This window comes from Schistocerca americana, chromosome 7 (assembly GCF_021461395.2).
Source record: "Schistocerca americana isolate TAMUIC-IGC-003095 chromosome 7, iqSchAmer2.1, whole genome shotgun sequence".
NCBI lineage: Eukaryota > Metazoa > Arthropoda > Insecta > Orthoptera > Acrididae > Schistocerca > Schistocerca americana.
This window is the reverse complement of record NC_060125.1, coordinates 197,664,190-197,736,278: the sequence shown is the minus strand read 5'-3', so window position 1 is coordinate 197,736,278 and position 72,089 is coordinate 197,664,190.

The window sequence follows — 72,089 nt, the reverse complement described above, 5'->3', positions numbered from 1 at the left end:
TACAAGTTTATTCCTCATGTCTACATCTGTGTACATCAACATAATCATAAAGGCGACGGACACATTTCTCCCAACGACAGACCAATTTGTTGACACCATCACTGTAGAAGATATGTTTTTGTTGATGTAGTCACAACTTCGCCTCTGCTTGCACAGCTACATCGCTATAAAAGTGTGCTCGAAGGAGTACTTCACGTTTTGGAAACAGATGAAAAGTGGGTGGGGTCAGTGGGGACAAAATGGAAGCTGATCGATAACAGTAAACCCAAGACGTCAGATTATTATAGATGTTGAAAACCCGATTACAGTACTCTCTTTCTCACGCACTGACGTAGTTACGATACGCATGGCCATACTGCATGCAACAGTTCCAAGCCCCGCAGCGGCAGAGGACTACAGAAACAGCTTTTTATGAATTTACACATACACGATTCGGAGGCATTACTTTTCAGCAACCTCTTGTGATATGTTCTCCAACACTTCCTGGAAAGTACTATCTCAGAATTTCAATAGCAGACATCTCCGTGACGCACAATTCCTTTCCTGTAGCGTCCGCCGCTGCAATTTGGTGACCATCCCCGCAACGATCTCACCCGAATGGAACGACCCAGTGGCTGAACGTGACAACTTTCGTTAAATCTTCGACATTACGTTATGTCGTCATTCCACTTTAGGTCGCTCGTATGGTTACTCTGAGGCATTTTACGGCAATTACTGTTTCCAGTCACACTTAGCCAATAGCATAATCGAACAGTAGAGGATTTATTCTCATATTCCTGCGCGAAATATTACACTTATTTACAGTTTGGATGGTTTGTCTGTAACCAAAGAAAATTCATAGAAGGGTGTTGATTGTTTATGGAGAATCTGCGCATATGTTTCCGACAGTCAAGGAATGGCTAGCTAAACCGAACAGTGGCTGTTTTGCTCGTAAAATTTACCCACTCGAAGGCCAAGAGGGAACCTCGACCACAGATCACAGAAATAAGCGTTCACAAAAGGCACAATGTATATTTGAACGAGTGGTAAAAGAATCATAAAACAGATGAGGATATGAGCATATTAGTAGAAACAGCGCAGTTTTCTGCAAACTGGAACGCTATTCCGTGTTGTACTAGCCTAGACAAAATTGTGAAAATAGTTTTTCAGCAATTTGTGATCAGTTTAGAAGGCTTCAACTAAATATCTTTTGTGAACTGATATGCTAGTCTTAGTTAAATGTCAGTGCACTTGTAGCTCACGCCACAAGTAAGCTGCAGTCAAAGTAACAAGGGAAAGCCAATTTCCTTTGTGGAAAAAGTAATTACCAGTCTTTTCTGAAATGGCTAAAGATACTTATTGTTGAATACCTTGCGTACTTTAAAGGGGTTTATAGTGAAAGCTATACAGATCTTCTGGGCCGAAACGATAGGCTTCATTGCAGCACATTTAACACGGGAAAACACGAGGCAGTGCTCCTATCGGGAATACAAGACTGAAACTCATACAGTGTTTCAGCAGTCTAAGAAAAATATTTCACTTCGTCCACATCTATATCATATTCCGCAAGCCACCTAACGGTGTGTAGTGGTGGGTACTTCTGGTACCCCTAACTTACCTCCCCTCCCTTCCTTATGCGTGGGAAGAATGACTGTCGGTAAGTCTCTAAATTAACTTTAAGTTCTTGAAATTTCTCATCGTGGTCATTCCGTGCGATGTATATGGAGGAGTTAATATGTTGTCTGACTCTTCCCGACAATTATTCACTCGAAATTTCGATAGAAAAACTCTCCGTCATGCACAAGGCCTATCCACTGGAGTTCGTTGAGTACTTATTGAGTACACCAGTAACGCTCTCGGGCCGACTAAACAAACCCTTGACGGAAGCCGCCGCTTTTCGTTTGATGTTGTCTATCTCTTCTCTCAGTCCCTTCTGTTAATGACCCAGATTAATGAACAGTTCTGAAGAAACCGTCGATAAGCGTCTTGAAAGCTACATCCTTCGTGGATGAGTTACATATTCCTAAGATTCTTCCTATGAATCTCAGCCTGGCATCTGCTTCTCGTACTATGTCGACATTCTACTTACTGTCGTGTAGATAATTACTCCTAGATATTTAACGGTATATACTGATTCCAGCAACTTTTCATCGGTAGCGTAGTGGTACAATAGTGGATTTCTTTTCCTATGAATGGGCAATATGTTACATTTATTAACGTTCATCGTCAGCTGCCAGAGCCTGCCTGCACTATTCACCAGTCCTCTGCAAGTCATGCTGCAGATCTATACTGCTTCTGGCATTGTTACTTTCTTATAGACAACCATGTCATTTACGAATAGTGTTAAAGAGCTTCCGACACTTTTCAGGAGATCATTTTTATATTTTGTAAACTATAACGATCCTATCCGGAAATTACCTTTATATCTATCGATTTTGTTTCCTTAAGAGCAATGTGTAGAATTCTATGTGCAAGGGAGACTTGAATGTTGTCGCAAATCAGGCCCGATACTCGCTAAAGCAGTTTTTTATTTATTTATTTTTTTTTTTTTTTTTTGCCTTCCTGAAGTCAAGGAACACACCATCGTCATGAGCGTCCTTTCGGTAATTCTACAACAGATTGTCGTAACATATGGGCCTATCATTATGTGCATCCGTCCTATAGCCCTTCGTGAAGACATCAATGACCCCCATTTTTCCTTTCCAGTCGTTAGATACCTTTCGATCCTCCGGCGATCTACGACAACCTGCAGCTAGAAGTGGAGAAAGTTCTTTCGCATAATGTTTGTAGAATCTTATAGGTATCTCATGTCGTCCAGATGCCTTTTCACTAAAACGCTTTTCTATTACGCGTGATGGATTGCCTTAATACGTGCCATTTCAACGTTCGTGTCGGAGGGGCCATGTTACGATCTTCCGCGGAGAAACGATTTCGGAAGACCGAGTCCAGTATTTCGGCCTTCTCTCTGTTATCTTCCGCTGGCGTGGCAGTGTGACCACTGAGCGAATAAATACAGGACTTCGAACCGCTTAGTGGTTTTACTTGTCCAAAACCTCTTAGGGTTTTTAGCCAGATCGGTTGACAAAATTTTACTTTTAGTAACTGAACGCTTCTCTCGTTGTTCTACTTACGCTCATTTTCGCTTCGTTTTGATTCCAGGTTTGATTTCTCTTTACTTTATGATGAAGCTCTCTTGTTTTACGTTGAAGTTTCTGACACGGCTATTAAACCACAGTGGATCTTTCCCTACCCTTAAGAACTTACAGAATTGTTAAGGTTTTCGTGACGACTTGTTGACAAACTGCCTATTGGCTTCTGTCTCGGGTTCTTCGTCCGACGTTCATCTAATTATTTTTCTGACGTTTCGCCAGCACGAGTGGCTGGCATTGTCAAAGCTTCACCCTCCACTGCCGGTGGTAAACTAGAGCCGAGCTCGCGGCCGCAGACTATATGTACATAGCGCGCCAACGTCCGAGGGCTTCTCCGCTGTCATTTCCGGTGCGGTTCTCCTCTTGCTACATGTGACGGGAAGCCAGGATCCGTTTACGTTAAGGCTTTCCTCTACCTTGTTGAAACTGTTTGAGTGTTTTTGCATTTCTACAGCTTCTCTGAACAAGCGCGTGTGATAGTGCTTCTCTACACCCAGAACTTCCGTGTCGGCGAATTTTATCACGTGGTCGGTCTCATTCAGTGCGTGCTCTGCCACGGCCGATTTCTCCACCTACCCCAACCTGCAATGTCACTTATGCTGTTTGATCCTGGTGTTAAGTGATTGTCCAGTCATTCCGACATAAACTTTTCCGCAAGTGAGTGGTATACGGTATATTCCCGACATTGCAAGTGGGTCTCTTTCCTCCTTCGCCGATCTAAGACACTCTTTGATCTTCCTTGTCGGCTTGAAAATCGTCTTTACGCCATGTTTGCGCAATATACGGCCGATTCTGGCAGATTCTGACAGAAAGGCCGTACCCGACATTCCTTTTTCTGGTTCCTTACATCGCCGAGTGTTTGGCTGTGTTACACTTCTAATATAATTAGTGGAGTACCGATTGCTCCTCAGAACAGTTTCCAGGTGTCGCATTTCTCGTCTGAGGTGCTGCAGCTCACATATTCGTCCTGCTCTCGTTTCGAGCGAACTAATCATACCTCCTTTCTGGCTCGGGTGGTGGTTTGATAGTTTTTGCAGGTATCGGTCCGTGTGTATCGGTTTTCGATACACGCTGTGACCCAGGTTTTCGCCGTCCCTTGTTACCAGCACATGCAGAAATAGCAGTTTCATCTCCTTTTCTACTTCCATGGTCAATGTTACGTTGACATGGAGGCTGTTCAAGTGTCTTAGGAAGTCACCGAGCTTTTCTTCACCATGGCTCCACACCACGAAAGTATCATCGACGTACCTGTACCACACCTCAGGTTTGCAAGTCGCCAAGTCCAGTGCCTGTGCTTCCAATTGTTACATGACTTGTATCGAAAACCGAAACCTGCACAAACTGTCAAACCACCACGCGAGCCAAAAAAAGAGGCATGATTAGTACGCTCGTAACGAGATCAGGACGAATATGTGAGCCGCAGCACCTCAAACGAGAAATCCAACACCTGGAAACTGTTCTGAGGAGCAATCGGTACTCCACTAATTATATTAGAAGTGTAACACAGCCAAAAACTCGGCGATGTAAGGAACCAGAAAAAGGAATGTCGGGTACGGCCTTTCTGCCATACATTCCTAAGGTGACGGCTAGAATCGGCCGTATATTGCGCAAACATGGCGTAAAGACGATTTTCAAGCCGACAAGGAAGATCAAAGAGTGTCTTAGATCGGCGAAGGAGGAAAGAGACCCATTTACAATGTCGGGAATATACCGTATACCATGCAAATGCGGAAAAGTTTATGTCGGAATGACTGGACGGTCAATTAACACCAGGATCAAACAGCATAAGCGACATTGCAGGTTGGGGTAGGTGGAAAAATCGGCCGTGGCAGAGCACGCACTGATTGAGACCAACCACGTAATAAAATTCGCCGACACGGAAGTTCTGGGTGTAGAGAAGCACTATCACACTCGCTTGTTCAGAGAAGCTGTAGGAATACAAAAACACTCGAATAGTTTCAACAAGAAAGAGGAAAGCCTTAACGTAAACGGATCCTGGCTTCCCGTACTGCAGCCAACGATCGTCACATGTAGCAAGAGGAGAACCGCACCGGAAATGACAGCGGAGAAGCCCTCGGACGTTGGCGCGCCAGGTACATATAGTCTGCGGCCGCGAGCTCGGCTCCAGTTTACCACCGGCAATGGAGGGTGAAGTTTTGCCGATGCCAGCCACTCGTGCTGGCGAAACGTCAGAAAAATAATTAGATGAACGTCGACCGAAGAACCCGAGACAGAAGCCAATAGCCAGTGTGTCAACAAGTCGCCACGAAAGCCTTAACAATTTTGTATTACGCCTCTACGGGGAGGAGATTTGCAGGTTGTACCGACGCCTTGACCAACGACGGAAGAAGAAAGCCCGATAGATGTCCTCTTTCGCCTTTCTGTCACGGTGCCGTGAGGGAGGGAATTTCGCTATCATCCCGAGAACTATTCCTATGGAGGACATCATTGCCAACACCGAAGCAGCCATTCGGACCCTTCCTTGTGAAAGGGCAGAGAAAATACGCACCGAAACAGCCAGGATACTGCGCCGAGCGAAACCACCAGCTTGCAACCTGAAGAAAGAAGAGGTACAAGCCATTAAGAATCTCAACGCTGACAAGAGTATTTTGGTATTGCCTGCCGATAAGGGGAATGCGGCCGTCGTAATGGAGAGCGAAGATTATGAACAAAAGATCCGAGACCTATTAGATCCGACGACGTACCAAACACTAAGCGCAGATCCGACGCAGCTTATCACACGGAATACGAATCGATTAATCAAGGCGTCTTCTCTGCCGGCGGACATACAGAGAAACCTCCGCAACGCAGAAGCGACTGTATGGATTACCCAAGACCCATAAGAACAACGTTCCACTAAGACCGATTGATAGCGCTCCTGGCTCACCGACGTATAAATTGGCAAAACACTTGGCCTCTCTGCTCCAGCCGCGCGTGGGGAAGACCGACACTTACATATAGGACTCAGGACATTCCATTGAGAAGCTGAAGAAACTGAAACTTGCACCAAACGACATCCTGGTCAGCTTTGATGTTGTTTCGTTGTTTATGAAAGTGTCACTCAGTGACGCTCTGGAGCACATCGCCTCCATTTTACCGCAAGACATCAAAAAGCTCATCCATACATGTCTCACCACGAGCTATTTCACTTGGAATGGCGATTTCTACGAACAGCTGGAAGGCGTCACCATGGGTAGTCCTCTTAGTCCAGTGGTGCCCAAATTCTTCATGGATCAATTCGAAGCATAGGCACTGGATTTGGTGACTTGCAAACCTAAAGTGTGGTACAGGTACGTCGATGATACTTTCGTTGTGTGGAGCCATGGTGAAGAACAGCTCGATGACTTCCTAAGACACTTGAACAGCCTCCATGCCAACATAACATTTACCATGGAAGTAGAAAAGGACAAGAAACTGCCATTTCTAGATGTGCTGGTCACAAGGGACGGCGAAAACCTGGGTCACAGCGTGTATCGAAAACCGACACCTACGGACCGATACCTGCACAAACTATCAAACCACCACCCGAGCCAGAAAAGGGGCATGATTAGTACGCTCGTAACGAGAGCAGGACGAATACGTGAGCCGCAGCACCTCAAACGAGAAATTCAACACCTGGAAACTGTGTTGAGGAGAAATGGGTACTCCACAAATTATGTTAGAAGTGTAAGAGAGCTAAACACTCGGCGAAGTAAGGAACCAGAAAAAGGAATGTCGGGTACGGCCTTTCTGCCATACATTCCCAGGGTGACGGCCAGAATCGGCCGTGTATTGCGCAAACATGGCTAAAGACGATTTTCAAACCGGCGAAGGAGAAACGAGACCCACCTGCAATGTCGGGAATATACCGTACACCATACAAATGCGGAAAAGGTTATGTCGGAATGACTGATCACAAAAAAACAACATTAAAAGCTGATGTAACGAGTTCTTACTATAGCATGTGGCCGCGAGATCTGCAAGTTCTTAAAACAAATAAGTTTCTCTATGGTGAATGGATGTATCAGCAGTTATTTTTTACTAGAAACTCTGCTTACACAAAAGGTACTGCAGGAAATAAATACACAAAGGCACTGATCTGAACTACACGCTTTGCATTAAAATGAGGTTTAAATGTGGTCACATGACTTGTGTCGTGGCATTTCTGGCGTCGTAAAATTACACGAGGAAGCCGCCTAGTCCAGGGACATACATTAAGATTTACGAAAAAACAAAAACTTCGAGTAAACTAAATTATCATGTATCAGCTTGCTGCTTCAGCTGCTCCCACTATAGGGACGTCCTATGGGTTCGACGTCTGCCGATGCGCTACAAACAACTGAAACCATTTTGCGTTTGTATCCAAATCTTGTCAACAAAAAGAACAAAAGGGATCCAAAATAGATCCCGGAGATGGGTACCAAGGACCAATACTGCACTCAAATATTTCTAGTGGCTCTGGGGCTATATCATTGCAGAAGGTCAGTAATAAAATTCGTCACATCTGTATGAATGTTTATGACTACTGCCAGTTTGCATACTAATAGTTATTAATTATGATTACCTTCCAAGTTAAAAACAGTTCGCTAGTAACTTTTACGGAATTCTGAATGAAAAGATGAGTCCGGGATTTCAAGCAAAATTTTTTTTCTCAGCAGCAACTTAGAGTTCAGAATAAAAGTGATTTCGGACAAATGAAACTGAGGAATCTGAAGTACCAACTTCCGCTACACTCATCACATTCGATAGAGTTAGCATTCTGTCACTTACATCTAACCAAATGTCTAAGGAACTTGATAGTTTTAAAATGAACTGAAAATGTTACTGTAAACATCGTCAGTTACTCTGCACACTTTACGAAATTTCATTCCGCAGATGGAATCGCCCAACTGGAAAAAAGTACAAAGCATTGACAACTAGAATTTCAAATTCCTAAATCTATTAATGTAATGTTATGACGATGACAACTTTTATGATACGAACTCGAATGTAGAGTTGGCTGACTCGAGAAGAACTGGACTGCAATATGTAAGCTGCAGCATATGGAATGTGTCTGTTTTTGGTGGTATTTTGTAATCAGCTGTATGTCACACATAGATCGCTTGTTCGTCGTAATTTACTGCGAAATACGTCACCCAAAAGGCTGGATATTTCCAACGAATGTAATAACAAGACGAGCCAGGTAGATTCAACTGGCAACAATTGGGGAACCTGTCACAAACGATACTCCCTATAAAATCCATACTCTTTTAGGCTGTATCCAATAATCTCACTAAAATATGACGGTACTTAAAAATACCAGTAGAAATATTGACAACAGATTCATGATCAAGTGACATGAATTACTTGAAATGTGTAAAAACCCACCTCTGTGTCACAGTTATTGTAAAATTTCGCATTCACTATTTAGAAGAGGTATAAAAAAATTAAATTACCGAAAAAACAACGTAACATGAACCCTTATGAACCACTATAGCCTTTGGCAATTAATAAGAGGGCTAGTAATTTCATCTAGATTTAGGTAGCTGAAATATGACAAGCTTCTGAACTCACACATTCCTTTGACTGACTAGCTTTTGCTTTTCAAGTCACCCTTGTTGTCTGAACTTTCCATCAATTAGAAATAATCTGCTGTGTTCTGACAGGCCATACTTGTAACTGTGGGCGATCCAGCTCGTGCATGTTTCATACAGTACACCACAAAGTTAATCGAATTTCACTAACAACAAACTGAAACACACCCATGTAACAGCACAGAACTCAAAAGACGCCAACAAAAATTGCCACAAATCTTAAATTGCTTGTAGTTGTTAATGTGTGGTCCTTCTACCGCCAAATCTAAACAAACGTTCTAACAACAAAACAAATATCTGCAGATGCATACTGAAAAATTATTGTGATATGTAAAATGAGGAGAATGGAATATCAAGAAGAAATGAAACGTGAGTACAGGGATCAATAATGATGCAAACGTACAACACAGTTACTGTTACAGTATGTTTCTTTCCCTTTTCACAAAATGATTACTCGGAAAATCGTTTACTACTGAATTATATTAAAAAAATTAAACTTTCGAAATTTTGTTAAGGGAAAATCTTCCTGATAGTGCAAAGTTTTTGTCACTTAACTGTGATTGTCGAACGATGTCTTCCAACGTTATTTGCTTCGAGATAGTATCCGGCGACGGCGTAGTATCTTCCCTTCTGCTTCCCCTCGATATATGCTAGCTAGTAGTAGGCGCTGTTGTCCATTTACGCACTCAACTGCAAAACACAACATTTCTGTCACATGGAACTGTTCTTCTCACACTTCATGTGCATGTGCAAACATTTTAACTTGCAGAATACTTTACAAAATCCACCAGCTTGTTTCTTCACACATGACACAACAGCCGGTTCAGTCTAACAACAGCTATCACATCTCTGGCCACCCACGCTTCGTCAAAGTGCGTACATGTCCGACCGTCGACAATTAGTACGTTACAGCGCTCTTTCTTGCGGACAACAGTTTTACACACATTTAACATTAAGTATTAAAGGAAACGCCGCACACCAGAGAATGAACTTGTTAATAATAACAAATATGTTGTGTTAAACGGTTACTGGTAAATAACGTATTGTAGTAACTCGTACATAATATATGTGGAACATGCTTAGTAGTAGCTACTGGTTTCGATACTTTCCAACGAGTAATGCATGAAAGTTGAGAAATCGCTGTCCGCTGTTTACTTTCTTGGGATTTACCGTAAACTGGAATAGGAATTATCCGGCATTATTTGAACCGGGACGTCCTGACATAATAACAAAGGCATACTGTCACCACAGCCTCTGTTTTGAAATAAACTAGATAAGACTTCTGTAGGCAAATTAAGTATGACTTTATAATTATTATTGGTTTCAGTCCTGTCAGTCACATATACACTAAACTGTTTTCAGAAAACAGATTCCCACTTACATGGTTTAAAGAACCAGCAGTATGTAGAGCGAGTTCCAGTTAAGACACAAAAATTAACAATTCTCTGATATTTTAGTCATAATTTATGCTACCAATATTGTTTTGTGTTTTCAACTGTATCATTGACACTTAGCTTCTCTTTCGCGAAAGACTAAAACAGCTTATTATTTCTGTATCTCAAATTTTTACATAGCCTTTATTCTAACTCCATTATGTTCGAGAGGAAACAAGTATGTTACACTTAAGAAGGATTCTAACACACATGTATCGGTTAACTGTAATGCACCGATGGAAAAGAAGGGAAAAAAAACTACTACGCACTATTTGCAGTGTTCAGAATTAGTGAAAGGATTTTCTACCTTACAATGGACCGTTAGGTAAAGATGGAAAGTAGAAGATGGAAGATGAACTTAATTGTTCAGTTTAAAGGTTTCGAACTGACTGATAATTTATGTTCAATAATTCGTCTATGTTATAAAAATAGGGATAGGAAATTTAAACTTTGATTATTACTGTGGGAAGTGAGTAACTGTGCTGTGGCTACATAAGGGGAATCTTTACTGGCTTCGTTTTAGTTGACGTATATAAGACGACTCCAGTAATGTCATACCTCGGCACAGAATCAAATGGTTCACCACAATATACATAAATATAAAAAGGCGTGACTTCGGTATTACAGTAATAAATAGTTTATATGGATTACGTCAAGAATCCTCACAAGAACGGTATGGAAAGAGTTGTTGTGAAAATGCAGAGATTCTGTTTTGTGATCGGAGGAACAACCTGTTTGATGTCAGGCAAACTGAGTAGTAGGGAGATGGGGATTCCAACTCCACCAACGACACCCTCCCCCAACTACGCCACTCCCGAATGACGTGATGTGTTTTCCTCAGCAGGCACGTGGGTCGCCGCTCCATCCCCTCCACCCCGCCCCCTGCCTCTCACCCAACTATCCTACTGATGGGAATTTCGAATTTTGGTGGGAATATCGAATTTTTGTGTGCATTTCTTTGTCCTAGAGCTTGCTACCATCCCACAGAAATTGGAGGGAAATTCAAATTGGCGGTGCCCTCTCGCGACTTGAACCCAGCCCCTGTGGCAGGAAAGCCCAAGTCCGCCACCCTAACACAATTATAGTATCAGAGGTGATTGAAATTGACACTAGCCAATAGGAACACAGCATCCAATCTCATCGGGGGTATAAGGCGTGCCCAGCAGCTCTGCAGCCTCAGTTGCAGTCAGTTATTCAGCACGAAATGCCAGCTGAGAACGTCCAGTGCAGCACAGCTGCAGCAGCAACAGAATAGGAGTAAGCCACAGAAGAGTAAGTGCCCCTGATTAATGTCTGTGTTTACTGTCATGTGAGGGAGATGAGACTCTGCGCTTCTATTATCACTTGCAACAATTTTTCGTCGTTGGTCATCAGTGGATGCGAGGTCCTCCAGTCTGTAGGGGACTGCAACAGTGATGTGTCCCAGCCCATCAGGGCCCACAGTAGCAGCAGCACCCTTCGATCATGTTATGCACCTGGTCAGCTTGATGGAGCAGGACAATCAGCTGTCATTGTTGGTTGAAGACACCCACCCAGTTTCTGACTCACTGATGTGCTCTGGGGGTCCTAATCAGCATCATGCAGGTCAGTACTGGACCCCATCATACGCGCCACTGCAGAATATTCCAGTGATACTGCATGGACAAAGTGAATATGTAGTGGATGAGAAGGTCCCAATTAAGCCCTGAGGACCACTGTTGCTCGCTATAGTGTATAATTTAACCGCTAGTGGTTCGAAGTGCTTACATACTGGCATAGAAGCAACTGCACACTGTGATGGGCCTGTTGTGATAGAGATCGAGAATGCAGCTAAATGTGTCAAAGTGCAGTTTACGGATGTGAAGTGGGATAAACTGTATCGTGCAGAAGCCCACATCAAGGAACAGTTGACCACCAAGTATCATCTGACCCATCCTCCTCCAGACATATACTGTGCTGCTTCAACTATCCATTACAACAATGTACAATGACTCTGCAGTCTGTGTGATATCGGGTGACACATACATTTATCTACAGCACTCCACCATCACAGACTTGTTCGATCTACAGATGGTGTTATCCATCGCGTCGGAAAGACTGAACAGATGGCTGCCTTGTGTTACGCAGTGTAGAGGGACATTGCAGAATACCTCCGTATGAACAGTGAGTATGCAGACGACTTAGAGCAGTGGGTCAATATGGTGGTTACTAAAAATAACGTAGTGCAAATAATTTTGAGAGAATATAGAAAGCATTTACCAGGCTCATGTAGGAACCGATATGTCACGAAAAGATGTTGCAAAGATATGGGGAAATTGTAGGAGTCACTCAACAAGAAAACTAAATGATGGCGGGTATAGAAGGAACGTACAGAAGTTCCTATACACATATAGCCATGGAAAGAGGTGGGAACATCAGCATACACATCAATTCTGTGCTTACAAGGAGCCTTTTTTTATATTCTGTACTGGTGTTAACATAAAGAAAGAACCTGTTAATGTAGTGCATCCTGTGTATTATTACTGAATAAAAATGTATATAACCATATATGTGTTTTTATTTCTTACCTCTTATTGTATTGCAAGTTTTGAAGCTATAGCCACCAGGATTTTCAATGCAAACATGTGACAGCAGAAAATTATGTCATTTAACTAAAATATCTGTAAGAGACCAGTACCTGACGTAGTTGGCATCATAGCAGGGCATAGTATTTAGTGTTTTCTATAAAAACACATTGCAAGCCAGTACATGACGAAGTGGGTGAAGGATCAAGACTTTGTTGTAAGCGGCTGGAGCTGTGACGGTGTGCAACAAGGATGGAAGAATGGCGTACTCCTCCCTGACAACACAGAACAGTAATTGGAGGCCCTTCCAACTGCGGCAAGACAAATTTTCTCTTGTCACTATTAACACATTCGTAAGGACTCCACTTCGATCATGTATGTGTATTTTCAAAAACACTGTTTCAACTCAAATATTCATAACGAAATTCAGTTAAAAATCATTCAGTGCCACACGTAAGTCAATTCAATTATTGACAGAATCGGAAAAAGGAAGGCAATAACAAGTATGAAATTCTACAAGAGTTTCATATTGATATCCACAGGGCACTAGTACAGAATAAATGTAGATATAAAAAATCTGCCTCCATCCAGATTAGAGCCGAAAACAAACCAGACCTCCCTTGCAGTAGCAAACACTTTTCACTATGCTAGCAGACAACCCACGCAAACAGCCCTCTATTATTACCCCAGACATGAATAAGCCAGCAATTTCGCAATGAAAATGGCAAAATGATCTGCAGTTTCTGTTGCATAGAGCTTTCTGGACTCTAAAACATGAATTTTCTACCTTTATGTCACCGCTTATGTGACAACCATTCGGGATGTTTATCGAAATAACGAAATACTGTTATTAACGAGTAACGGCAACGGGTTGTACACAACGCTGGTGACTACTTTGAAGGACAGTAACAGGTGCAAACATGAAACTCTTTTGTATCGGTTGTGAATAAATAGTAGCCACTATTTAAGTTAGAACCCTCGTATAGTCTTACATATGATTGAAAACAGTCTGGCAAAGTTCAGATAGTTCGTCAACTTCACGCCTGTGCATAGTATGTTGGTAGCACTTCGTCGCCTTGCCTGTTATACTGTCTATCAGACTTTAAAGCTGTGCGGATCAGCATAACGAAAAGGCGAGGGGTCTCGCTCGTTTTGTACACGACTGTACATGGATGCTAAAATTCAAACTCTCGAATGTTAAGTTCGAGGCGTACGCAAGGAGCCTGACACGTGTTGTCACATCCTTCTGAGACGGAACAATACAGTGAATGATCAGGTTAATGCAGTCAAAAAGAAAGTAAACGACTTAACTGAAGAGACTAAAGCTGTTACCGAGAAGGGGAAGCAGCCTAAGCAAAAGAAGAGCGGATATATAAAACCTCACGCTGCACAGGAGTCAATTTAATATATGAGTACAATGAGATGTCGACTAAGCATAAAATCATCGTGGCACGGAAGCCCGTTTGAGAGATGTTACATTTGCTGATGTTCGAACATTTGAAGCAGGACCGGAATCTCTGTATGAACTCTCATAGGAATTGCACAACGACGACAATGATGCTATTGCCGATTTCGTTAACCATAAGAGAGGCGCCAGGATAGACAAAATATTCGGTATCAATGATGAAAAATCATACATGTTGGGCATGCAGCCTCTGACTTGAAAAAACAATACAGATCGACGATAGACAATTTCAAAGAGCAGCTGGTCCACTGAACCTTATTTTCCGCAGATCCACAAAAACTGTAAATTATTCGCCTAAAGATCTCGAAATTTATCGTGAAATACTGCTTTTGACTGATCCGCAAAAGAATAGGAACAGCCGAAACAATGTGAAATACAAATCCATTATAAAACCTATACTGGATGGTGAAAAAAATAGCAGTGGTGTTAGTATCGACATTCAGCATTCGGCATCCAGCATCAGCTGCCGCTGGTAATACACCATATTCGGATGAAGTTGTTTCAGTAATTTCTGAGCTTATCACCGAAAAAATATAGAGACTGTAGTTCGAGAACTGCACAAACCAGCGCGCAAACCACAACCCGGATGTTATGTTACGATTAAAGGTGTGGACGACCTGTGGCAGGTGGACTTTGTCGACATGAGGGAACACTCACTTGTCAATAACGGGTTCAAATATCTTTTAATGGCCATTGACACTTATTCTAAATTTGCCTGGGCATTAACCGTGAAAGCGAAAACAGGGAAGGATGCCGCGAATGTGTTTGAGCGATTGCTGCAGATAGTGACGAATCGAATCCCAGACAATCTTCAAATGGATCATGGCGGCGGGTTTTAAAATAGATATTTCAGCACTGTGATGGAGCAGTATGGAATTCATCACTACTCGACATTCACCCACCTGAAGGCGAGTATCGTGGAGCCTCTGAACAAAACATTGAAAGCACAAATGTGTATGCGATTGAGTCTTCGTGGCTCACACAAATGGACCGATATCCTCCCGTAAATAATTGCACAGCATAATCGAACCAAACATAGCACACGAAAAACGGACTTCTAGTTACAGTATATAATTGTATTACAATGCTAGATCCACGCATACAGCATTGTTATGTAGGCAATTTAGTAAGCATGTCATACCACAAGTCAGCATTTGAGAAGTCATATGTTCCAAACTGGTCAACCGAGATATTCACAGTTTCTAAAGTGCAAAGAAGGAATCCTAGAACCTACTTCTTAAAGGCGAGTAGAGGTACTGAAACTGCAGGATGATTTCAAAGAGAAGAGTTGCAGATGAGCTCGGGACCAGATGTGAATCTTACAGAGATGGTCATACGGCATAGAGGGAATAGAACGTTAGTTAAATGGCTTGGTTTTCCCGCATCATAAAACAGCTGGATCGGCGATGATGATTTGCTGTGTAACAGGGGGCGCAGATCACAAAAAAACTCGGTAGTATTATATGCGTGATAGGAGACGCATTAGAGGAGGAGGAGGCAGAACATTCGACAAACTACCAGTCGAATTACACATTCCTGGATTCAACTGCTATGGACCAGGAACAAAACTTCAAAACGATTGGCACGCGGTGATTAGTGGATAAATATGTTAGACGAAGGGCGTATGGAACACGACATCGCATATGCAGCAAATAAGGATCGTCACACCACCGATCGAAATTTAGCCGATAAAGCTTAGGCAATACGTACAAGAAGGGATATTGCTATACGTCAACGCATTGCAGCATTTGCAGGTGAAAAATCTGTGTGTGATACAGTTATGTTGGGTTTGAGTGTGAAGAATTTCAGTCAAGTTACGAGCGCTGCACGTAGGGCGCTAAGGAAGCAGATGACAAGCAAAGGGTGCGTGAAAAACTGTATCCTGACACCGTTGTATGTAGCTAAAAGCGCCCTGAAGCAGAAAGGAGCGAGAACAAAAAGATCAATTAAAGCACCCAGGATTCTACCAATACCCAAGACGTCGGGTGGAATTATTCCGTTCCTCATTCCTGCCCTAGCTGGTCTCTCAGTGGTATGTTCGGTGGCCGGGAGGTGCTGCGGCTATTGCCAGGACAGTGAAGAATGCACAAAACTCTCAGGAGCAACTGCAGAAGGCGCGAAGACATAACTGCATGATGGAGGCAGCAGCCACCGGAAAAGGGCTACACTTGAAACCCTACTACAATGGACTAGGTTTCTTCATAAACAAAAAAGCCCCCTATCAGTCCTACCAGACAGAGAGCTTACAAACATCGATCTGCTTAAGTTTGTTAAGAAAGATTTGAAAATTCCGAGATTCCGCAGTGTATTCATGAGGGATACACAGGCCAACGATGTAAAAACGTTTTTGCTGAAAATATTTTATTCTTATGTTTTTTTAGGATGGGAAATCCAAATATGATACTTGAAAAACTGTACCATCCACCATTTCTTCACATTATACAGTTAAATTAGTAAAATAAGCGATTTTTTAAAGAATTTAACAGCTTTCATGTAGTTAAAATAATTTAAAAAGGAGGTGTCATGAATGTAGATGCTGTTGATAGCACTTCTGTAAAACATTTGCTTGCAAAAAAAGGTCGATTGTATTTTTGTGTTAACAGATGGTGTTTTGTTTACTGTCAACCTAACCTCACTTTCCCGTTTCCTGTACGTGTGCTCAGTTCAATGTCTGATCGTGATTGTAAAAACTCTGCTGACAGTTTTTGTTGTATTTGTGATAAAAACACCAAAGAAACATTACAGACTTTGTGAAAAAAGCTTATGTATCATACTTTGGATCTAAACTTAGTGATCAAGATAAATCTTGGCCGCTGCATAAGGTATGCAATGTGTGTGTTGAAGATCTGAGAAAATGGTCCAAAAAGGAGAAAATAGCCTTTATACTCGCTGTTCTTATGGTATGGAGGGAGGCAGGGAATCATTCAGATGATTACTACTTTTGCAGTGTTGATATTACTGGTCATATTTCGAAAACCAAGAAGGTAATAAGCTGCCCTAACCTTCCGATCGCCATCCGACCAGTAGGGCATTTTCCGATTCCTGAACCACCAGATGATTTAAATTCTACCCAAACAGAAGTATTTTATGAAGTACAATGTGATTTAGATGAACCAGATGATGATGATTTCCATTGTAAAACAGTCTAGAGCCCAAATTGTTTACTCAGACCGAGCTTAACGATTTGGTTAGGGATCTGGGCTTAACGAAAGAAAAAGCTGAATTGCTTGGCTCTAGGTTAAAATAAATGAACTTATTGGCAGTTGGTACCAGCATATACATGTATAGAAAGAGAGAGCAGGAATTTTCCAAGTCTTTTCAACAAGAAATTGATTTAGTTTACTGTTCAGACATTCCTGGTCTGATGAATGAATGTGGTATTGAATACAAAAAGGAAGATTGGAGTCTGTTTATTGATTCATCCCAACACTAGTTTAAAGTTTGTTTTATTACGCAATGGTAACATGTATGCATCTATACCTGTTAGTCATTCTGTACATATGAAAGAAAGATATGAAAACCTAGAAATAGTGATAAATAAATTAGGATATTCTGCTGATGGTTGGATGATACGTGGCGATCTAAAAGTGACATGCATGCTCCTTGGTCAGCAAGGTGACTTTACCACATTTTCATGTTTCTTATGTGAATGGGACAGTCGGGCTAGGGATCAACACTGGTGCAGAAAGAACTGGGCCTGTGAGGGAGTCTTTAAAACCTGGTGAGAAGAATATTCTACGCAAAAACCCTGTAGATCCAAAGCACGTACTCCTAACAGCTCTACATACAAAGTTAGGCCTAATGAAACATTTTTAAAGGCTTTGCATAAAGATGGACCAAGTTTTAAGTATCTCTGCCAAAAGTTTCCACGCCTTTCAGAAGTAAACTAAAAGAAAGCGTCTTTGTCGGACCTGACATTAGAAAATTGATGTTTGATGTTAACTTTGAATCCACAATGACATTAAATGAGAAAGAAGAGTGCCTATCATTCAAAGAAGTCATTACAAAGTTCTTAGGACATGGAAAAGTCCCGGAATATTTTTCTATTAAAGCTACGAGGGTCACTCCAAAATAAATGCACACTATTTTTTAAAAAATCCGTCTTTTATTCTACATGTTTGAAAGTTTCACAGTGTGTAGATACGTCCTTTAGGAACAATATTTTCATTTCTCCACATAATTTCCATCCCTCTCAACTGCCTTACGCCATTTTGAAAGCAGCGCCTGTATACCTGCACGGTAAATTCTGGACCAACCTGTTGGAGCCACTGTTTCGCAGCGTGCACAAGGGAGTCATCATCTTCAAACCTTGTTCCACGAAGAGAGTCTTTCAGTTTCCCAAAGAGATGATAGACACATGGAGCCAGGTCAGGACAGTAAGGCGAGGGTTCCAGTGTTGTCCACCCGAGTTTTGTGATCCCTTCCATGGTTTTTTGACTGACATGCGGCCGTGCATTGTCGTGCTACAGCAGAACATCCTGCCGTTGCCGATATGGTCGAACACGGCTCAGTCGAGCTTGAAGTCTCTTCAGTGTCGTCACATATTCATCAGAATTTATGGTGGTTCCACTTGGCATGATGTCCACAAGCAAGAGTCCTTCGGAATTGAAAAACACCATAGCCATAACTTTTACAGCAGAAGGTGTGGTTTTGAATTTTTTTTCTTGGGTGAATTTGCATGATGCCACTCCATTGATTGCCTCTTCGTCTCTGGTGAAAAATGATGGAGCCATGTTTCATCACCTGTCACAATTCTTCCAAGAAATTCACCTCCACCATTCTCGTACTGTTCCAAAAGTTCACTGCATACCGTTTTTCTTGTTTCTTTGTGTGCCACTGTCAGCATCCTGGGAACCCACCTGGCACAAGCCTTTTTTGGTGCTAACACTTTCAGTATTCTGCAAACACTTGCTTCCCCTATCCCAACGTAGCGTGACAATTCGTTCTCTGTGATGCGTCTGTCAGCAATCACCAATTCGTTAACTCTCTGGACATTGTCTGGGGTGTTTGCAGTACGAGGCCTGCTGCTGCGAGGACAATCCTCAATACTGCCGTGCCCGCTTTCATCACGTAACCTGCTTTCCCACCGACTAACTGTACTGCGATCGACAACAGCATCTCCATACACCTTTTTCAACCTCTTGTGGATGTTTCCCACTGTCTCGTTTTCACAACAGAGGAATTCTATGACAGCACGTTGCTTCTGACGAACGTCAAGTGTAGCAGCCACCTTGAAGACATGCTGTGACACCACCACTCACGGGAACAGGTTGAACTAAGTTTGAAAACAAGCGGGAAGGATGTTTCTACACACTGTAAAACTTTCACACATGCCGACTGAAAACTGTATTTTTACGAAAATAGTGTGCATTTCTTTTGGAGTGACCCTCGCACAATGTTAAAGAAGCCTGAAAGCTCACTTTTTGAACAGTCACTTTGATCACTTCCCAGACAATATGGGAGGTGGCGAAGAGTTCTCGGGCTTCCAGCCGGGTGGCGGTGTCTTCAAACTGCGACTTTTCGACCAGTGACAAACTCGTCATCTTCTGGCGAAGTTCCGAGACTTTGTGGATGCCGGTCCCTTTATACCTGCGGTGTGCCCCCCACCACTTGGCAGCGGGAGGCTGGGTCCAGTGGAGCCGGCGGGCGGAGTGGAGGGGGAAGCGCGTGCGCCGTTCGTGTCTCCGTCAGAGCATTCCGGTCGCGTCTCGTGAGCTGGACGGTTCTTGGTGCGTTCCTGGCGTATTGCGACTAATGCTGGATTCCAGGCCGCGCTCAGTTGATAGCCTTCGTCCCTGTTCACAAGATTCTCGTGGACCTATATTTCTATTGATTCTTTAATGACGCTATCCCACCTCCCGGCTGGAATCCCGAGAACTCTTCGTCAGCTGTATACGCCGGGAAAGCATACATTCACATTTACGACACCTCTACGGGGAGGAGATGCTCTGAGGCTTCAAGCTGCTGCAGAAAGAACGCAACAGGAAAGACAAATTGCTCAGCTCATTGGCTTTCCTCCAGCGTTGCCGACACAAGAACGTCTTGCCAAGATTTGCGGAATTAAGACATCCTGTGAAAACGAAGAAAACCGAACGTATTTTACGGCGAGCAGGAATGGCCATTGTCAGGGAACGCATTCACTACACACGGCAAGAACTGGACAATAATGCAGGCATCCTGATCGCATGTCACCTGAAGCATTACCGGCACACGGGAGTGGGTTGACTGCAGCTCTCACGCCGACAGTGAGGTGCAGAAAAAGCATGTTGCCGCAAAACCGATCGACAAATTCGACAGACTCTCAGGAGCTCAGTCGAGCCAGTAGGTGACAAATAGCACCAGATCTATTGTAAATATGACAGATAAGGTGCTAGATGCAGCCACAATCTCTGTCCTCACGAAAGGGTTGAACTTTGCACCTGTACCAAGGACCATACCGAAACGCGACGTCATCAACAGCGTAGAGGAAGCAATCCGGGGCCTACCCAAGGAGGTAGCTGAGCAGATCCGAAGGGAGACCTGCAGGATCATCGACAAGTCACGACTCCCTAAAGCCAACATTACTGCGCCGGAGCGAGAGGCTATCCGCGCACTGAGGGATGATGCTGACATCATGGTCTTCCCAGCAGACAAGGGAAATACGACGGTGCTGATTCGCACAGTCGACTATCAACAGAAAATCTGCTCCCTGCTGTAAGACCCAGCCTACAGGAACCTCAACAAGGACCCTACATCGACGATGACCAGGAAAACCGTGGCGCTACTGAAGGACTCAGATCTACCAGAGGCAGTGCAGAAACGGCTGTATCCCAGAGCGCCTACAACACCGCGCCTGTATGGATTGCCCAAGATTCACAAAGATGGGGTGCCTCTACTGCCGATTCTGGACACTATCAACTCGCACAGTTATGGACTGGCCAAATACCTGGCGACACTATTAAAACCAGTGGTGGGACACTGCAATCATCACGTGAAAAACTTCGCGGATTTCGTAAGAATGCTGAAGGACATCCGAATGCAGAGTGATGACCTACTCGTGAGCTTCGACGTCACCTCCTTGTTCACGAAAGTACCTCTACGAGACGCCTTGGCACTCCTTAATCAGCACTTCGAGCCTGAAACAGTGAGGCTCTTTGAATATGCACTTACGATCACCTACTTCAACTGCAATGGAGAGCATTATGAACAAATGGATGGAGTGGCCATGGGATCCCCCCTTGCTTCAAGGATAGCGAATCTTTATATGGAACACTTTGAAGAGGTGGCACTACAAACTGCTCACCGAAAACCCAGACACGTCTTCCGCTATGTAGACGACACTTTCGTGTTGTGGCAGCATGGCAGGCAGGCACTGGAGGAGTTTATGGACCACCTAAACGGCATACATGAGAATATCACCTTCACGATGGAAGTAGAAGAGAATGGCTGTATTCCTTTCCTGGACATACTGATCAGGAGGAAATCGGATGGCACGCTAGGCCATTCAGTATATAGAAAGAAGACGCACACAGACCTGTACCTCCATGCAACCAGCTTCCACCATCCGGCGCAACGCCAGTCAGTACTGACCACCTTGGTATATAGGGCGCGCGTCATTTGTGACAAAGAAAGCCTCTCAGAAGAATTACACCACCTAAGAGAGGTATTTCGGAAAAACGGGTACAGTGAAAGACAGATACGTAGGGCCTTCAAGAGGAGACAGGCTGACAAATTTCAGGAAGAAGAAGAGGAAGTTAACAAGAGACTCCCCTTTCTTCCATATTTGGGTCCCGTATCAGCCAAAATCGGGAGGCTACTAAGAAAATCAAACATAAATACCGTCTTCCGACCACCGCCGAAGACGAAAGGGCTGCTGGCCGCAGCTAAAGACCCACTCAAACACAACACACCTGGTGTATACAGCATTTCCTGCGAATGTGGTGTGCAGTACATTGGACAAACGCAGCGCAGCATCTCTAAATGGTGCGAGGAACACATCAGACATGTCCGACTTGAACAGATAGAGAAATCTGCTATAGCTGATCATAGCATCAAAGAAAACCACACCTTTGATTTCGAAAACACCAGGGTGCTGTGCCCAACCGGGAGCTATGGGGATAGTGTCATTAAAGAATCAATAGAAATACGGGTCCACGAGAATCTTGTGAACAGGGACGAAGGCTATCAACTGAGCGCGGCCTGGAATCCAGCATTAGCCGCAATACGCCAGGAACGCACCAAGAACCGTCCAGCTCACGAGACGCGACCGGAATACTCTGACGGAGACACGAACGGCGCACCCGCTTCCCCCTCCACCCCGCCCGCCGGCTCCACTGGGCCAAGCCTCCCGCGACCAAGTGGTGGGGGGCACGCCGCAGGTATAAAAGGCTCGGCATCCGCAAAGTCTCGGCACTTCGCGAGAAGATGACGAGTATGTCACTGGTCGAAACGTCGCAGTTTGAAGACACCGCACCCCGGCTGGAAGCCTGAGAACTCTTCGCCAGGTGTATACGCCGGAAAAGCATACATTCACAATATGGGAGATGTTAGTGAGGAGGAGGGAGAGCGTTTTGACGAGGACATGGAAATGATGAAAAAACGCTACCGAGGCCGCAGGAACACCAACATGATGGGCGACTACTGTTGGTCACTTCACCGAGAAGTTCAGCAAGTGACTCATCATAGTAAAAACTACACAAGGAGCTTCAAAGAAAAAAAGAAAGAAAATACAAACCAATCCCAGCTGACAAGTGAAACCTCTATTAACACATATCATTGTTTTAATTAGCTTACTCTAAATACAAACCATGCTTATATTGTAACAAATCGTTTCATAAGTTTCCCCGTTTACCCTACAGCATAGGATTATTATACGATACAGTAAAGAGCATATTGCCCAAAAACTATGAGTGATACAATAAAATCAAGGCTAGATGTGGATTCAACTCATAAAAATCTATAAAGATCATCCATCAAAGTAAAAAAAAAGTTTTTTAAAATAATTTTATCGTTGGCCTGATTTATCAAAGACTGTGTGGAAATCTGGAGAATGCGGGTTTGTGAATCTGGATGTAGCGGGAGGTCCTGGAACTCACTGCGTAGCATATTTAAAAAACCGGTAGATTAATAACGTCTACTAATTCCGTTTATTTCGCGACCTACAACCTCCAGAAGAATTACAACGGTACTTCACAGGCAGAAGGGATATATACTACAATTTTCAACGCTGCAAAGAATTTAATACATTCTTGCGTAGCTATCTATGCATCACATTCCTCCTGACGTTTACGAATGATGTATAAGGATGAGGACTAAGCATCGACTCACAAGTTGATGGTTAGATGCAATGTCGTACACTATCACTTTAAAAGAACGATCGACTGCATTATGTGTGAATTACTTCCCACTGATTGATTTAATCGTAAGAGATCGGAGTATCGAGCTGACTGGACTGTAGACATACATCACCATCCCAAATATCAAGAACGCTAACAATAAACAGCCCCTGAAAATTAATGGTAAAAACGAAATTGGGGAAACCGTACCAGGTGCATACGACATTCCAGAAAGATTCAATAGGCCCACGTCTGGGTTTCACAAATGGACAGGTTTTGACGACGGATTTCAGCAAATTTTACAAATCTGATCCGACTGTGGATATTCTCCCGGTCAGTACAGCCAATGCTGAGTGCTACATTGCAACGAACTCATATCTCAATGATAGATAGTTCATTCAATTTTTTCGATCAGGTGGAACAGAAAATAAGATTGTTGAGACTGCTACAAACACTATATACCTTCCAGTGACAGTTCATACATTGGACTATCTGGAGCTGCGTATTGTGGACCAGAATAACAAACATGTTTGACTTTCGTAATGAGGATATCATTCTACGACTACATCTAAGACAGGATGAGCGTAAGGTGAAAGACCAGTGCACTCAGCGGACAGCACAGCACAGCACTTCGCAGCAGATCCCCAAGGTGATAACACTGGCGAACTACGAGTTTCTTAACTCAGTTGGCTATAAATCTCGGAATGACGTCGTCGCTTAGTATATCTCACACAGTGGAAAGTGATGAGCTAATCATCCACCAGCAATACTACTCGCATAAACATTATCCTTCAATAACACTTAAGAAGAACGAAGAAATTAGGGTTATCATCCAGCACCAAGATGCTTTAACTCTTCCATGCAAGACTTTCATATATTTGGATGTATAATTTAGCAAATAGGATGGAAGTCATACAGTGGGATCAAAGCTTACACGTAGTGCTTCGGCATTCCAGTTCCAGGAAATACGATATGAACTCAGTGGGGTGGATATTAATCGTACATATAATTTTGGCATAGCATCAACCCTCAAAACATATGCCTCTTCACCACCTTCGGATATGAATGATTCATAGACGAGCCTATGGGCAGAATAGGAGAGGAGTACCGCCGATTTACTGTATCTCTAGAAATGCTTGTGGTGTACTTTGAGAACATGCAGCGAATAATTATGAATGCTAAACAGGAATTACTTCTGGTACGGAGTACAACAAATAGCAACTCACACAAGCAAGGTGTTCAAGAGGAAAATCGGATCAGCATCAATAAAATTGTACGCACAAATCACTCTGGCAGACGAGAAGCGATTGAAGCTTTCAAAAATTCTGAATACAGATGCGTATCTGCCATTAACTTTCCGCTCTTGGGACATTTTTGAGTATCCGCTGCTGTCGACAAAGAGCAGACAGACGTTGGCTATTACAACATCAGTGCAGCAGGAAACACCAAGACTCATGATACTTGCATGAGGGAATTTAGCAAATCATTCCAGCGAATTTGACAACTGTAATTTAATTAGTGCCAGAGTCTACTTGAATTAAGAATTCTATCCATATGACATAGATGGAGCGGAATGTATACAGTCTAGGATTTCGCTTGTATGCAAGGTTCCGTGCTTCTAACAATAAAGGTGTTGAAGAGGAAGGTGGTGTACACAGTCTACGGAAATTCAAGCAGCTGGCACCAGTCATCGTAACAGACTGATCTAGGCAGAATGGGATAGTTAAATAAGGGGCAATAGATGTACGAATCTAATTTGAATCTTCATCAAATTTCCCAGAATAAGCTGCAGCGTATGCTCTAGTTCTACGTGACCATGTGGTTAACTTTTGTCCACTTACAGGTGTTGTGCAGCTTGCTGTGTAAATGAGCAAGCGCTGAGGCACACCAAGAGCATTTCACGATGACAACTTACAGTGTGAACATCGTTGCTGACATTCAATGTTTCTATGATGATGACTGTGGAAAATTCATATTTAAAGATGTTGTATTCATAGCATAACAGAAGATACTGGTATAAGACAGACATTCTCAGCAAGAATTGTATCTCTAAGGTCTTTCAAGGATGTGAATTGTGCTAAAACACGGAGAAGTGCAAAGTGGTTAAAACGCTTGTTTCATATGGACTCCAGTGGGACGATCCTGGTATACCTCAGAGAGAAATGATGACGTTACTTCGAATATTAGATCATCTTGAGACCACCACTGATGCCAAAGGCGAGGGTAGATCGCATGGATGCAGCGAATCTTCAAGTTTGCATTTATTCAAGATCTTGAATTCTACGAGTGCCCTGCTATCCATCTTCTCAAAAAGGAGAGGATGTGTGAAAGTAGTGTTGTGTCTGCTTATGAATGTGTAATATTACTTTTAGGTTGAATTAATGTAAATAAATGAATTTTTTATCTCACACTGTGTTTTTGTTTCTTTCTACGTAGCTCGTACTTAGATAGTATGTAGCTTTGCCCAGATCCTACGTCTTTATCTTTGTTCAAGCGCAGGAGATATAATGTCAGACATGTTCGCTGTATATTTTTAGAAGCAGACACGATCACGCTGTCCCGAAAACGTATACGTACAGCTCGATGAGCGACATCCCATACGATGATTACATATATTTTGTTTTCCCCCATCTTAAACGTCACCTCCCTCATGCTTCAAACTAATACCTTGAGCATCTTGCCTAGCGTTCATATACATTTGTATGGTTAGGGATTTGTGAAATAACAACCAAGATGTGTGGTAACGAATAACAATATTTTCTTTAGACATAAATATTCAAAGTAGTAATTCAGCTTTATAACCACAAATCATGTTTCTTTTGCAGCACATACTGCTTTTAAATTCACGTTGCTTTTTACTATTTGAATTTTTTTATTCACGGTTCTTTGTTATAGAAATAATCGTACTGGCTGAAATTTTTTTTTTTATGTTGCACTACTAATTACAGCTATTGCAGAGGTGTAGTTTCTCTTACACTAATACTATTAGTAGTGAAATTCAAATGAAACAGAAGACTTAATTTACGCATTGAACTGGGTGGCTCTAAAATTTCTCCACCTCATGCAGCTGAATTAATTTAATAGTACAATGAAACGGCTGGCCCTGAAATTATCATCCCAAACAACTGCACTAAAATGAACTGGGTGGAACTCATCCATAAAGCTAGTGTGACTTTGACAGGTAGCAGTACGTGAAACTTAAAAGCTAATCTATTTACACATGCACTCAGACAATCACACACGCACATGAAATCCAAAAGAGAGAAATACAGTAAACAAATTTTTTCCTTCATTTACAAATTTTTTAACTTTTTTCATGATTTTAGTCCATTTCTTAGTGTTTTTATATAAACAGCATATTTTTAACTTTAATTTTTTTTTCCAGCGCAAGCGGTTTATACATTCATGCCTCGATTTTACGCTACTTATTCACAAAAAATTAACAGTATGTATTTACAGAAAGGCATACATGTTTATACAGACGTTCACACCCAAACGCACTCACAAGCATACACACAGACACTCATAATCACTCATACATGCAGGCACACTGTACATCACACACATACAATATTTACACTAAGATAAAAGAACCGTACTACACGGCACAAGTTCTCAGTCAGTCACTCACTCTCTCTCATTCATCTACAGCACTTGAGTGCCTGCCCCGCCCACTGTATTGCTTCTAGTAAATAGTGTGAGCGTGGGAGGGTTTCGATCACATCATCACAATTCGCTCCTTTATCATCATCAGGTGACAATATGACTTTAGACTCCAGAACGGTATAACCACGTGGCTTTGTGATCGAATACTAGTTTGCTGTGCCAAATGCGGCTATTGCGGCAAAGCACCTTGATTACCGCTGTACATGCACTGCAAGTATTTTTGACCGTGAGAACATGTGATGCCACACGTCGTAGAATCTTAGCCCGCCTCTAGTTGGCGCCATCTATTGTACTATATGCATACATTTTTAATATTAGACCCACAGTCCATCCGCCTCATTTTTCATTAAGACGATAACCTACTTGTACTGAGCAACAGTACCGTAAGGATTATCGTTTGCGTATCTCTATGTGTCGAATTCATTACTGTGACATGCAATTACCTCATACGGTTCGCAGTTCTTCATCCAAAAGATGTTGCTATCTGTATCCATATAAAGTAACTTTGGTTCCAAGAAATGGGTTTCAGCAAACACATAGTGGAAGCGGTACATGTGCAGTTTGGAGATGTTCAGTATATTCATACCCAAATAGAGTGTTTTCGTAAACTCTACCGAAACCTTCGACATCTCCACAGCAATAACATCACTGAAAATAGAGACATGTTTAAAATTTGGTCCGGCGATGCAATTTCTTACGCCCAAACGCTCAACCAATTTGCCCCTAATCAAAACATCGCATCCCTTCTTACACTCTGCATGGTTCTAGAGAAAATGGAATTATTCATTGATTGATAAAAATCTTTTTCGAAATCACTAGTCGTGCCAGCCCTCTTTTCCATACCTGATCTGAAGCACTGCTGGAGATTACAGTAATGAATTATGTATACCTCTGCTTGTGTCCAACAGTGGTCATCAATTTAGGAATACTGACTCCTCTCGGAAGTCGTTGCTCTGGACTTAACGGAAAACTGCCTGTCATTTCATGCAAACTAACAGAATATATGAGGTGTGTCTCCACCACATACCATACATCACAACCAGGCACCTGACTCAATATTTTTCCGCTAATCTCTCTAATTTCCTTTTGGACACCCATTGAAACCCACCAACTAGTATTGACGCCATCTTGGAGTGCCTTTAAAAGTTATTCACATCCAAGTATACAAATAACTTGAATCGATGGGTGCGTTGAACCTCGCACCTATACGAAGGTTATTTGTCTTAGCATGTCTATTGACATACTGGGAAAGTCCTCCACGGATCTCACGCTCAAAGAAAATCATATCAGGATTAGTCAAAAGTTCGATGATGCGCCTCGTTTTCTTGACCACTGCGCTGGACGTCAACTCAGGTGCCGTGTAGTATAAGGTGGGGTCCAGAGAGTATGCATACACTCTGGGACTTTTCAAAAACATTCACAAGCAAATGCACGTCAGTGTTCATGTAGAGTTTTGAGTATTCGCCAAAACTGGGAAAGATAAATTCCCCCCAGAAATTCACGGCATGGTCATAATCTGCACTACTTATGGCATCGTCTGTGAAAGTACTGGTAAATGCAGATATGTCAGGTATCCTGGTTTCGTCGAGTTTCCTCTTACTATCCAGATACTCATAAGGGAAAACTCCTTTTCTAGTCACAAGCTGAAACTTTTCCTCATCAGGGTATGCAGATCGTGTGATATGCAGGTCTTCCCAACGCAGAGTTTCAACTAGTTTCTGGAGTGGCGTCTGCATAAAATGTAGCGTGTCAAGGAAGCGGAGCTAATTTTTGGCGTCATTTGTTTGGAGAATGATATATGTTCTTCTCAACACTCTCAGCCAGGACACAGAAACAGATTTTTCTCCCAGCCGAAATTTATCAATTTCTCAACAAGAAAGTGAGCATTATACCCACTTAAATTTTCGGAGAAGACAGGTATGTGTCGTGGAAACTGATACTTCAAATTGCATATGTTGTGAGCTGCACCGCGAAACTTCCTCGTAAGATGACAATGATCTCTATGGTGAGTTTCAGCTTTTCTATCAAACGGTAGCAGCAAATATGACAGTTAACCGCATCGTTGTATAATTTTTTATCCTCCTCCAATTTGGTCATTGGGATGTTGGTGCTGTAAAGCCGATCAACATCACATGAGAGTTTTTCAAGCTCAGTGAGCAGCTAAACTGCAGGATTATCCCCGACATAAGATTCATAGCAGTTCAAACTTGAATAATATGAACATGCAAGTTGGTACGCCGCCGCATACGGTACGTATTTTGGCGTGAAGATGGTATGTGAGGCTAAGGGATTCCCTTCACAGCGGGTAATAGGAGCAAGGAGATATTTGAAGTCTGCGTATACAACAAACGGACATCATTTCTGGTGGTGAGAATTCGTGAATTAAATGAACTTGTTTTCTTATGTAGGCATAATAACACGTACCGGCTCCTTGTATTCGCAGTGCTCCAGATGCCTTTTTAAGTACTTTTCTTCTAATAAGATATTTAGACACCTGAGGCAAATTTGTTCTTTATATTCATGTTTCGACAATTGGCTGTAAAGGAGGCGGGAAATGTCTTTGATACATACATAATGTTGATTATCGCCTTCAGAGAAGAGCAACATGTTTACATGAAGATCATGCTCACCTGCATATTTCGAAAAATGGAGTGGTCCAACTATAGTATGCTTGTCTCGCTATGTGGCTTGCTTTTCTCCTTCTTCTTCAGGCCGTAGACGTGAACCGATATATCGGGTTTTTGTGCCTCAAATTTTGGTATGTCCTGAATCTTTACAGGGAACTCGCTAACTTCAAAATTATAACCTCCGGAGATTTTATTCTTTCGTACATTGCATTTTTTGTGCGCTCAGGATGGTATATTTAAAGGCAATTTCCCACACGAACTAGAATTGACCACACAAATCAAACGTTATCGTTTTGAACGTTAATGCAATCCTGCTCCTTCTTAATATCCCCAGGGAGTTTCATATAACTGGACGCTCCATTTAACGGATCATAGACGTGAATATGGATGTCGAGATGTGGTATTTGGCTGAGTGCTTTAGCTGACCCTCGTATAACGCCATTATCACCCCAGATGTAAGCGCAGGGTTTCTCCATTCAGCAGCACCCTGCTGTTTGGGGGAATGAGTAAACTCACAGCAGAGTACTGCATTACATTTAATGACATTATATCTCAGATCATCTAGGGCTTTGAGGAGCTCTGCCTCTAGCACTGGGACACACGCTTCTAGAAACTTGATTGGGTCTCGATACTCTCGAGCCGGATTTACAATTGTAGTAAACAACATACTCCCATGAAAGATCCTATCAACTGCCTAGTTTTCTAAAGGTGTCATGACGGCACTAATCCGATGTCCTTCACCATCTGGACAGGATAGAGTACCACCGCTAGCCACAGGTTCATTATCTGTCGTGTACAGTCCGCAGCTCGTGGTCGTGCGGTAGCGTTCTCGCTTCCCGCGCCCGGGTTCCCGGGTTCGATTCCCGGCGGGGTCAGGGATTTTCTCTGCCTCGTGATGACTGGGTGTTGTGTGCTGTCCTTAGGTTAGTTAGGTTTAAGTAGTTCTAAGTTCTCGGGGACTGATGACTATAGATGTTAAGTCCCATAGCGCACAGAGCCATTTGAACCATTTTTTTGTCGTGTACATAGTTCCGCATAGTCAGCGCGTACACAACTTTCCCACTAGAGCGCACCCTGCTAAGCACAATAGTGCAGGCGCAGCGCTCGTCCATCTCCGCACTAGGAGATGGCGCTGCCATAGAGATGGACCAAATTCTGCTTCCGCCGATCCGCGTATTAATATGTAACGCAGCCAATGAGATTGCTGCTAACGTAGAACCTTTTCTCCTCGCGGATCATACTCGCGCAGTGATACATGAACGCGCGAGGTATTATAACGAGTGTACAGACTTCCGATTAGTCAGTCTGCATTTGTCTGCACCAGTCTGTACCAGTCTGCATTAGTCTGTACCAGTCCGTACGAGTTCTACATTAGTCTGTACCAGTCGATAGTCAAGTTTCAGTCTGCGCCTAATAAGATTACCATATTCCTGTACATAGCCATGAAGATAAATGTGTAGACACTTTTGTCAAGTATCAGAGATAAATGTGCAAGTGGTATTTCTATCGTCTGACCTAACGGCAGAAGATAAACACGCCACGATAAGACCACGAGACATATTGCTGACACTCGCCGGCTTCGTTAGAGCGACCAGTCAAATAATCTGATGGTGTGTGTACTGAAGGTCTTACAGTACGCACACCACATTATCGTAAATGTTACAACCGGGAGACGAATGCGTCCACCCGGTGGATGAGGGTGCTGGGAAGGAGGTGCCTTCAGGTCTAGGCGTATGACTCGACACCGACTTGCCATTCGCTGCCGGCGCGGATGAACACTCATAACCAGACTAGGAGGAGGTGGCGGCGGCAAGCTCTTGTGGGAGGTGCAGAGAGGGCGCTCGTTGATGTTGCTCCATGTTGGAGCCTTCTCCATTGTCAGCCTTGACTGAACCACCCACGGACGGACGCCAGAAGGTATGCGAGAGTGCGGTGCCCGGCACTACCGCAGCCGTGGCTCCTTCTGACGCCACCTCTCGCGCTGCAACGAGCGGCGCTTTCCATGGTGGTGCACGCTGCTCAGTCGCGTGTGTGATACCTGCCTCCACAACGACCGCTCTAGGTACACGTGCCACAGCAAGCTCTCGTCGTGTCGGTGTTGCTGGCATACAAAAAACGGAAATAAATTAAGTAAAATGCTCTAGATTTTTAAACATATGCCGTAAATAAATAACAACAACTAAGTACATCGGCATTCGGGAGTAATAATTATCTGCTGTAATGATGATGGTCACATTATAATCACCTATTACCCTCTGGGTCACAGGATTGAGCAGTTCGCCGGCCGAAGTGGCCGTGCGGTTAAAGGCGCTGCAGTCTGGAACCGCAAGACCGCTACGGTCGCAGGTTCGAACCCTGCCTCGGGCATGGATGTTTGTGATGTCCTTAGGTTAGTTAGGTTTAACTAGTTCTAAGTTCTAGGGGACTAATGACCACAGCAGTTGAGTCCCATAGTGCTCAGAGCCATTTGAACCATTTGATTGAGCAGTTCAATCGATCTTTGTGCTAGTTCTCCTACCCATTCAAATATCTCCACCTCGTCTTCCAGAACGGAGAGGTAGCACTGTCTTTCAGCAGCCACCATATTATGCTCCCAATCCAGTATTTCACCCACGCTAGAATTGTTGTTGTTGTGGAGCCAAAGATCCGTCTCACAGAAGTCATCTACAAGAAGATATTGATTGTAATAAACAACAACGACAGCAACAAATCTTTACTGGGTTTGCCCACAGTGAGATACTGATTATACATAACTGCAAAAAAATAAAGTTCATACCAGGTGAAAGTGATGACCCCTGGTCATCTTTCTCGATGCATACACCTACTAGAATCTAAACCTCCTGTTTTTAAATAGCAACAATTACAACAATGAATAATATAAGCCTCACACAAGTGTAAACGATGAAAAAACTGTCTAACTGCAACATATGACTAAAGTACTACTGTTCTTGCTGCATTTCAGTCCAGGAGTCCCTCAATGTCCGTCGGATGCCGCTCTAATGCTGCAACAGAGAGAACAAAAGTTGTATGAACACTTGTTATGTTCTGAATACATCAAGAGCTGTTTTCTGAACAAGTAAACTATCACACACAGAAATCTGAAAAGTACGTACATAATCGCAGCACAACCCCTTCGGCTTGCTGGCGACTTTCAGCTTCCAGCTGACATTCTCCACCTGCCAACATTTCGGGAACGAATACTGCAACAGCAAGAAAATAAAGAATTTCTGTAACCTATTGTTAGGAAAAAGTATCACAGCCTCATAAAATTTGAATGCTTTGCTATGCAATTTTATAACTGTCGCAATTTGATCCCAAATTTTTTTTTATAAACACTTACATAGTACGAACAATTCTGTTGGAGAAACATGCGCAACTCAGCGTTATACCAGAAGTTGAAAATCCCGCTACAGCTGTTAAAGTTCTTTTATTTAGAACACTGCCGGTTTTGGGCTCTTATACGCCCCTCATCAGATGCACCGAGCGCCGTTGTGAACGGATACATGACGTCGTGTAGTACCAGCGAGGGCATAGCACGCAGGCTCTGCGCTCGCTGGTGATACATCACGTCCTGTACTCGCCCACCGCCGCTCTCGGGGTCACAGCACGAAGCTGTTACATCTGATGATGGCCATATAGGAGCCGGAAGCCTGTCGTGTTCTAAATAAAGGAAACTTACAACTGTAGTGGGATTTTCAGCTTCTGGGACTTCCCATGGTAACTGCTCAAAATTTGAACCTTTCCGACGACCAGTACCGCTCGCATCATTGCTGGCTGACTATTTCGTATTGTGGGAATCACACGGACCCAACTAGGCACTATCAAAGAGTGATTATGATTGAGGAGGGGGTTGGGGTTTATATACCTTCAGACTCTACATTCTATTTTTCAGAGGACCAATAGGAACTCAGAACGTCGCACTAGCAAATTATAGCTTGCCTTCATTTTCTTCAAGCAGGCTTTGTGCAGGTATTTGAGGAACAAATTTCAATTTCAGCTGTGGCGGGAGAGGGGGGGACCGAGGGGGGGGGATTCTCAGACGAACATCATTTGTTTCCCGGCAAATGGCTGGAAAACTAGACACAGCTGCTAGCCTTAGAAAAACTTTGTTCTTCCTGAGGTTAACACTTCTCATGTCAGCTGCACCCCTCGATATACATGTTGTTGTTAGTCAAGGTACAGCTGTGGGAGGAGGACGCTAACCTCTCCTTCTGTTTCTTCTTCAAGCAGGCTGGTGCAGGTGGCTGCTGGTGGGGGAGGAAAAAATTCTGAGAAACAGATAGAGACCTCTTCCGAAAGCATCGTTTGCTAATATGTGGATGGAAAATTGGGCCCACCTTCTATCTTTAGAAACACATCCTTTGATCAATCTGAGACAAATTGATAGTCTGGCACACCCAGTGTCAGCTGCATCCCTCGAAATATATGTTGTTATTCACGTTAGGACACAGCTGTGGCAGGAAGACACTAACCTTCGGAAAGAAATCTATCGTTCATGACAGATACTCTCCAAAGCGCGCCCTAGCTCCAGTGGCTTTGTACATTACAATCATCTTTCGATTTCCAAGATGCCGCACCCCTGTGATGTGGAACCTGAGGGTGTCCTAGTTTGGGTGGGGCAGGCGGGCAACTGGTCGCCATGCAGACCACTGGACACTGAGACAAGCGGCACTTGTGGTGCAGGTTGTGTCAGATCAGGCCAAGTGCATATGGCGCAGTGCTCTGTGGTCTCATGCACCTGGAGCAGAGCAGGAGGCGGTAGGCAGGCACGGTAACATTCCGTAACGTGAAGCAGCCTCAGCAGCCGTCATGAATGCGGTCCAGTGGGGGATGCACCATGACCCCCCAAAGGTCACTTGAGGTGGCGTGGTGCAGGAGGTGGTGAAGGGATGAGACCTGGTACGCCACTAGTGCACAATGTCTTAATGACTCTCTGCTCGCAGTATATGAAGCGATGAAGCTATCAGAAGTTAAGCAAGAGTATCCCTGTCCTACGAAATGCAAATTATGTCTCTCTCAGAGCATAATTCACCGTTTTCCTATTCTCTGAATTTCTTTTCTATTTCTACGACCTATTCGCGTTTTATAAACAATTTCCATCATCAATTTCCGTTACAATTACGTCCTCTGAATTGACATCTGGATTGCACAACGAAAATATGAAACTGCTGTCAAAATTCGAAATTCCGCCAATGGGTTAGGTGGGGGGAGGGAGAAGTGTGAGGGAGGCAGGGACCACATGCCGGCTGAGGAAAACATATGACGTCATCGAGAGGGGAGTTTTGGGCTGGGTATAGTTGGGGTGTGGTGGTAATTTATTGACCGATTTAATTAATTTGCATATTTAATTTGCATATCAGTTAGATATAAAATTTGTGCTCGGAGCCCCACTTCGTTGCATGTGGTGTCTCCGAAGCACAAGGTCCCAAGGCAGTGTTGGTACCTCAAGTAAGCCTAGTTACTGCCAGAGGCAATGATGAATGAATGAACTCGGCGTAGACACATCCTCAAGAGTTCGATATGCCACAATTACACCATGCTTACTTACGTCAGAGTGGAATGTCGCTCAGCCTCAGTGTGCAGTTATTGCCGGAGACGACAGCCTTAGCTTACTACAGTCAGCAGTGCGAGAATTGTATTAGTCATAACTGCAGCAAAGATTTAGTCAGAGACTGTTATTCATGTACTGTATCAAGTGATATATTAACGTTCAGTGAGAGTAGCGAATGTACATGATATTCCTCTGGCAACGGATTGTTTCAAAATTCAGTACTTATCTTGTTCAACTCGTGATAAAGTGATCTAATATTTTTTATATGTTACTGTATCAACCTCCTCTAGAGTAAGTTTAGGAACTCACACCTGTATCGACGAGTTCATCCAGCACAAAAGTGTTATGTCAGATGGCCACTTGTTACGACTTCTGCAGTACTTGTTATGGCCGTTTGCTACTTGTTACGACTTCTGCGGTACTTGTTAGCAGCAGACACAGACCTTGGTGACCCCCGTGACTGTCGCTGGTAAGCTGAAACGATCCCCTACTATTTCACAATTTGTCCCTTTGATTAGCAAACCACTGTCCCGTAATTCCCCCCAACTTGCTGAAAATGTGGCGTAGGCTTCACTATTATTCTCCGACACTCCGAAGCTTCTGCTTCTGCCCTAAATAACTGGATCTCACACGACCCCTTGCCCGTAAAAACAATCCGTGATCGACAAATGGAAACTGACTCCATTAGACACCTATTCTAAACTCGACATAGTAGCATGAGTATCCTTCTCTTTAGAAATTAATAAAACCTCCTGTGTCCTGAACTGTACGCCCTTCCCCATGTGCTTCCATTGGGCCGGATAAGGATGCACTGTGTAACAGTGATACTGTCGCCCCACACTAGTTACTGGAAATCTAATCTCTGTATACATATTAACTATATCCATTGTTACCTTAACCCTAGACATATGATAAAAAAGTGACAACTCGCTTCAATTATCGGCACTACGAGCTCCACCCCCTCTGGAAACTCTCCCTCTGCCTGCTTCAGACTCCGTCTGAATTTTTCTGGTAACATCAACGTCACACTGCCTCTTAATACCAATAAAATAGCCCTAGTCCGTGCACAAAAAATAATGCACACATGATAATTACTGCTAACTACACATCCCTCGAACGCAACTTATACTTAATAACCGGTTTGCTGTCGGCTTCTGGTGCTTCTTTTCGTTATCTGTCAGAAGGAGAAGTACATATACACGGATCTACTACTCCCTGGAACGGCTTACCTCTACTAACATGAACCACCGTTGTCTTGGTAGGCAACTGTAATTTTACATTGACGGGTGATGTCACTTCCACTACCTGGTACGGTCCCTGGAACTTGTTTGTGAATTTCTTGGTTCTCGCTTTTGGAACATACGGATTAGCTAGTAGCCCCCACTGGCCTACTCTGTACTGTGGCAACTTCCTCGTTGTACCTCCCATCCGTTCCTGTCGTTCCAGCGCTTTCGTGTTAGCTCGTCTAACTCTCTGCCATACTTCCTTAATGGTTTTCGCAAATTGTCTTAGATGCTCGCCCTCCGCTCCCAGCCTTGGACGAGCGTGTCAAAAAGTGATGGCATCTCCTGCCCATACACCACTTCGTACGGCGACAATCCTGTCGCCGAATGTAACTTACTATTATATGCACTGGTTACGAATTGCAAGTACATATCCCAGTCGGTGTGTTGACTGTTTACATAGTGACTCAACATCTTAGCGATACTGTGATGCACTCTCGCCGTTCCTCCGTTTGCTTGCGGATGGAATGGACAAGTCCGTAAGTTCTTTACCTTCAGTAACTTACACAGTTGCTTCATCAGATCAGACGTGAAATTAGTACCTTGATGCGAGATTAAGGACTGAGGTATCCCATACCTGAGTAACCAATTATTAACTAAAGCTTGTGCCACCATACTTGCTTTGTGATCTGGTAATGCGACCATGACTAAATACCTAGAAAAGTGGCCAATCACTGTTAACACATACTTATTCCCTGCTGCACTCCTATTTAATGGCCCTAATACACCAATTCCGACTTGTTGGAAAGGTCTGTCTGCCTCTGGTATCTTTGAAGCTGAATCTTTTGATGGCTGAAGTCCGCACGCTGTGCGCATGGCACACGATTCCTGACGTACTCGTCCGTGTCTTGACGTCGTGTCCTCCACCAAAACTTCTCCGATATCCGCATATCAGTAGCTCTTCTCCTGCCATGTCCTGAAAGAAACTGGTCATGTGTCTGTTGCAAAACTTCAGATTTTCACGCTAGTGGTACGACGACGTGCGAGCCGCATTTCGTCGACCTGCAAAGTAGCCCGTCCTCTACTAGGAACTGCGGTTGCTTTCTGAACAATTGGCAGTCACTATCCGCGGCTTGGGCCCTTTTCCACTCATCTTCAGTCACTTCTGTTACTTGTAATACTGCCACTTTCCTGCTCAATGCGTCTGCATTGGCATGTTTCACACCTGGCTTGTGTATTACCTCATAATTGAACTCACTGAGTTTCAGCGTCCATCTCACTAGCCTCTTCGCTGGGTCTTTCAGACCTAATAACCATTTCAGAGCTGAATGATCCGTCACAACCTTAAACCTTCTACCGTACGGATAACATCGAAAGTACGAAATCCCGTATATTACCGCTGACAATTCCTTCTCCGTCGTGGAGTAATTTTGTTCCGCCTTGTTAAGCTGACGAGACGCGAACGCAATCGGATGTACTTCGCCATCAATTTCTTGCCCAAGTACAACCCCAAGAGCGTGATTAGACGCGTCACATTGCAGTATAAACTCCTTAGAAAAGTCTGGAAACTTCAAATCTGGATCTGATATTAGTATCAGTTTCAACTCTTGAAATGCTTTCTCGCACTCTGACGTCCACTAGAAGGTAACACCTTTTCTTAGCAACTTAGTAAGTGGCCTCGCTATTTCTGCGAACCCCTGTTCGAATTTTCGATAATAGCTCGCAAGACCAATATACTATTGCAGTTGTTTGGCCGTTGGTGGAACTGGAAAATCTCGTACTGCAGAAGTGAGACGAGGGTCTGTCCGTACCCCGTACTGACTGATAACATGCCTGACATAGTTTACTTGTGCTTGCGCAAAATGGCATTTGTCCAAACTCAATGTTAGCCGTGCTGCCTTCAATCTTTTAAACACCTCCTCTAACCGTTCCACATGTTGCTCTACATCTCTTAAAAATACTTTTCGGTTGCAACCCGCGAAGGATTCCATCCAACAACCTTGAAATGTTGCTGGAGCGTTTTTTAGGCCAAACGGCATTCTTTTATACTCGAAGTGACCACAATGCGTCGTAAATGCTGTTTTTGGCCTGTCCTCCGTACATACTTCAATCCGGTGATAACCGCTTCGCAAATCTATACTGGAGAAAAATTTACACTGCCCTAGGTTGTCTAACGTTTCTTTGATATTCGGAATCGGAAATACGTCCACCACTGTCCGTTCATTCAAGTATCTGTAATCGCAACAAAAGCGAAATTTTTTCGACCCGTCCGATGTCTTCTTCGGAACTAGGAGCACGCTACTAGACCAAGGACTATTACTGTGCTCGATTATCCCATCTTCCAGTTGTTGCTCTATTAATTGCTCTACTACTGGATGTAATTGTTTCCGTAGTCTGTATGGCTTACGATACACCGGAGCGTGATTCCTTGTCGGAATACGATGCTGTGTTATCGGTGTAGCAGGTAACGTACCCTGTGCTTCAAACAATGCTTTATACTTCAGTAATAATGCTTCTATACCCGAACGATCATTTCCTCTCAAATGATTTACCTTGTCACGAAGTGCAGACGTGCTGACGGTTTGCTTTACATCATAGTCTAGCCTCAAACTATCGATGTCCTCTTCATCCATTAACTCTACTGTGGCTATTACTAATCCCTTCGGCAGATCGACATCATCCCCCCCCCCCCCCCCCCCCCCGGTGTTATCTAAACTCACCGGAACCATAAACTGCTCGTTTATGTCCGTTACCCGTGGTACACTCCTACGAATGAAGCAATGCTTTTCGTCTAAAACCTCATTACTCGGTAGTGGCTCTACCAAGAATAACCCCTGCTGTGGCACATCGACATCCACCGGTACCCAGATCAACTTCTCTGTACCTGTTCGTACTTTGTCACACGAACTCACCTTTAATGCACTTGTACGCAGTTTATTTGGTATCAGCTACCGGTGCCCCTAGCGACTCTGAATCACTTGCAACGGCTGTACCCATTGAGATGAAGTTCCCACCAAGTTCCAGCTTATGTTGCGAAAGGTCAATTTTGGCGTGATGTTTAATCAGAAAGTCCACAAGTATCGCTGAAAATCCCTGTCCCATAGTTGACAACACCTCCATTTGCTCCCGTAACCACACGTTCCTTTCTTACGCTGGAGCTGTGCTAATGAATCTAATTTCTTATCACCTACTCCGCGCAATCTGTATCTCGGAGCTTCCAATCCTTTCTTGCCCACGAGGTCCACACTGACAACTGATACATGCGCTCCAGTATCCACTAAAACTCTTCACCACTTATCTTTTATCCAAACCATCAAACTATAATCTACCTCTTCGTGCTCTCTCTGAGTACCTCTTTTTACTGGGAATGCCTCCAGACGGCAGGAATACTCCCTTTTCGCTTAACAGCATATTATCTGCTGTACCATTAAGCCGTTTCTCGGCTTTACACTGCCGTGCCTTATGCCTATTTTCTGACAATTGAAATACTGCAGTTCCCGACATTGTCCCTTAAAATGACCTTGCTTCCCACAGCGGTTACACTCTTTGGAAGACGAAAAAATTTTCTTGTCATTGCGACTTCTAGTGGCGCAATCCACGTCCTGCAAAAATGTGGCTACGCGCAATGCTGCTGCTAAATCATTTAGGTTTTCCATCCAAATCCGGCGTGAAAAATCCGGCGAGACCCCTCGCAAAAATGCGCCTAAAGCTCTATTCTCTGCTTCTTTCAATAGGACTTCATTTGCACTTGCATCTTGCAAGTGCGCATTCGTTCTCCTAATTCTGTCTGAAAATTCTTCTACCGTTTCACACGTTTTTTGCATCATCCTCCCCAATTTTTCCCTAAAAAATCTGGCATTGTTTTGTTTCCTAAACCTTTGCAATAATCCCTCAGCCAACTCTGTGAACATAGTAGCATCCTCTAACCCTTCTTGGTATGCCACATAAGTCTTTGCGTCACCTACTAACCGTAACATCGCCATTTGCAAACACATTTCATCTGACCAGCCACACAGTCTAGCTGTACTACGTACGTCACCAATGAAAACATTCACATCCTCTGATGTCTTACCCGAGAAGGAAGGTATCAAATTAGCCGCTGAAGAATCTGGCACACCGGAAATGACAGTACCCTTGCATTCTACACTATCGCTTCCCGAGCCTCATTGAGTATTTTGCAACAATTGTTGCTCCAACCTCTGCATGTGCTACTTTTGCCACTTATTTTCTTCAATCAGTTTCTTAGCTTGCTCGGTCAAAGCGACTACGGCGTCACTTGTCCCGGTTGCGCGTGTCTCTGGCATTTCCCGTGTGGTATAACTCACCTCACAAAAATAAAATTGCATTACCCAGAAGCAAGTTAATTCCTAGCACGTCTAATGGCAAGCCATCTGGACTTACACATTGCCCCGTTACATGACCATAAAAGACACACACATCACAAGTGCTTGGTACAAATTTATCGCAAGGAGCGACGTGACCTGTTAATCCACACACTACACATTTAGATGGTACTAAGTTAATGTGACTACCATTCCCACGAAACTGCGATAAGTCTACAGGGACGCGAGGCCTTTCAAATGACACTCTCACATCCCTTAACGTTACCCTCGACATGTCTAGCTACACAGAAAACATAGAGAGAAGGCAGTTGGTGGACTCAGCCTATTCAGTGTTTACCAGTTGCTCCGCACGGTGCTAGTCAAAGTCGTGGCGTGGGTGCGCCTGACACCACTTGCTATGTCAGCTGGCCACTTGTTACGACTTCTGCAGTAATTGTTATGGCCGTTTGCTACTTGTTACCACTTCTGCAGTACTAGTTACCAGCAGACACGGTGGCTGCGCCAAAGACTGAGACGGCGTGGAGGTTTACAATTATTTATTGAGCTTTCTTTACAATTTCTCCCTTGTCGTCGCTGTCCAGCCCTGCGGATTCTTGCGTCTGGCTGCTGCTGTGTAGATCCTCTTACAAGGCGCGCAATGCACGCCCTGTGGTTGAGACAACTCGTCGCCGTTCGGCAGCCCAGTATGGCACGCCCACTGAGCCGCGTCGCCGTGAGGTCAGCCGCCGACGCCTGCTGCACCGGCGGCTGGGAAGCTGTCAGTCGCGATGTCCGTGAGCTCCCGTCACGGACGGACCACGCGCCGTGGGGCCGGGTTGCCGTGGAGTCCGGGCGTCAGTGCCCAAGACCGTGCTGCGGCCGGTCCTACTGGAAGTTCTCACTGTAGGCAGTCAGGCAGGGTGCCAACCGGACCCGCGCCGATCCCCAGAGCTGAAGTAGACATCTGGCGGCGAACGGGTGACTCCTGCGAGCTGGAACAGACTTCCGGAAACGTCACCTACGAAGATTGAACATTCGGACAAGGAACACGTCCGTCCTCAGATCCGAACTGCTTCCTGATGGATTCTGTCCGTTGCTGTCTGCCCTCCACTATTTGCATCCGGCAGGAGGACGTTTTTTACCCTCGGTGGCAGCTTCTTGTTATTACTCCCGCAGTATATTGCAGCGTAACTTAGCGTGCTGGCCTCACTTCCCTTACTCAGCACTCTCCAGGCTTCGCTCGGCGCTCGGTCTGCGTCCGTCCTTGCGTCAGCCGGTTGGTAGACTCCAACTGTCAGCAAGGCTATCTGTGCCGCACCCATTTCGCAATGCCGCGATCGCCAGCTGCCTCTGTTTTGCCATTCTCAACTGCGTGAAGCAACGCTTACTACATGTGGCCGCAACAAAAGTTACTGCTTGGAACGTTTGAGTCGACGACAATTTTAGAATGCTGCAATGCTATAAGTTATGTCGGGTATTTTCTGTAATATTTAACCGTGGAAGTTGGGGAAATAAGATCTTTACGCTGAGGAAAACATTACATAGTATTAGATGGGATAACTTTAAGTTGTGCAGACTGGATTTTATTATTTAAAAGACATAGTTTTGAGGGTGACAGTTTTTCTTTACAGTCAGTATGAAATAAATTTATGTGATGCGTAAAAATTTTACGGAAATTCGATGGAAAGCTTTGGTTCAGTGACTCCAAATTTGTGTGTCAAATTTTTCACCACGAGGAATGTGTATTTTCGAGTATGATTGTGTGGATGAAAATGAAAAAAATGGTAACGTTACTAACAAGAAGTGGGAGAGAGAAATAGAATAAAAAAAGTTCTTATTAGCGTGAGTGATGCGTCCACAAGTGTTCAGTTCTGAAATAATGGGAGTATGTTCTACACGCAGTAGTGTTCACGAAAAGTAATAGAGTGCAGATTTAGTTCGTTAGTAAGTTTCATGCTCTGTGGATCATGTTTATGACACATGTCATGATGTAGTACCTGTCAGCAGAAAAAAAACATTGCCGAGATAATTTTTCCCTCTCATAATATGTCCTAACAATGTTAAATAAGAGAAGTATGTCAAAATATCCACCCAAATCCCAGTGTCAAAAACCTTTCACATAAACCAATAAATGGGCAGAATAAACCTAAAACCGGTATATATGTATTCACAGTCTGTCGGGCAAATTTAAACCAGCCCGAAAAAAATTTTGTATTGGTCCGATCTTCGCGAACCTATTAATTTACATTGTAAAGACAATTCGTGACCTTGCCGGTTGGAGATAATGTTTAGTAAAGAGACGGCTGAGAGTGCAGCCGTGATGCTTGGAAAATGGAAATGAAGTCCCATGCTTCATTACAGAGCGTAGGGGAACGATGCGGGAGACCCGCACCGCTTTACTAGGCAAGGTCCTAGTGGAGATGGTTTGCGATTGCCTTCCTCCGACCGTGATGGGGATGAATGATGATGATGAAGCCGGCACAACAACACTCAGTCATCTCGAGGCAGGAAAAATCCCTGACCCCGCCGGGAATCGAACCCGGAACCCCGTGCTCGGGAAGCGAGAACGCTACCGCGAGACCACGAGCAGCGGACGCCGTGACGCATAATAGAGAATATTTAAGGCTTAATCAAATTTGTAACAGCAAATCGAAATTTCGCGCCGTTCTCCTGTAGGTTGGTAAGCGTGCTACAAACAGCGTGCAGGTGTGCGTGCGTGTAGGTGGCAGCATAGTGCGGATGCACACATACCGTCGCAGTATCAGTATAAAGATGGCCGCCCCACTTGAAACTTGCACCAGGGAAGAACAGAGTTCTGTTATCAGGTTTTTGCTTAGTGAAGGTGTGAAACCTATTGAAATTCATCGATGAATGAAGGTTCAGTACGGTGATGCATGTTTGTCACACCAGCAAGTCTACGAATGAAGTAGGAAGTCCGCAAATGGTGTGACTACAGTGGAAGGTGGAAGATGCTCCTCGTCCAGGTCAGGCACATCGAGTTGTGACTCCACAGAACATTGCAGCAGTTGAAGCCATAGAGAACGAAAACAGCTGAGTGGCACTGAATGGCAATGCAGCATGTTTACAGATTATACATGGGTAAACACAATACATTGTGCATGATGTGCTCCAGTTTCACAAAGTGTGTGCAAGATGGGTGCCACGGCAGCTAACTCCTGAAATGAGAGAACTACATGTTGATGCATGTGAAGAACTTCTTCGGCGCTTTGAACGAGAAGGCGAAGGCTTCCTTGCAAGAATCGTTACTGGGGACGAAACCTAGGTTCCCTTCCACCAACCGGAAACGAAGAGAGCGAGCAAGGAATGGCGCCATTCCTCATCACCAAAATCAAAGAAGTGTCGAACAGAACCATCAGCAGGGAAGGTTATGCTGACTCCATTTTGGGACGAAAAAGGCGTCATTTTGGAGCAATACATGCCTAGAGGGACCACTGTCACCAGTGCATCATACAGAGATCTCCTAAAAAATCACCTGCGGCATGCAATCAAATCAAAGCGACGTGGATTGCTGTCAGCAGGTGTCCTTTTGCAACATGACAAAGCAAGGGCCCACAATGCCCGTACAACAGTTGCAACAATCAGAGACCTGAATTTTAAGTGCCTTGCTCATCCATCATACTCACCATACCTTGCCCCCAAGTGATTTACGTATGTTTGGACCACTCAAAGTCGCAATGGGAGGAATGAAGTTCTGTTCTGATGAATAGGTACGTGACGCGGTGCTTGAGTGGTTGCGCGACCTACCAAAATAATCTTTATCTAAAGGAATTTATGCGCTTTGTAAGCGCTGGAGGATTTGTATTCTGCGTGGGTGAGATTATGTTGAAAAGTGATACAGCTTTGTACCACTTATGCACAATAAATAATATTTTCTAAAAAATATTTAAGGTTTTCATTTGATCACTGAGCAGCACTGTCAGTATTACGGCCGATGAACAGAGCTTCCAGCTACCAGCAGCGGATAGGCGACGACTTGGTGAGAATGTGCCAATCATCTGAATGCACACAATAGCGACTGCCGAAGACTGATATTATATAAAATATTTGAAAAATGAGAAACGAGCGGTACTATGTTGGTTTTGGTCACTTACTACTCTACACAGCGCCAAGCTGGAATTGTTAATTTTTTCTTGGGTGTTCTACTGAAATTGACACCTAAATATGGATATTTAGGGAAGCATTAATGTATTCTTAGAAGAAAATTAAACAATATTGACAATGAATTCTGACGGAATTGACCGATAGTTCGGGCATTGGTTGTTTCTTCTGTTCGGGGGTTACGTAACACGCTGTCCTGATTTCAACTCAAGTTTAATTAGAAACATTCTTGATAGAAAATTGAGAGCAGTTAACGTTGAAGGACCCCTGTATAAATTCCTTCCTTGACTTTCAGGGTGGATTCCCAATTTCACGTTACATGCGTGTCGATGTTCTACAATTTCAAATTGAGTGAAAGATGGTTAACTGGGTCATATATGTAGGAGCCACAATAGTATTTCAACAGTATATTGCCCCTTTTGAATTGTATTTCATATATAAGTTGTTCTCCATATTGAGCATATGCTTATTACGAGTTTAACTGATACGCTATAGCACAAACCGTAGCATTTTACCACAAACCATCCTCTTGCTGTCTATTTGGAAGCGCGCTTATCGACTGCTTGAATACCTGCCTATGTATGCCTTTGGCCCTGGGGTAACTTTCTCTGAAGGTAGGGGCATCTTAGTACCTACATACCACCTGGTTCTCGTCTGCTGGGGCGCGTGCTTGTCGTCAGCGTGTCTTCGGCCTTGGAGTAAATTTCTCTGAACGTAGAGGCAGCTTAACCAACCCTTGGCTAAAATTAACGGTAAGTATTCTGCGTTACAAAGACACTGGCGACTGGTAACCCGTCGGTTTGTAAAGATATCAGAGGTAGAACGCGCATGTTGTCTATGCTGACTTCTGCAGTGGCATGTACATCGACGAGGGAGGGAATAGCTCCACTTCCTGGGAATCATCAGAGGGGTAACACCTAGCGTTACTCCCTACTGTTAGGAATTTTGTGAGCGTGTAGATCTATAATTCATCTGTTACTAGGTTAGAGATATTAAGCTCTGGATACTTTGTAAATCTTAATCCAAGAACAAACATGTGAGGTATTCTTGATGTTAATACCTCACCAGATTCTTATCTAATTACAGGTCTCAATGACACAAATTACTGTCTACTAACAATAAAATCATAACCGTTGTAGCATTTCTGTTACAGCTCCGTTTTGTGTGACTTCTCCCTAAGAAGGGGTGACTACATAACAGAGCACTCACGTTACTTCAGGACAGTCCGTTGAATGGACTGTACCCAAGGAACACAAGATCCTGTAGGATAAGGGAACCACCACATTTTATGGGGTCTGACCATTGTTAATGAACAGGAAAAATTCTGTAAACCATGATTAGATGCACCATTAGGTAGCTGTCACACGTCTAGGCATTCACATCTCCTGCATGCTGCGTCCGGCAGTGAGAGTTTGAAGAGAGCTAAAGTATTTAGTAACAGTCGGCTGCAACGCAAAATGGTGCTCGTCATAAAACAATGCGAGTTCATTGTAGAGTGTTACGCACAATTCGTGGAATGCTTGCGCAAAACTTTTAACGCAAGAGTTAAGGACTGGGAGTGTTTTGAAAAACCTATTGCAAAGTCTGTGATGCAAAACGTAGTAGCAAAATGGCGCGATACGTGCTCTGTAGCAAATAATACTGCCTTGAGAGCCTTCTCATGTATGCACGGGGTGTCCGTTGAGTATAGAACGACCAATGTGGATCAATTGATCTCTTTTCCTGTGATTTTTATCTTTGGGGTAAATTGAACGTCTGATGTACCCAAGAAATCCTCAGACACCGGACGAGTAATAAAAACAATAAAAGTAAAACTATGTAAACAGGAAATTCCAACAGACAGATATTAGTGAGTGACAGAGAAAGAGGCACGCCTCGTAGTATAAAAATGAATCAAGTGCACAGGAAAATTACTGTTAACTATGGAGAAGAGCATAATAGAGATGTTAAAGCTCAAAGTGCAGATGGGAATCATTTGTTGGCTATATGAATGCAGTCATGGAAAAAAAAAGTATTCACAGGCCGTTGTTCATATAGATTTACATCATTTATAAGTACTAAAGATCACACACTGCTAGAAATGTGAACTTAGATACGAGTAACTAACTGCTTACACCAAGTAACATCTCCAGTGGCAAGCCCTCCTTTGTGCCCTTTGGTTCTGATACGCCGTGAATGCCGTGCAAGAGAACAATGGGCCACAAAGGAAGGAAACAGCTGTAAAGGCAAATTTCGCCCAATACGAAGAGACAAGTAATTTTATAAATAACTGATAATGAAAGAAATCTGGCAGTTTTGCGGTTCATAATATCGTAATTTAATGAAAGAAAAACTCTTTTCAACAGCGAAGCAATACGTCGACCAAAGAAGTTAACGCAAAGAGAAGGAGATATGTTAATAATTATTATGAAAAAAGATCCTAAATTGACAGGTTCTACATTGTCTGTGCATGTTAATTATCAGTGCAAAAAGGAAACCACACCAAGAGCTGATCTTTATATTTTAAGTTCTGCTAGTTATGGAGCAAATGCACCTAAAAGAACCAGAGAGATTGAGCCTTGTATTATCTCGAGGACTTATAAGCAAGTTTCAGGAAGAAGGAAACATTTACAGATGGAAGTCAAATTAACATATTATAAATGATGGAAAAATTGCACTGTGGAAACTACCAGGTACTGAGCTGGATCCCAAACACAATCAACCCACAGTAAAGAACGGTGGTAGAGGAATAAAGGTATGGGGATGCGTGGCTACATCTAGTAGTGGGCAACTTGTTTTGGTTGGAAGTAACGTGGACAGTGTTCAGCATTTAAATGTACTAAAAGAATATCTGCAAAAAATTTTGATAGCTTGAGTTTAGGCACAGATTACTACATTAAACAACACAACGACTCGAAGCATGCTGCGGAATTTGTTCGTCTATATTTGTTGTACCACGCTCCCCATGGTTTCATGTTTCCAGCACAGAACATATATCTTCAGGCATTTTAACATTTTTGGAGTATGCTTGAAAGAATGGTCAGAAAACGTGAAATAATAAGTAAATCTGCTCTGAAACAATGTCTGCAACAAGGACGGCAAAATATTACCTCAGAGACGCAAAGGTTGGTTCTTCCATGTCAAAGAGGTTAGCAGGTGAGATGCCGAGAGGAGGAGGCCTATAGAGTAGTAATATTTACATTATATTTATGTACACTGTAATTTTCTATGCATTTATGAATACATTTTCCCCACTGTGTGAAGTCAACACGTATGGAATTTTTGTTACTTTTTAAAGGGCTAATTTAGTCAACCCTTTTACATGTACACATTAGGAACAAAACCCCGTACTGTTAATTTCCCAAATAACATCTCCGGCTATGATCTTTGGTTCTAATAAATGAAGTTATTCTACAAGAACAATACTTTACTTTTCCCATGACTGAATATCGAACATACAAGGCAGGAATCTGTAGGATCTCTGTACTCCTCCATTACGCAAATATATTGTGCTAACCGATGTGCTTCCTTGTCAAGGAGAATGCAACTAGAGATACGCACTTGCGTCTCCAGCACCTTTGGGAAGACTGCAGGTAGTGCCGTTAAGAACAATGAACAGATAAAAATTAAAGTACCGTACAGGTGAGCAGTTCCTTCTGGTATCTCCACTCCCCAAAATTCTTGACAACACGTACCCTGTATTTGCTTGACGCAAATAATTGCGGTTCTGACTTCATCGCACGACAAAGCTGCGACAACGGAGTTGGAGATGAGAGTATTGATTGAATTCCATGAACTGAAATCTAATGCATATCAATGAGCCACAGAAAGTAAAACAGAGGGACCACTGTGCTCGTTTGGCTGTGGGTTCTGCTATTACAGAACAAGGAACGAATGGACGATACAGAATTTATAGGAAACGTTCCAGCTGAGTTTTGGTTTAACAACACACAGCGGAAGATCGGGTATCTATTTTGCTTGCAGCACAGAGAAGACACTTCCATAGATTGTTCATGTAAATGGAAATCCTCAGGCAGAGTGGATGTAAAGGCAAAAACCTTAACACAGGGCTGGAAGTGTTTCAGTTCCAGAAACTAATATTTCCAAACACATGCAAGTTTTACGTTCAATCCTTAGAAACAGCTGATCTAAAATTTAATGCGCTTATTCGGCTACATTGTATGGTGATCCTTTAGTACTTAGTTATTGTACAAGACTATTATTTGTGTAGAATTGGATGCAAACTCTTGAAAATTTTCCTGGTATAAATTTTTTTGAAGTTTCTCAATGTTATTTCCTCATTTTAACTGTGGTGTATGATGCCGCCATCAAGGTTACGGTAGAATTTGAAGCCATTTTGACTTTTTTTCGACCATGACTGTCTCAAGGATTGTGTAAACTTTTTTTTAAATTTTTAAATTACCGCTAGTAGTCACAAACTTTGGAGCTGTTGGGTCCATAATTGTTCAACAGTAAACTAAAGAAACAGTTGAATAAAACATGCTTCTTATTAACAAGGGAAGGAACACAGAGAATAACAATTATGAACCCAACAGCCCCAAAGTTAAGAGCCCAGCCTAAGATTCATAAACCCTAATATCCCTATCAGACCAATTGTCAATGCTGTAAATCATCCAGGCTAGAAAGTTATGCATAAGCTGCATTCGATATTACAAAAACATTATAAATTTAAAACCTCGTTTTCAGTGGAAAATAGCTACCAAGCAATTCAGAGTATTAAAGATCTTCATATCCCATCCAATGCAAAGCTCATCTCCCTTGACATAGTAAACTTGTATAGAAGCATACCTATCAAAGAATCCATAGGTATAATCAAAAATAATTTATTAAAAGGTCAGACTATGTCTACAGCTGAAGTAGTGGAATTAGTAGATTTGCTAGAGCTTGTTCTTTTACACAGTTATTTCACATTTAATGGAAAATGTACAAACAAGATGTAGGCCTACCTATGGGAAGTCCTCTAAGTGGAATCATTGCAGAAATTTTCATTAACCACCTTGAAAATAAACTTGTCAACAACAAAGGCATAATAATGCAGATAATAGAAAACACTTCTTTAGAAATGTTGATGACACATTCATTGTACATAATGGAACTGATGAAGAAATAGAAACTCTATTAAACAGATTCAGTAATTTACACAACAACATCCAATTCACCATAGAACATGAGATAGATTTAAAAATTAATTTTCTAGACATAGCAATAAGTGACACAGACCAAAACCTAAATATCAATGTATACAGAAAACCAACATACACAGACACAGTCATTAATAAATCTTCCACTTATCCCAACTCACAAAAACAACCTGTATTCAGATACTTCTTAAACAGAGAACAGGAATTCTCACTTAATGCTGCTGACTATGAGACAGATATGAACAGTATCAAATACATTGCAAGTAATAGTGGCTATCACAAACATGAAATATACATACTATCACTACACACAATGAAAAAGAAACTAACAATGTTACACAGCTACCTCATACAACACCCAAAAACCCAAGTACATAATGTTACCACGTTTAGGTGTCATATCAGACAAAATAGCCAAGCTGATCAAAAAAACACACATCAGGATCACTTTGGCCAACAACAACAACTTAAAGGAGCAACTAATACACGACATCTCACATCCCACAGAGAAACTTAACAAAGCAGGAATTTATAAAATTACATTCAGTCATTGCAACAAATATTACATTGGCCTAACGGGAAGACATTTTAAACCCACTTTAAGGAACACATTTACTGTTTCAGACTTCGCAGACCGAATAAATTAGCTATAGCGAAACATACAAATGAAACAGGACACAGTGATACAATAGACAACGATCTGAAACTACTACATTCTTTTGAAAAGAGCTGGAAAATGGACATCTTGGAAGAAATGGAAATATTCATCCACGACCACATGGGGAATAACGATATCCTGAATGAAATGACAGACTTCAAATATTCACATTTCTTTTCCAATTTCACTACAGTACTCCTAGAATGAAAGATATATAACATGACAGCCGTTTGACTCTAGCCGCAGCAACAGCTTTGAAATATGTAAAATAAATAGCTTATATAATGATGTGTTCAATAATAATGTAACAGGTGCTCAATTTGTAATGTATTTCGTCAACCTACATCTGTAACACGATAACAAGACGTACAGAAGACATGTTAACATCTGACATCACATAGATTGACAAATCGATAGTCAAATCGAAACCAGCAGTATTTTGACAGCCATCTTGTCCACTACACTAAAGGTCTGTCTGTGATCGTGTTTCCAAGTTACTGCTATGTTAGTGATAATTTGTGAACAGTGATCAGGAGAGCCACGGAAATGAAAACACCACAACACACCACAACGAGACTGCCACGCCAGAAGATCAAAGTGAGTGATCGTTGCACAACATTTTTGTGCAAACATCAGTCCAACTTCCAAAGTGACATCGCCTATAATTAAGTTTTCTCTTCTTCTACAGGATGACCACAGCATTTAAGAAAAGACTATGTAATATCAGTCTGACCTTATTTTTAAGTTGTTTTGTAATGCCATTTAGCCTGAAGATGAGGTTTAACCCTCGAAACATGTCGCTAAATAAATAAGTAGTACAATAGTTGACAAAGTTTGTGACTGGTAGCGGTAATTCAAAAAATGCCTTTACATGCTTACGATAGATTCCAATAATAGTCTTCATATCACTGAGCTCATCTCCTGTTTGTAAAGACCTCGATGTTGACAAGATTGTTAAAAAGCAACCTACTAGGAATCCTTACCAGTAAATGGAACGATGGAACTGTAGTAAAACAATTGCATGTTGAAACTTAACTGTTTGGTAACTTAATTTTTCTGCATATAATATACGGCATCCAAAGAATTGAAATGATAACCTTTTTTTCATTGAGTTCAGAAATGGTTTAGAACTTAAAAATATGCTTACAAGTTGACAAGACTGGAACGCATCAGGAAAAGTAATACAAACGGAGAAAAATCGATGTTGGTAAATAGTTTCAGTACAGAAATAGTGGCGCAACAGTATGCCAAGTTTCAAGAGAAGACAACACAATTCCCACATACTCTCTGCTCTCATTTCATAATCCCTCACGTTTTGAACAATATAGGAAGTGAGTAGGAGACGAGATACTGGCGGAAGTAAAGCTGTAAGTACGGGGCGTGAGTCATGCTTGGGTAGCGCAAATGGTAGAGCACTTGCTCCTGAGAGGCATAGGTCCTGAGTTAGATTCGTGGTCCGGCACACAGTTTTAATATGCCCGGAATGTTCATAGGAAGTGAGTGTTAGCTGATTAAATCTGTTTCTGCTACGTTCCTATGAACCTTCGTATTTCTATTGTAGGTTTCTTTTCTTGTAAATACTGCATCAAAACAAGTTCCTACAAACAAATTTCTGAAACAACTCTGAACTGATGTCACTATTTCAATATCAATAATGATTTGTAACTATACACATTCTAAGACGAAAAGAGAACGACAAACCACGAAGGAATTAGCCGAACGTGAGGGAAATCAGGTAGATGTACATTCACAACCAAACAAACGACTATATCCTGAAAATTTGGATGATTAATTCAAAATAAAGAGCTTCACAAATAGAGTAAGTCAATGACGCTTTCGTCAACCTCTGGCAATTATGCAAGCAGTTATTACGTTTGGCTTTAACAGAGGTCTAGGATTTTTTCCTGAGGGATATCGGGACAGGTTCTGTCGAATTGGGGCATTAGATGGTCACAGTTCCGAATTGATTGAAGCCCCTGCCTCTTAATACTCTAAACGTTCTCATTTGGAAAGACATCCGGTAACCTGGTTGTCCAAGGTGGGTTCTGGTGAGTACTCAGAGAAAGAATAAAACTTCTCGCCGTTTGCGGGCGGGCGTTGTCTTGCTGAAATGTAAGCCCGGGATGGCTTGCCATGAAGGGCAACAAAACGGGACGTTGTATATCTTTATTTGTAAAGGTTCGCCTTCCTTACATAAATTGTTACCGGATCTATCAATTGCCATCTTCAGATGTGTCACAAATAGGAGAACAGTGGAGTAATAACGGAGTTCAACTTGCTAAAGTAAAATATACAACAGGGATAGTGATACATAGAAGATGTTAACATGATTAACACCCATGCCTACTAGCCATACAGACAATAGAAATATTCTGATATAGGTGTGAATGTTGCATGGCGGCTTAATTATTATACAATAATTTTAGTTGCTGTGTGTTCGGTTACGAAGTCTCGTAACCGGTTGGCCCTGAGTAGTATTAGTACGCAATCTAACTGCATAAAATAACAATCAAGAATGAAGGGAAATTTCCGTTAACACAATTGATTAATTAAGTCCCCTGCAACTATGAAAGCTACGAAACAACAAAGCACAAGTGTAACTGTTCTGTGTGTAGTAGTGCGATTCAACGTACATGTATCTGGCACGGTTATTCCTCAATACGGCAAGATATTTTAAACACCATTTACAATGAACTAATTAAAAAAACAGAAATACTATAATTGTACATAGAAACCACAATTACAAGTCTAACACATGAACACGAGCCAGATGCTTTGTTGACTGAACCTGTGACCAAGAGGCACTGTAATTAAGGAAATGTGAAATAAAAATTTTTTTTGTTACCTCCATATTGGCCTATATTGACGAAAATTACACTGTGATCATTACAACATCTTCCATCTATACATTACACCAACCGAACAGCATCTACTCTCTCGCCCAACAGAACAACAACTCCATACGACATCCTCTGAACTAGTATTGTTCTCGACATCCTTTCATCAAGTACTGTCCACGGCGACCACTGAACTACTACTGCACTCGACATCCTCTCAACAAGCACTGCCCACAGCAACCTCTGAACTACAACTGCCCCAGTGGAGGTGGCGGAATAATAATCTTTGGCGCAATCTCTGGCGCTGTGACTCAGTGTAGCCATCACTGATATGCCCCTCCTCCACGGGTTAGAATTTGATGGTATTTTTGCCAGCATTGATGGTGAAAATACCACCAAATTCGTCAAAAAAAAAAACACAGACAAAAATAAAATATGATATTAATAAGTGAATTTCAAATAACTAAATAAATTTTGGCTTTGCACTGACCCTTCAATTTCCTAATATATAAAATACAGTAAGGAATACGAATGTTTGCATACATGTGATTTTACATAATAGTTTACACAAGTATCATTTGTGAGAGTGATTGCACAATTCAATCAATGGCACCAGCAATGACGGTTAGGTGCAGGTAAGACTTTCATAACATTTCATAAACAGTAAATACACAAAAAATCAGTTTATACAAATATGCACATAAAATCTTTTCAATAGTTCAATAAACAACAAGCACTCCTCAGAGTAGTTGACAGTTCCATCAGTAGCACCTAGCAATGGTCAACACCCAGCAATGGTCAACAGGTGCAAATAGCAATCCCATAACATTTCATCAACAGTGTTTAAACAGCTCCAACAGTGGCACCCGCAATGTTGAACAGGTGCAGACAGCAACAAGTGACATTATTCAGTAGAAGCAGTTCCATCAGTCGCACCCAGTAATGTTGAACAGGTGCAGGTAACAGTCCATAATATTCACTATCAATAATTAAACAGTTCATCAGAGTTCATCAGCAGAAATTAAACATTTCCAAGTGGCACCTATCAATGTTGAACAAGTCCAGGTAACAGTCCATAATATTCACTATCAATAATTAAACTGTTCATCAGAGTTCATGAGCAGAAATTAAACATTTCCAAGTGGCACCCATCAATGTTGAACAAGTGCAGGTAACAGTCCATAATATTCACTATCAATAATTAAACAGTTCATCAGAGTTCATCAGCAGAAATTAAACATTTCCAAGTGGCGCCCATCAATGATGATAGGTGAAAGCACGAACAACAGTTTGAATGGACACACAATTGCTTTTACAAAATTATTATCAATGTTCTTACACTAAACATACAAATTATAATAAACACACAAATGATATCAGATAATTGTTATATTAACTATTATAAATACACAAATATCAGTAAACCCATAATATTTATGGGTGTCAGTGCAAGCCACAACAAACAAGTAAAATAATATTTAGGAGGTAGGTCGGTACCAATTATTTGCGATTAGGAAAGGAAAACACACAAAACACACTCACTCACCTTTGTAATTGAATGGTGTTAACTGTGTAAATGCAATTCTGTCAAAATTTGATGTTCAACATGTATATCAAGTAGTAATGGCAGCAGTGTATAACAGTCAATAATAGGTAGTCAACGTCATAGTCATCATGTCAAGACCAATGTTTGCCAAGCCAAATCAAAATGTACAGTTGCTGAACAACTGTCTGTGTGCCAACATATGCAATTACTTCCTCTCTCCAAAAAAACGTATATACTGCTTATTGATTTAACAAAGAGTGTGTGTAGACATTCTTCCTTCCACTTGAGTGTTCTAGTCTGCCATCTTCGTCCTTCTTATTCCATATAAACCAACAAATAAAAATTTACTCCTCGCTTAATTTACGTCTTATCCACCAAACTCCAATAATCATCAGCATCACATAATCGCAATACAATAATACCTCTTCAAAACGTCGATACATATAAACCTTATCACCAATATCATTTACCTTACCTCTTCTCCTTTAAAACTTCAATAATCATCAACATCACACAATCTCAATACCTCAATAATACCTCTTCAATACGTCGATACATATAAACCATATCACCAATATCATTTCACTTCCATAACAACTCTTTCCTCTAGTCAGTCTCCTCGAACAAGTACAGATAAATCCTAGTGCAAACTTCAATTTATCATCCCATACAATCCGAAGACCCAATGTCCACACACAACCTCTGTGTAATCCACCTGATCCAAAACTTCTACCCATTATGAATTATAAAATACATTTTGGTTACCTTGTCTATCATTAAATAAAAGAATGCATACATGACCTCTAACAGCCTTTAGTTTGAATAACTTTCAGTAAGTAGGTAGGAGTACGGAGTGTGAATGATCATATGAGACTTTGGATGAATAAATCGTAATATTTCACAGTGTGTACATCACTTCAAGGATCATGGCAAAACAGAAGCAAACATGTGGAGTATTCAAAATATCCACGGGTGTGCTGCCGGTCTATAGTGTCCAACGGGCACAATATTTCGGCGATCAAACATGTCGCCATCATCAGGTGAACTGACGGACTGAGCTCCTGTGAACGTGCCGGCACGGAGATCCGTACGATATGGCTGCTCAGAGGGAACTGGGTTCGGTCGCGGCGGCGGCCGATTTAAATACCCTCCGCTCGCGGCTGCAGTGGTTGGGCGGAGAGCACGCTGAATCTGCCACTCTGAGTACCCATTTTTGCGAAATACAGTTCTCAGGTGTTCCAATTCCTGGGGTAGACTCTTTGCGTCAGAGATAGTGCGCGCCCTATGTACTAGAGTTTTAAGTACCCCACTCCTCTGTGAAGGGTGGTGGCAGCTGTCTGCGTGCAAATACAGATCAGTGTGCGTTGTCTTCCGATACACTCCATGACCTAAGGTGATGGATGAAGTCACGAGGGAGGAGGTAGGCACTGCATTTATTCCATACACAGGCGCACTCTCGGGGAAAATCGCCCGCATTCTGAAGAAACACCGGGTCGGAACTGTGTTTTGTCCTCCAAATAAAACTCTTGCACTGGTGGGGAGCGCCAAAGATGACCTCGGTTTGAGGAAGGCCGGCGTGTACCGGATTCCGTGTCAATGTGGCAAGTCGTATATTGGTCAGACGATGCGTACCGTCGAGGATCGATGCCGTGAACACCAGAGGCACACTCGACTGATGTATCCGAGCAAGTCGGCGATCGCTGGACATTGCTTGTCGGAAAATCACGCCATGGAGTATGACCGCACGAGGATTCTGGTACAGACGTCGAGATACTGGGACAGCGTTGTTAGAGAGGCCATCGAAATTCGCACCAATGACGACCTCATAAACCGTGACTGTGGCTATAATCTTAGCAAGGCTTGGGAACCAGCGATTGGGTTAATCAAGAGTAAATCGAGCAGACGTATAGTTGTGACGACCACGGCGGACAGAGCCATCACACCGACGTCATCTCAGACGTCGTCGCAATCTGTTCTACCGCGCGACCGTGGCGCGGGGCGCGGACTGCGGAGGGAGCGCGCCGCGGGCGGAGGGTATTTAAATCGACCGCCGCCGCGACCGAACCCAGTTCCCTCTGAGCAGCCATAGCGTACGGATCTCCGTGCCGGCACGTTCACAGGAGCTCAGTCCGTCAGTTCACCTGATGATGGCGACATGTTTGATCGCCGAAATATTGTGCCCGTTGGACACTATAGACCGGCAGCACACCCGTGGATATTTTGATTATCAAATACGCCGGGAGAAACTCAAGAATCACATGTGGAGTATTTTTTTTTGGTGTCAAGTGTCACTTGCTATATCAATTGCTCACGAAGAATGCAGTGTAATAACTGTCAATGGTCTAAACCTAGTGTTGGTATTTCATGTCGTGAGCTTCCTTCCTATTAGCATAAATTTATACAGCTTCCATAAAACCTCCAGCTCATGTGACTTCAATGAAGTTCCTTGTACCAATGTCGTTTGTTGAATTACAGCAGTTCATTTTCTTATCTTAAAATATAAAGCACTGAGCGTAAGCAAAACATGCAATAGCGAGTAAATATACCAGTAGAGAACAGAATGTCAACAAGTGGATGTAGCACAATCCCTACAACGGGTCTCTGCCAAGCGAACAATCTATAATTAATACCATAGTGTGACCTAAACTCCATGTTCGTACACAGTATATCAGCATTTCCATATACCAAATTTCAGAGTAGTTACGTCAGTGAAACAGAAATGTGTGAATATGCAATCCATACACAAAGCAGCAAGTATATATCTTACATAATAAACCGGTCATTAGCATCATATCAGCATAAGCAAATAAATGTTCATATGTAATCTTAATAAGTAAACATGAAGGCGCAAGCAGATAAATCACAACTAATGAGATGACAATTATAATGTAAATAAATAAGCACAGCAGGCACATAATAAAAAAATATGACAGTGAAAAAGCAGAGCAGCCAAGCGATGCATAATATACATAAGTAACAACCCTGTCCATTAATCAATCATTGTCCAAATCAGTTAACACAAAGTATAAATCACATAATCGCGAGCAGCAAATTACGTATAAAGTAGAAATATGTTACCTGAAGAATAAACTCAATTAATAGTTACCTTTTTAGTTTATTACTTTCTTCTTCGAAATTACATTCTTCCTGAAATTTTCTCGATAGCAAGTCTTCTTAACGTCGGACACACACAGAGAATTTATCTGAAGTTCTTAAATATTGTACACAACTGCATCCTGAAAAAAAACTGAACGTTAATAACGTTATTTATCAAGTCACTATAGCTTTATATTGAATTTAATCGGAGAAATTAGACTGAGTATTTCTTTACGGCTGTCAGTGCATTCGCACTGAGCGCTCGATCAGCTGTAGGTACGCGTGGCGTAGGAAGTAATTGTTTGCGGTCAACGACTGCCTTGTGCGGCGCACAGACTTGACTGTAGCTTTGAGTAATGCCGCCGCCAGAACACGACGCGGTATCCTTGTATTCTCTGCGTGTTTACGTGTAACTGTTAATTTCTCAAAAGTGTGTCATTCTACACAAATTTTAACGTTCGATATATGATGTATTCCCTTAGAGCGCCGTGATTTAAGAGTTTCTGCTTCGACAGTGTTATCATGAATAATTTTGCGAACTCTATATGGACCGTTACAAAGCAGAAAAAATTTGCGACAGAAGCCTTTTCCTGTGTGAGACAAACGATGAGACTTAATTAACAGCTTTTGACCAACTGACAAGGTTTTTAAACGACCAGGACGTCCAGCTGATTTCTCTCTTCTAGCAGCCGCAGATGCAATATTTTGTAGAGCCAGGTTGACAATTTCAGAATGCCGCAGTTCCCGTGTAGGCGGAAAAGGAACGATTTCAGAAATGCAATTTATCGGTGCTTTATTTTTTATTATCAATATAGGCGGTAAAGAAGTTGAATCATTAGGGAGTTCATTCAGAATGTTATGAAAAATATGAAGATACTGTTCCCATGTTCTGTGATTATGATGACATTAAAAGACACAATTTATTGATTTCCTTCATCCATCTCTATGAAGCGTTAGATTGAGGATGAAAAAATGAAATGAAAATTGGTTTAATCTTACGACGCCGTAGAGTACGGAGCCAAATTATAGAGCGAAACTGTGATCCATTATCTGATATAACTTTATCAACATGATCCACTTCTTTAAGAAAATGTTTGATGAAAGCATTAGATACTGAACGAGCTTTTACTTTGCGTAAAGGTGTAGAACACACATATTTTGATTTTAATTCCACTGCCACCAAAATGTACCCAAAACCATTAGTAGAACGAACCGCTGGACCGAACAAATCGACTGCAGCCATGTCCTTTAATTTCGCTGGAATGATAGGAAACAACGGCGGCTTACCCCTTTGACGTAATTTGCATTTGGCAAGAACAAATCGAACACGTTTTTCCATATTACTGAAGTAGCAATTTTCTCGTAATTTATGAAAGCATTTTCTGGGACCAAAGTGTGCATAACTGACATGTGTATACCAAATCAATTTATTAACCCACTCATCAGGAATGCAAACTAACCAAACAGAGTCGTCAACCAATTTTCGTTTAAAAAGAATATCGTTGTGAACTAAATAATACTGTCTAATCGTTACGCTTTCCTTTGTCATAAGGCCGGTATCTATTGTCCTGTCTGTCTCGTCTGTAATTTCCAAAATTACCGTTACAACGTCCGTTCCTTCATTATCCCTTTTCTCTGAAAATGTATTGTGATTACCGTTACTGAAAAAATTACAAGGAGTTCCATCGTCGTAGTCATACTCAAGTTATTGTAGCAAAGTCTTAAAAGTTTCAATGTCGTCTTCACATCTTGGGGCTAAAACAGTGTGTCTTATCGACTGTGGCAGCTTAGTTAAACAAATGCGAATTAATTCTCTCGGGCTATAAGGGTTGGAAAGGAATTGATTCTTTCGGATCATGTCTTTAAAGTATTCTGCCAGCGTTCGAATCTCAGACTGTTTAAAATTACGCTGCATAATAAGACTATGTTTGACTCTGTCTTGCGTGTTTTCGGACCAATATGCCGATAGAAATGCATGATAAAATTATTTAAATTATTGTAATCTCTACTAAGTGCGCGCATGCGCATCGCCTGTTCGTTTTGTAAATATCCACACATAAATTCCAGTTTGTGACTTAGTGGCCAATTTGGTGGAAGATCGTACATAAATTGTTATAACCATGAACACTGATGTATGTCATTATTAGAACTGCGAAAGATCTTAAATTTCCGAACAGTTGAAAAGTGTTTATAGTCAAAGTTTTCGCCTCGTGGCGACAAAGACCTACCGCGTCTGTCCCAGGCCGAATGTCGATTATTGTCAAGTTCGCGCGCCTGGCGCTCTCTTGTTGCATCTCGTAAATGAAATAAATTATTTTCTTCAAAACCCGCTGCTATAGGTGATTCCAAATTTCTTCTGCTCTCTTTTCCTACGATTTCACTTTCAATTTGTTTAACTTGCTTTCGTAACGCCTCTAATTCCCTTTTAACGCGTTCATAAAATTTTCCCTGATTTTCAACATGTTTATTTATATTCTGGTACTATTCTGTTTCTGCAAATGGCAATGGAGCTGTATCATCTGAATCTCTGTCCCCATTTAAACTAAGATTTGTCAACGGATTCCTCGATTCTTTCAAATATTTCTTCCTTATCATGTGCACGTTGAAGATTTAACTCTGAAAATTTTTGTACTACCACGCGATCTCTTTCTTCCTGTTCTCTATCCTGTTCCTTTTGTCTAATTTCTACAGAAATTAATCTATTATTGTGAGCATTCAAAATCGGTTGTACTTCTTATCTAATTACTTTCTTTAATTCATCTTTCATGTTTTTAAAACATGTCCCTATTCGTGAGTCTAATCGTATATCCATTGTTCCCATTTCTGTTTTTAATTGAGAACCTAACTGTGATCCCAAATTTAATATTGCACTCATCGACTGCTCCATATTAACTGGTTCGAAATTCTTTTTGCCCCTAAAATTTCCTGTAAAACTAACTTCCTTCGTCGTAGCTGTAAAGCTATCTGTGTTGGATACTATTCCAGAATCTTCTGTCGTTAATCCTGTATTCTATGAATTTTCTGATTGTGAAATATTTTGAACTGGTTCTGCACTATTTTCCCAGCTTATTAAATTGTTTTGTACTTCATTATTCATCATACTGTTCTCCTGTGTTGGCGAGTTCACCATATTAACAATTTCGTTGTTTTGACTATCCATCATTTTTGCCTTTTTCAGCGATTGCACAATCATTTACAAAACATACAAAACTCATTACTATACGAAAATTACACACAATGTAACACTTTATCACAAACAATACCATTCACACGAAATGCTTCCTGACAAACACAATTAACGAACAATTCAAATCTTCATAATTGCACAAAATTGTCAAACCTGTATATGAGACATCAAAAATTAAATTCTGCAAAAATACCATTAGAAGAATGACATGACAACTACAAATGTTCAATTATCAAATCTACACATGCAATATAGACTATAATTACTAAACTACAAATTACTACAACAATACTACTGTTTGCTATTTATACTGTCAAAAGAATTCCAAGGGACGATCCTGGCAGGGTCCCCACGTGCATGGGGGCTTATTTATTATGCAATAATCTTAGTTGCTGTGTGTTCAGTTATGAAGTCTCATAACCGGTTGGCCCTGAGTAGTATTAGTACGCAATCAGACTGCATAAAATAACAATGAAGAATGAAGGGAAATTTCTGTTAAAACAACTGATTAATGAAGTCCCCTCCAACTATAAAGACTACGAAGCTACAAAGCACAAGTGTAACTGTTCTGTGTGTGGTAGTGTGATTCAACGTGCAATTATCTGGCACAGTTATTCCTCAATACGACAAGATATTTTAAACATCATTTACAATGAACTAATTGAAAAACCAGAAATACTATAATTGCTCATAGAAACCAGAATTACAAGTTTAACACATGAATACGAGCCAGATGCTTTGTTGACTGAACCTGTGACCAAGAGGCATTGTCATTAAGCAAATGTGAAATAAAAATATACCTCCATATATATTGACGAAAAATACACTGTGATCATTGCAACATCTTCCGTCTATACATTACACCAACCGAACAGCATCTACTCTCTCGCCCAACAGAACAACAGCTGCACAAGACATCCTCTGAACTGTTACTGCTCTCGACATCCTCTCAACAAGTACTGCCACGGCAACCTCTGAACTACTACTGCACTCGACATCCTCTCAACAAGCACTGCCCACGGCAACCTCTGAACTACTACTGCCCCAGTAGAGGCGGCGGAATAATAATCTTTGGCGCAATCTCTGGGGCTGTGACTAAGTGTAGCCACCTTTCAATGTGAGAACCTATATATGTAGGTATATACACTACTGGCCATTAAAATTGCTACACCACGAAGATGACGTGCTATGGACGCGAAGTTTAACCGACAGGAAGAAGATGCTGTGATATGCAAATGATTAGCTTTTCAGAGCATTCACACAAGGCTGGCGCCAGTAGCGACACCTACAACGTGCTGGCATGACGAAAGTTTCCAACCGATTTCTCTCACACAAACAGCAGTTGATCGGCGTTGCCTGGTGAAACGTTGTTGTGATGCCTCGTGTAAGGAGGAAAAATGCGTACCATCACGTTTCCGACTTTGATGAAGGCCGGATTGTAGCCCATCGCGATTACGGTTTATCGTATCGCGAAATTGCTGCTCGCATTGGTCGAGATCCAATGACTGTTAGCAGAATATGGAATTGGTGGGTTCAGGACGGTAATACGGAACGCCGTGCTGGATCCCAACGTTTGCAGCAGCATGGACTATCAGCTCGGAGACCATGGCTGCGGTTACCCTTGACGCTGCATCACAGACAGGAGCGCCTGCGATGGTGTGCTCAACGACGAACTTGGGTGCACGAATGGCAAATGTCATTTTTTCGGATGAATCCAGATTCTGTTTACAACGTCATGATGGTCGTATTCGTGTTTGGCGACATCGCGGTGAACGCACATTGGAAGCGTATATTCATCATCGCCATACTGGCGCATCATCTGGCGTGATCGTATGGGGTGCCATAGGTTACACGTCTCGGTCATCTGTTGTTCGCATTGACGGCGCTTTTAACAGTGGACGTTACATTTCAGATGCGTTACGATCCGTGGCTCTACCCTTCAATCGATCCCTGCGAAACCCTACATTTCAGCAGGATAATGCACGACCGCATGTAGCAGTCCTGTACGGGCCTTTCTACATACAGACAATGTTCGAGTGCTGCCCTGGCCAGCACATTCTCCAGATCTCTCACCAATCGAAAACGTCTGGTCAATGATGGCCGAGCAACTGGCTCCTCACAAAATGCCAGTCACTACTGTTGATGAACTGTTGTATCGTGTTGAAGCTGCATGGGCAGCTGTACCTGTACATGCCATCGAAGCTCTGTTTGACTCAATGTCCAGGCGTTTAAAGGCCGTTTTTACGGCCAGAGGTGGTTGTTCTGGGTACTGATTTATCACTATCTATGCACTCAAATTGCGTGAAAATGTAGTCACATGTCAGTTCTAGTATACCATATTTGTCCAATGAATATCCTTTTTTCATCTGCATTTCTTCTTGGTGTGGCAATTTTAATGGCCAGTAGTGTAGCTAGTAAAGGTGATGGTCTAAATATGTGCAGTGTTTATACAAGTAACTAAGACCAGTAGTGCTATTGCTAGGGTGCATTCCGATGTAGGTGTCAATGGGAAAACCTGCATGTCTATGTATATACGAGGGCTGGAACCTTAGTCGTGGAAACTATTTATTTACAGCCCGTAGAAAATAGATACGTGTTTCAAAGTTTTACTGACCCTCAAAGTAATCACCAGCATTGTGTATAACCCGTTGCCAGCGATGTGGAAGTCATAGGATACTCTTAGCAGTGCCAGTTGTGTTCACAGTTCAAGTGGCGTGGTCTATTGGCCGACGAATTTGTAGGAGTTCTGAAGCGACTGCCGTGAAGTGCTCCCTTCAGTTTACAAATCGAGTTAAACTCACGAGGGCCTAATTCAGGAGAGTGCAGTAGGTGGTATAGCGCTTAACACCCCCATCAGTCAAACAAATCAGTAACAGCTTGCACTGTACCTGCTTGAACATTGCTCTGCAAAATCATGGTCAGGTCCTGTAGAAATTATCATCACTTCTGTTCCTATGCTGTTCATTATTGGAACACAACCTATGACCAACTTAGAGACGTCCCTGAATACGATTTTGTCCCATATCGATACTGCATGCCTTTGTTGTTCAGAAGTAGGATGCAAAATTCCTTCAGACATGCATGCATGTCGGAAGGAACAGGCAATGTGGCGACTAAAGACGATAATAAATGCGAATATGGACTGCCAACAGCTTTATGATGGAATGACAACACAGGAAATTAGTGGGGGATAGGGACTCAAACCCGGATATGTCGCTTATCGTGATAAGTGGGAAATCCCAGTTCGAGTCTCAGCCTGTCACAAATGTTCATTTTCGTCATACCATCATGCGGCTGATGGTTCTCCATATTCGCGTTTGCGAATACATTTAACGTAATGTAGACTTTGTTCTGTTGGACACGACTTTTGACTCTTCCTGTATATACACTACTGGCCATTAAAATTGCTACACCAAGAATACATGCAGATGATGAACAGGTACTCATTGGACAAATATATTATACTAGAACTGACATGTGATTACCTTTTCACGCAATTGGGGTGTATATATCCTGATAAATCAGTACCCAGAACAACTAACTCTGGCCGTAATAGCGGTCTTGATACGCCTGGGCATTGAGTCAAACAGAGCTTGGATGGCGTGTACAGGTAAAGCTGCCCATGCAGGTTCAACACGGTACCACAGTTCATCGAGAGTAGTGACTGGCGTATTGTGACGAGCCAGTTGTTCCGCCACCATTGACCAGACGTTTTCAGTTGGTGAGACACCTAAAGAATGTGCTGACCCGGGCAGCACTCGAACATTTTCTGTACCCAGAAATGACCGTACAGGACCTGCAACATTCGTTCGTGCATTATCCTGCTGAAATGTAGGGTTTCGCAGGGATCGATTGAAGGATAGAGCCACGGATCGTAACACATCTGAAATGTAACGTTCAGTGTTCAGAGTGCCGTCAATCCGAACAAGGTGACCGAGACATGTAACCAATGGCACCCCATACCATCACGCCAGGTGATACGCCAGTATGGTCTCCGAGCTGATAGTCCATGCTGCTGCAAACGTCGTCGAACTGCTCGTGCAGATGGTTGTTGTCTTGCAAACGTCCCCATCTGTTCTCTCAGGGATCGAGACGTGCCTGCACGATCCGTTACAGCCATGCGGATAAGATGCCTGTCATCTCGACTGCTAGTCATACGAGGCACGGCGTTCCGTATTACCCTCCTGAACCCACCGATTCCATATTCTGCTAACAGTCATCGGATCTCGACCAACGCGAGCAGCAGTGTCGTGGTACGATAAACAGCAATCGCGATAGGCTACAATCCAACCTTTATCACAGTCGGAAACGTGCTGGTACGCAATTCTCCTCCTTACAAGAGGCATTACAACAACGTTTCACCAGGCAACGCCGGTCAACTGCTGCTTGTGTATGAGAAATCGGTTGGAGACTTTCCTCATGTCAGAACATTGTAGGTGTCGCCACCTTCGCCAACCTTGTGTGAATGCTCTGAAAAGCTAATCGTTTGCATATCACAGCATCTTCTTCCTGTCGGGTAAATTTCGCGTCTCTAGCACGTCATCTTCGTGGTGTAGCAATTTTAATGGACAGAGATGTATGAAGGCGTCCTGAGAAGTAATGCCTCCGAATTGTTTTATGAAAATTCTTAAAGCTTTTAAATAAAAGAAACTTTATTAACGTTCTACGTCTGTATTTTACAAGCCTACGTATTTGCCGGCCTCTGCTACAGAGGGCTCCGAATTGTAGCTGTAACATGGCTGTAAGTAACTTAACTACGTCGGTGCGTGAGAATCAGCGTGCCGTAATTGAGTTTCGAGCTCGAAGAGTTCGTCGACGCATGGAGTTACTTCTCCTTCAGTATAATAATAACGATGTCGGGTGACGAAGGCCTCCCGGCGGGTGGACCGTTCGCCTGGTGCAAGTCTTTCGATTTGACGCCACTGCGGCGACTTGCGCGTCGGTGGGGATGAAATGATGACGATTAGGACAGCACAACAACCAGTCCGTGAGCGGAGAAAATCTCCGACCCAGCCGGGAATCGAACCCGGGACATAAGAATTGACATTCTGTCACGCTGACCACTCAGCTACCGGCGGCGGACTCCTTCAGCATGACAATGCTAGACGACACACTAGCGCTCTAACATCTGCAACAGCCAGACGCCTAAGGTTCCCTGTCGTTGATAATTCACCATGGACTTGGTCCCATCCGATTTTCGTCTGCTTCCATAAACACCTTTGAGGACTTCACTCTGATAGCGATGAAACGGTGCTAGCAGACGTGACGTTGTGGCTCCGTATTTACGGTCAAACATTCTATAGTGACGGTATCAACAAACTCGTTGGGAGAAATGTGGTCATAGCTTCGGTTACTACGTTGAGGAATAAACATGTAGACGTGAATTGTAAAGATGTATGATGTTAGTAACTTTTTTCGTTTATTTGCTTAAGAGCCTTTAAGAGTTTTCACATTAAAAATTCGTTTCTTTCACTTTTCAGCAAGCCTCCGTATATGTGTACGTTCTCTGGAATGGCGTCAGAGCAAAAGTCATACTTTTTCGTTTTGTATGGCTAGTCTCATTGCCCCATTCGTTCTCAAATGTACTCAGTTCGGAGGTCCGGAGATTAGTCATAGTTGTCATCATTTGTTGAACATTTGACAGATCCCCTTTACGTAACCAGTAGGACGCTGCACGACATTAGACTACAGAGCACATTCAGAGGATCACCACTAATGAGCCAGCTGGCATGGTGCCAAAGACCCCTGTGAGTCTCACTAGTACACCCCTCCGCGCGCGGCACAAAATTTACACTTTCTGCACGCCCTGAATTCTGCGCTACCATTCCAGGGTAACACACTAGACATGGCCATCAGTAATCATCTCTGATGGCTGTTATATCTGTCATAGAGACTTCCAATTGTAATTGTTTACATACCCGAAGATGGTAAGCATGTGTACGAAGTTACATTAACTTTCAGTGGGGTTTCCCGAATGCTTCACTTTCTAGTCAGGCAGTTTTTTTTCTTTTTCTTTTTTTTAAATCTTATGGGACTTAAATGCTAAGGTCATCAGACCCTAAGCTTACACACTACTTAACCTAAATTATCCTAAGGACAAACACACACACACACACACACACACACACACACACACACACACACACACATGCCCGAGGGAGCAATCGAACCTCCGCTGTAATCAGCCGCACAGTCCATGACTGCAGCGCCTGAGACCGCTCGGCTAATATCGAGCGGGCAGTCAGGCAGTGTGCGCATGGTAACATAAAATTAAGATGTTATGTAAAGTAATAAGGATCCAAGCGCATTTCGAGAAATTCGTTGGCTTTTGTAAATGTCTTGTTCCATGTACAGTTTAAACAGCTCTGAGATTATTGTATGATAAAAGCAATGTTCAAGCTGCTTGGGGTTTTTGCAAATCCGCTCAAACTTGCAATTACATCACTAGAGAGTGTGAAAAATGAAGTAATGTATCATACAAGATTAAAAGTTGTAGTATTTTAGTGTTCGGCTTCGAACAGTGTCTTCGAATCTGTGGGATAAGAGATTGTATTACGTAACCGGACAACTGAATTTATGCTCAGCACCTTCCTTAGCTCCTTCTTGTATTCTTTCATTAATTATCTGATTTTCTCATGGGTAATAACCACTGTTAACCTATAATGAAAATGAAACGAGATGGAAAGTAGATAGCATTTTACGTTACGTCTACATCGAGGTCATTGGGGAGACGGAGAATTTACTTGGAATACTTTACGCATCGGGTAGGAAATCGGCCCTGCCATTTTCAAAGGAATCATCCCGGCATTTGACTGGAGTGATTTAGTGGAATCACGGGAAATTTAAATCTGGATGACTGTCCGTTGATCAGAACCGACGTCCTCTCCAATTCGGGCCCAGTGTGCGAACCACGGCGGCATCTCTCTCGATAGATACTGTCAGCGGTTACCGTGTGCCTCATAAATAAATTCATTTTGCTGTCAAACATATTCTTCGTGCATTAAATAAAACTAGAAGGGAAGGAATGAAGCTGATAAAGTGGCATTAGAGTAGTTGTGTTTCTAATATAATTATGTCGTATCAGAATCTTCAGTGATATTTGCAGCAAAATCTAGGTAGATTGGTTTAAGGAGTATACATACATATGCGTGTGTGTGTGTGTGTTTTTTACCTATAACACTGTTATTATGTCCATGTTCACGTAATTGTCAAAACTATTTATTTGTAATTACTGATAACACAAAGAGTCACGTCAGATTAAGACGTTCCTTTCTAGCATCTGTTGCATCTAATTCCGTGTCCTGTTCTTTTTCCATATTCTTCTGTTTTTATCCGAAGTGTTCAACGAGCTTTTTAAATACTCAGAATATAAAATGAATGTCACGATATTTCTAAAATAACGCCATGAAAGCAATATTTATTTTTCGTAATGGAAGCTATGAATGATGCACGTCATACGGTGGGGCGAATCAATATTTTGCTCGAGATTACTATTCCACCGTGAATTATAACAACACGGTTTTGATGATCTCAGCAACAATAAAATGGGTTTAGTAGGCATTAGCAACGAGAATTTAGATAAAGAATGTATGATCAAAATAACTCTGGCTTTTAAAATATAAATAAAATATTAGAGCTTCAACGGCTTAAACGAGCATTTGTATTAAAGTTTCTAGAAGAGAAAGAGTGTTCGGAAACGGAAGGCTAAACTAGCGTTTAGGAGCATGATTAGCTTCCCACGATTTGCATAAGTAATTTCTGAAGTATTCATCTTCTTATTTGCTAAACTGCTGAATGAGACACTGATGGGTAAACCTGATAAGCTTTCACTAAATGAAATACAAGGGATCATGTTTTTTACTCATCCTGAAATTTAAAGAAGGATTTTTTTACGATCACACACGTATTTCATTGCAAGTAAGAAAACACATAGAAACAATGCATTTAGTACCGATGATGCTCGTTCTTTTCATATTCGATAGTTGTGGACGGTGTGGTGGCCATTCATTACTACTGTGTTCTGTCTGCACTGGCGGTTTTTCTGGCCAATCAATCTTAAATTATTTTTCAACACGAAAAATGTGTAGAATATGTAACAATTCCTAATCTCCTTCATAACTCGCTTTGTGTTATCTTACGTGTTTTTTTTGTTTTTTTTTTTTTTTTGCAGTGTCGCAAGGTACTTTCACAGGCATCCGTATAATTTTCAACGCTTTGTTTTTTTTTCTGTTTTGTACATATGTTCATAATAACATCACTTACAGAGTTCTCCACGCTATTACATTGATTTCCATATTCCATTTACGTAGGAAAGCGTTTTAATGTAGCAGAAATTGGTCTAGCTATATGATGCACCTCTTTAAAATCATGTAGTAAGATGGGTCTCTGTTTAGCAGAACCCGACGTTCACAACACCACGTACCCCGCCTGTCTGTCGTGCACTTCCAGTTGCAACAGGGTAATTGGGTTTTTAGCATTGCATATACGATTTTGAATTTCTTACAGAAGCTGCTAAAAATATGCTGGGACGGTACCGCAACATCTGCAACACACTGATTTCAGACTAGAGAAGTAAACAATTAGATACTGCGGTATATTAATAATTTTTACTTATGGACCGTCTCACAGCAACCGTAATATTACACGCAACTGAGGAAGACAGGACCATAAAAGTTGAAGATGTTAATTAGAAACTGCGTTTGAGAATGTAAGTTATAATGACATCGAGGTGCAGATACCTTACATTTGCGCAAATTTTCACCGGAGGAGCACCATCAACATAAATTAGTTGAAACTAAATATAACTCTCAGAGTAATACAGGAGTATCACGTTCTAATACTGTGAGAGAACTATTCCAAACAAAAATAATAATAGGAAAGTGTCACTCCTCATGTACAGCAAACAGTTAATAATCATTACTGAGTCAGGGAGACGTACAATTGACGTAGGTCATATTCTTTGTGTTAATAATATAGATACCAATTAGTCACTCACTGTTATTTCATTATTACTAGTTCCACTCTCTGGACTTGGCGCCTTGTCCCCTATCTCCCTCTTTACTTGTATTATCAATCTGTGCACACTCAAAAACACACACACACACACACACACACACACACACACACACAAATATACACTTTACTCACATACAGAAAGATATATTATATAGAAAAAAAGTAAAGAAGAACCATAATAAATGAACCGTTACATTAATATGGAAGAAAACATTCTCTAAAAAAGGCGTTCTATAATAGCACGACTTTCCACAAATAGCGCTCAGTATTTCGAATTCCATCGCGACTAAGAATCTGTAGTACCACAAGTTCTGTACTCGTTGGCTTCAGAGATTCTGAGGCGGTAGTACTTCATGCAGAGGTAATTTGTCTACTCGCTAAATGTTACGACAGTTGCTTAAATCTGACTGGTGACTAAGTTGAAAAGTAACATATAGGTGTTGTTTTAAAATTTCTTTAATACGATTGCTACATCTTTTTCCATGAGGTTTCTTTCCTTTTACCAATTTTATAAAGTACTGGTTATAACGTTCATATCGCTTATGTGGTTGTTCATTGTGCGTATTTTCTCGTCTTTCCTAATTGTACAGAAATTCTACTCGCGTGGTCTGATGCTGATTTAACTGATGTGCTATGTAATTCTGAAAAGAATGAAGGGATCGCATGGTTGGTTAGCGCCGGCTGAAGCACGCCTCTGTACATTAATTAATAAAGTTTGTTTCCCAAATGGAAAGGGCGTTTAAATCTTTAAAGCGAGCTGATCGCGGGAAACACGGAATTGATAAATATTAAATCCTGTGTTTGCTTTTAGTGTGATTTAAATTAATTGCGCGAGATATCATTTCTGTTGCTTGTACCGACGGGTCTTTTCATGAAGCGTCTTTGAAAGAGTTGTGTTATTACAGAATAGCTTGGTTAAACCTTTTGATAATTTGCAGATTCTTGCTATTACTTAGGCGTCGAACAAAAGTGAATTATTTAAGAGTCATCAAAAACCTATGACTTAATTTTAATTAAGACTTCTGACATCATTTTTGACCCATAACAGCTGTCGTCTACTTGAGCCTGCAGTAGTTTTGATACGAGGGTGAGTCAAATGAAAACCTTAAACCTGTAATAACAAATCGAAATTTCGCGCCGTTATCCTTAAGTTGGTATGCGCGCTAGAAACAGCGTGCAGAATGGCCTGTAGGTGGCAGCATAGTGCAGATGCACACATACCGTCACAGTATCTACATCTACACTTATACTCCGCAAGCCTCCCAACGGTGTGTGGCGGAGGGAACTTTACGTGCCACTGTCATTTCCTCCCTTTCCCGTTCCAGTCACGTATGGTTCGCGGGAGGAACGACTGCCGGAAAGCCTCCGTGTGCGCACGAATCACTCTAATTTTACATTCGTGATTTCCTCGGGAGGTATAAGTAGGGGGAAGCAATATATTCGATACCTCATCCAGAAAGGCACCCTCTCAAAACCTGGACAGCAAGCTACACCGCGATGCAGAGCGCCTCTCTTGCAGAGTCTGCCACTTGAGTTTGCTTAACATCTCCGTAACGCTATCACTCTTACCAAATAACCCTGTGACGAAACGCGGCGCTTCTTTGGATCTTCTGTATCTCCTGTTACGAATCCCACACTGATGAGCAATACTTAAATATAGGTCGAA